Source organism: Catharus ustulatus, chromosome 1 (assembly GCF_009819885.2).
Source record: "Catharus ustulatus isolate bCatUst1 chromosome 1, bCatUst1.pri.v2, whole genome shotgun sequence".
Classification (NCBI taxonomy): Eukaryota; Metazoa; Chordata; class Aves; order Passeriformes; family Turdidae; genus Catharus; species Catharus ustulatus.
The window spans coordinates 95,584,872-95,647,819 of record NC_046221.1 but is presented as its reverse complement, the minus strand read 5'-3'; the positions used below and the strand labels follow the sequence as shown (position 1 = coordinate 95,647,819).

The 62,948-nt window shown below is 36.8% G+C and overlaps 1 long non-coding RNA gene across 1 annotated transcript; it reads left to right on the top strand.

Moving 5' to 3' along the window:
• Positions 1–2,865: 2,865 nt before the first annotated feature.
• LOC117005483 lies at positions 2,866–13,833 on the top strand. Its single transcript, XR_004419835.1, has 3 exons — positions 2,866–2,993; positions 6,647–6,741; positions 13,085–13,833. It is a non-coding gene; the product is annotated as an uncharacterized LOC117005483 (long non-coding RNA).
• The last annotated feature ends 49,115 nt before the right edge of the window (positions 13,834–62,948 follow it).

The window sequence follows — 62,948 nt, the reverse complement described above, 5'->3', positions numbered from 1 at the left end:
TTTTTTTTTTCAAGAAAAGAATTAACAAGAGTGTTTCTCCCTTCTCTCTTCGCGTTGACTCTTCCCAAAATCTAGTATGCAAATACAGGCACTGTATTAATAAACTTGATCTTATATTCCCATGCTCTCTACCTTTCAAGACAAATATCATACCGAAACGATAGGTAGAGTGCATCTATAATTGAATTAGCCTTGGAAGCAATTTGCCCACATGGTACACTTGTAATATCCTTCCCAGAATAAATTTTTAACCATTTGATAATTAGCTTAGCCATACCTGTGACAACGAGTAAATTGTAAAATACCAGAACAGTATCTTAATTATCCTTTCTAAAGAGACCAAGCAATAATTTGCTTAATCGCAACGAGGGATGAAATAATGTAAGTAATTAAGTAAGAAAGTATTCCCACATGATTATACCCGTTTGTAATAACGTAAGGAAAAAAAAGGGAGAACATGAGGCATTAAAAATGTATACCATAAGATTTCATAGGAAATATGAAAACAGAAAACAAGTTGTGACTACAAAAAATTACTAAAATACCAAAGGGTCCTAGTAAACATAAAAACAATTTTAGCTACATAATTTCTGTAGTCCTGGTCTCTTTCAATTCTGTAGCTCTATAACCTTTCACTGCAAAATTAAACCAAATGGTTCTCCTTTTACAAAACGCAGATAGTGAGAAAGCACTGCAGTTATTCAGTCTCACTGATAGTTACTTCCTCTTTATTTTTATTTTATAATATGAAATACAGCAAGCTGTTTTTGTATTCCCTGAAGAAAGAAGATCTTTCCTAGAAATCCAGGTAATTTCAAGAAATCTGTTCAGCTGCATATTGCATGCAACTGTAAATATTTAATAAACAGATTGTGCTCATTTATTTTTACTTCTGTTCCTAAAATTAAAGCTAATGCTTACCCTCTTTATCAGCTTAAAATTAAGAAAAGTCCACAATTGATTAATCTTGATTAATGCAAAAATATTTACCTTCACATATCCAATGAATATTATATTGCTGCATGAATGAAAACATGGGTCTTGAATCTGAAAACTAAAAATTAGATACTACCTACAATATTGTATTAACCATGACCGGCAAAAGAAATGCTGATAAATATGTGACAGAAATTACGAGCCCACTGTATTCATTCCTTGAGTTTTTCTCCCATATTTTTATTGTGAGGAGTAACAGATGAAAAATACAAGTGTTTGCTAATAGGATTCACATCTTATTATTGGTGCTGATTTGCAGTTTTCCTTAACTCGCCATGATTACTTTTTTAGAAGCTTTCACTTTTCCCCAGCTGATCCTCGTCTTGTTAGGCAGCATTAATGACACTTCAGTCATTGTGGCTTTCAAGCAGAGCCCTTCCAGAGTGAACAGAGAGTTGACATTTCCTGACATTTTCCCAACTAATTACAGGACAAATAATTAAGCATGTTCTCCTATGTAACAAATGAAGGCAAAAGCCGTCTGTCAGCGATGTTGATTGATGACACTCTGGGAGACTTTATCTGATGGGTCCTGCCATGCGGTAGAGGGGAAGCAAATTTATTAGAATGAACAATGCAAATTCTGAGTCATCTCATCCAGTTATGCGCCAAAGCAATATCCATGTCAAGGTGAATGTGACAATGAAAGCAAAATATTTGCATTTTGTGGAGCAGGTTGAAGGGGAAATCAGAGCGAGAAGATGACAGGCCTAATTATTTTGGCTCATACAGGCTAGGACAGCTGTTTCTGGTGTCCTGAACAAGGCTGTCACACAGGTAACTAAATAGGTCTGCATATAAGTCTGTATCCAACACTGTACGGAGATGTCTACCACTAATGACCAACGCTAATGTTACTGCCATCCCTGAAAAACAGTAAATGTGTCACAGTGCACCTTCTGTATGGCAGTCAACATTTCGCTACATAATTACTTGTTAGTGAATTAATTCCTATCTGTCAGTATCTATGCCAGTGTCATTTTTAGACCATTACGAAATTATGCCATCACTATAGCAACTGCAAGCACAGTTAAAAGGCAAAACAGTTCAGATACTCAAGAAAAGTGCCTAGTTAGGCAGAAGACTAATAATGTAAAATTCAAATTGTGATGTTGCTGTCTGCCATCCTAATTTTCTTTATCTTGATTATGCGTTTGATCATTGATCATTAAACAATAATTTAAGGTTTCCAATTTCAATCCATGATTAATATTTAATATAATTAAAACCTCAGCCACAACAGCATCTTTCCTATAAACAGACGCACACCGCGCTGTCATTGCAATTAATTAGGAGCTAAAAAGTGACATGCTCAAAAATGAATCCTAATATCAGAGTTTACATGCAAATAAGAATAACTGATAGCATCAGGGTGTTCTTTTCTCCCTGCTTCCTTTGTGGATTGTAAACAATGCCAATCTTAAAATCCTGTATCCTGACTCATTTCTTATTTTTTTATTTATTTCTTGCATGCATTCCATTTATCCAAGGAAAGTCAGGACCCATCTTACCATTATCACCATTACTTACAGATTTCAAGATGCCATCTTGTTCACAGAAATATATTCAGAGGTTTAAGATAAATTATGTATATTAAGCTGTCTAAAATCTTCCAGACTGTTGAAATTTCTAATGACATGTAGAAAAAAGATTTGCTAATAGCTACAACTATCTTAAATGCACACAACTCTAAGTTAAATTAGGGAATTCCTCATATGGAGAAAGTGTTCCTTCGTTTGCATCCCCCTCTATTTTATGTAAATGCTCAAATAAAGGAGAACAAATTCTTCTAGAAAATTATAGCACATATTCCTCACATATTCCTCATATTAATCTATGCAATATTATGACTTTTGTTAGCATGCAAATGCTACAGTTGTGCATTTCAAATTATGTACAACAGCAGTACGGTGGCCTCGGCTACTCTGACTCGACGGAAAGAGAATGTAGAGAAATAACAGTAAATTTGGAACACCCGTAAGAGGCCAAATGTGTTGGTGAGTTTTGTGTTTGGATTTTGGTTTTCGGTTTTCGGTTTGTTTTTTTGGTTTGTTTTTTTGGGGGGGTTTAGGGTTTTTTTGGTTTTGGGGGGGTTTGTTTTTTTGGGGGAGGTTGTTTTGTTTTGGGAGGGTGGGTTTTTTGATTTGTTTTTTGTTTAGTTTCTTGGGTTTTTTGTTTTTTTGGTGGGGGTTTTTTTGGGTTTTTTTTGAGGGGGGTTTGGTATATTTGTTTTTCATTTTTAACTTTCATTTCAGGAAAAGAAGAAATAAAGTACAACTTATGATGCTATTTTCTTTCTAGTGCTAACAATGTATGGCCAGTCAATTATCAATTTGGTTACCCGATTTGAAATAGCTCTGTGGCATTAAAATGCATATTTGTAAAAAGTTGGGGCTTTTTTATTTGAATCTATGCACTGTCTGCAGAAACAATGTGCATACCTATTGTTTTCCATCTTTCTTAACATAGATATTATTTCTATTACTACATTGTGTGTTTCTAGTAGGAAAATCAAATTAAAACTCAGCCAATCACTTGAAATTAAAGCTGAGTCTTTCCAGAAGAAAAGCACATGATGATTATAGTGCAAGTGTATAGACCATAAATGTTCTTCACTTAAAGTTAACTGACAAATAAATGCTTACTTTTGACTAAAGGAAAGACCATTTCATGAGATGAGAAACATCATTACTTCCTCTTGCCACATGAAGGTATTTCTTTCACTAGGATCTACAAAACAGTCAGTCACCCCTTTTTCTCTCCCTCCTAACTTCACACAAACCCTTAGCATGATGGAATAGGATAAACTTTGCAAAAATGCCTAACTGCAGTATTGTTCTGAGATAGACCACTGCTCTGAAAGTGATGGGAAGATTTAATTTCTGTTCTGCTTAACAAGGTTAGAAGAGTTCGGTTCTTGGTTAACATTGACCACTAAATGAGTAGGAATCAATAGCTCCTCACTAATGCCACAGTAAGCCAACTCCTTTATTGACCTTTCCATTAACGCTAAGCAGCTGAAATGCAGAAAAAAACCCAGACTAATCATTTTAATTTTTTAACACCTACCAAATCACTGGTGTTTCAGTGCTCTTCAGCCAGTCCTCTCATGTATCTACCTGCATTGATTTATGTTCCATCAGATTTCAAAAAACTTCACTTTAGATTTATTTATTTGGTGATCCTGTGTAAATAGTGTGCTTTACCCAGGAGTAGCTATAAACCTTAAAAAAAAAAAAATTGCAGACATGAAATAAGGAGGTTTTGTCCAACTAAAAAACTTTTCGTATATCACAGTTACTCAGAGACACTTTTCAGACAAGTAAACAACAAATGAACTTGATAGGGATGATATACAAATTTGATACAAAGAGCCAATGGGAGAGTTTCTGTCTAATGATCCCAGTCAATCTAATTAATGTATTCTGCTACATTACATTTTAAGAAGTGACCATTGTGTAATACACTTTGAAATATGCACAAGCTAATGGGATAAGATACAAAAATTATTATGCTGACAGTAAATCATATTACATTCCTAATAAGCATTAACTAGATAACTAGGTCAAAGCAGTATTATCTTAATTGATTTTTCAAAAGAAACCTGACAGAAAAATGTCAATGCTCGAATATTTCTTCATGCATCATTAAAACAAGATTGGCTTTTAACAAAAGAAGAATCCTTCACAGAATTGATTCTTGCTTCAGGCTGCCTGCAAGTAAGTGTATTACATAAAAATCTATACAGGATATTAAAACAACACCACTCTGCAAGACAGTTACAATTAAAAGCTGACACCCCCCACCATGTGTCTACTACAGTAGCTTGCCAGTAAATGTATTTAAAGTCTTCAGAGCCATATATGAAAATTTGTCGGTTTTACTATTTGAGTGGGAGGGATGCACATACACACACACACACGTACATATACACACATACATACACACATACACACACAGCCTAATCAGAGCTTTTAATTGAACATTTACAACACACCCATTTAATTGCTATATAACAATTAAAGAAACATGCAAGGAAACAGGAAAAAAATACTACCTTGGAGATATAACCATAAATACAAGCTCTGCATCTAACAAAATGGATATTTCCACGTGGAGTGAGCACTGTTCTGACATCAGAAATTTCCAATAAGGATTGTGATGCAAAATGCTATAACAGAACAAATATCATATGATATTGTCAATAGTAAAATGCTATATAGGTTCAAACAACTGATCATGTTTTAAATGCACATATATGTGCACAGGATCAGAGAAATGTTGACTGATCCATCTAAACACAAGCAGCTCATAGATCTCAAAATCATGAATTCTAGTACATTTGTGGCTCAGTAGCACACAAGGCATTACTTTTGTGTTAATGATCACAGCTCATTTGATTGGACTGTGTAGTTTGTGAAGTTATAAGCAGAAAATGCACTTATTAATTTCTGATAAACAATGCATTGTTTATACAAGAACTTTCTTAGAAATACATAATATTGTTACCATTTATTCAATGCAAAATAACTTGATCGCTAAATATTTTTTGCCAAAAAACACCTGAGTTTTTCCAAAAAAGCCTACGAGAGGTCTTCAGCATTTGAACTTTTCCTTAATGCTGAACATATTTTTGTGTCCACTATGCAATTTGTAAATCATTACAACTTTTAAAAGTAAGGGAAGGATGATAATACAATGGATTATAATAGAAATTTTAAAACTTAATTCAGAGTTTCATTACTTATCAGAGACACAGGCTCCACAAAAGCTGTTCTCAGTCCTCGGGACAGAGAGAAGGAATGGGGAAAGGTAAACCTTCAAGTTCTGTGAAGATCTAGACTGCCAAGAATGATCTGAACCATAAGCCTGATTCAGGAAGGGGCTATCTCCTTCACCAGCTCTGCCCTGTTTAGCTCTATGAGAATGTTGGGGTTTTTGTATCACCACCTGATCTGAATGCTCAGTTTTACATAAATTCTCTGAGATTTCAAAGTAGGAAGTGTTGGAAGTGTGGTTCTCTTCTAACATATCTTTTTCTAAGACAGGTGTAAAAACTGGTGTAAATTTTCTAGAAAGAATGGGGTCTGATAATCTCTGGGTAGCATTAGCCCAAATTATCATAAATTGTGTGAAAGACAGTTTTGAAGCAAGTAGTATTGTGGGTTGTACAATGTTCTTTTATATAGTGGAGAAATGTCCCTTAAATGAGTGCATATAAATAGATGAATGAAAAAGCAGGCAAATCCTGGGAAGCTGGAGCAAAGTCATCCTCATGCAATGTGAATCCCAGTGGCTTCAGCACCTTTGATCTTTGATTGCAGTAGTGATTCAGTTTGTTCTTCAAATTTTCATGGACATTGAAAAATATTAGGTAATATATCCTGTTCCTAAATTAGGCTGCAGCGGAGTACACAGTCCATCTGCAAGCTCTGTGAAAGGGGGAGAAGGTCAGGCTGTGTGCTTACTGGCAGGGGCTCTGGACAGCAAATGAACCAAGAAGGGTCACTAGAATTTATTAGTAAAAACTCAAGTTTAACTCCCATCCATATTTACTATGTTACTGTTGCCACCTCTGTACCAGTACAGCAAACGATATCCAGGACTTGGTCCATAATTTGTTATTTCTCTCCATTTCTTCTCTTTCCAGAGACCCACCAGACACAAGACAGCAAGTGGAATCTGCTCTAAAGGCAGGCAGGAAGAAATTCTGTGGTGTGGTGGAGAAAGGAAAAATAAGAGAAGGTTTGTGGCTACCAGGGGAAGCTGCAGAAATGGGAGAAAGAAGGTCACTGTCCTACATTTAGGGTTTCTTTTCTAAGATCCTCTTCCTAGCCAAGTCACACATATGTTGTCCTCAATTTATTTTCAAAAAATTGTCAAAACCACCAATTAGTGACTATCATCTCAGTCCAAAAAAATTAATTTGAAAGCTTGATTAGAAATATATTTGTATTTTCTCAAGATTAAAATAAAATCTTGAATGAAATGATAAATAATTTATTTGAAAGCAAATTAATTCTCCACTGAGTTCATAGACAGCCTTGAAACTTACTGCCAAAAAGTATCCTTGAGGGCCAGAACTTAGCAATGGTCAGGTATGGACCACATATTTCTGTAGAGCTCAAATTAGTCCTAGGTAACTGTTCAACAAGCATAAAGAAGCCGGTTTGGCTTTCCTTGTCTTGCAGTGTTCTGTTGTTGGCTGTACTGTGGAGACATCCATCAATTTCTTGAGATACACAATAATTTGCTGAATCTGTCCTAAGTGTATTTTGCTCTTTGCATATACTTAGGGAGCACTGTATGGATAACATTCTGATTTTCATATTGTCCAACTTCTCTTTGCATTCTTGCTTGGCTTTTGGCAGTCCTCAAGATTTAGTTGGGTCAATGTATTTCATAAATGTTTTATCTCCTGCCTCTTTCAGGAGAAAGATCATAGATCTTCAATAATAGATCATTACGGAAGATGTTATATAAGGTTTGGTTTACATACATTTCTGTTGCACTTTTCTCAAACCCTTCTCCAGAAAGATACATTATTTTTTGTTATTTATGGGGGTTTGTGACTTTATTTTTTAAAAGTGCTTTTGCCTGGCCTGGTTCATATTATATTTTTAACAAAACACAATAATGAAAAGTGTACAAAAATTCCTTAATATTCAATGTGTTCTATTGCAATTTGAGCTCATTTTATAATGTTGTTTCCAGAAAGCACATTTTTACACTCATCTATTTCTCATGAAGGAAGCCTTAAATATAAGGTGGTGGGGACATAACACTTTTAAGCAAGCAATTCTTGAGAATGACCTCAGTAAGGATAAACTAGAGAACATGATCAGAATTTTTTTAATGATTAATTTACATCTTCTATTTGTAGCATCTGAACCATAAATCAATAACTTGGATGGATCAATATCTAGATAAATGTTATGAGCAGACAGTGTTTTTTCAGATATTACTGGAATTTGCTTCATGTTTTTGAAAATAAACAAACAAAAAATTACCTCCAGAATTAATCAGTTTCAATTAATAGAAAGCACTCAATTTGGAATAAATTTCACCTATTTCTAGTCATGCAAAAACAGTGCATATAGTTTTAGCCATTTCTCTAAACTTGCTTCTCAAGCATGAAGAGAAAGTTTTAAATAGAAGGTAATTTATCCCATTCTGACACAGCTGCCTAAAACTGGTGGAATGACTCAATTTCTGTCATCTCTGTCTCTCTCAGCTGATGAGAATAGCACCCTCATCCAGAACCTTTAGGTAGCCAAAGACAATTGAGAATAACTTTTTTCATGTAGATATATTTTGTCTTATCAAACTATGATAAGAAAAGCTACTTTAGAGAAAAATTATGTCACTTTAATTTCACACAGTCAGATGACTCCTACAAACCCCAACAAGGTCTTAACTAGGATTCTGGAAACAGCTGAGCTCTTTTCCATGCTGAATAGAGGAGTGGGATCATGTCCCTCAAACTACTGTCCCTTCCTGGTGCAGTCCCAGGTGCTTCTGGCCACCTTTGCCACAAGGCCACACTGGTGACTTATGTTTCACCAGGGGTCCACTATAGCACCAGGGTCACTTCTGCGAAACTATTTATCAGTCCTCACCCTGTATGTGTCAGTGCTTGGGGTTTCTTCCTCCAGGGACGGGACTTGACATTTCTCTTTGTCAAACTTCATGAGGTTCCTGTCAGGCCAGCTCTCCTCCCAAAGTCCTTCTGAATGGTAGTCCAACTGTACGGTGTATCATTTATTACTCTCAAATTTTTGTCATCTTCAAAGTGTCATTCTGTTCCATCTAGGTTGTTAAAGGAAATGCTAAACAGTACTGGCCACAGTACTGATCCCTTGGGTGCAACACCAGGTCTTTTCAATCCTCTTCATCATCCACTTTCCTAGACCCTATTTAATCTATTTGTCAACAAGGATGTTATGGGGAGCAATGCTGAAAGCCTTCTAAAGCCAAGATATCCACTGATCACCCTTCATGCACTGTGCAAATAATTAATTTGTAGAAATCTATCAGGTTTGCTAGGCATGATTTCCCCACTGACAGCTGACTATTACAAATCATCTTTTTGTCTTTAATATCTTTGGAAATTGTTCCAAGAAGGATTTGTTCCATCACATTTCCAGGCCTGTAGCTTCCTACTCCTTCATGTTCTTTCTGTCCATCTCCATTTGCCATGACATTCCAAAGATAATTGAACTGGACTTGCAATGGCATTGGTCAGCTCCTCAGCATGTGAGTACATTCCATCAGGTCCCATGGATTTGTGCATGTCCCCTTAAATTTTCCCTAACTATACCTTCCTTTACTGAGGGTTAAATCCATATTCCTCCAAATTTCTCCAAAATTCCTGAAGCCACTGTGTGCCTCAGCCTTTAACACTACCCTTCCCATAAGTGTCCTTGCCCTATCTGGCATCAGGGCTTGATTTTCCTCAGCCTTCTTTTTTTACTGCTGAACCTGTATAAGCCCCTCTTGTTTTCATTCACAATCTCTCCAAATTTAATTTCACACAAGCTTTGGCTTTTTTAACCTTATCCCTACATGCCTGGACTCCTCTTTATACTTTGAATGACCTGATCCTGCTTGCTTCTTCATATGCTCCCTTTTCTGTCTGAGGTTTTTTTCAGGAGTTTATTTTTCATATTGTGCCTCCTATCACATTTTCTTGCTTTCCTGAACATGGGAAGGGAAGGGGAAATTTTAGAAGAGGAGTGTTCTGGTTCCAGCCAAGGATGGGGTTAATTTTTTGCAGTAGCCATGAGGAGGTAGAGCCTGGAGACCTGTGAGCTTGGGCCTTGGGCCAGTCAAGACAGACACTGCAGCTGGAGAGAATGGTCCTTCCTGCAGTCTTTGGCAAAAAGTACCTGTGGGGACTTGAGGACAGCCCCTGAAGTTCTGGAGTAGGACATACAAAGCATCCAAGTTCAGCTACCCCCCAAGATGTAAAAGAGACACCAGTAGCTTCTGAAGTGGTTCAAGATATCTCAAAAGTGGTTGACACTGAAGCACAGCTCTTTCTGGCATCCCAGCTGCCAGTGCTGCACTGGATGTTCAAAGGGAAAGTCCCACATAATGCCACTGACGTAAGTGGATCATGCTGATCCCACAGCAAGCTTGAATAGGAACCCCCAATTGCCCAGGGATCTTGAAGTCATCACAAACTGTCCTGAAGGCAAAAATGTTGTGATAAAAATTTTTAAATGTAGGTAGAATTTAAAAATTCTACATCCTGTAGCAAAAAAACCCCAATAATCCCACATCCTCAAAAAAACCCTTAATGGCCAATGTTGGTTATTTTCTTGGCAGTTTATGGGGAGGAGGGAGGAAAGACAATAACATTTCCAGATGTCAAAATTATTATAAATAATTTATTAATGTCACTGGACACTTCTACTTTTAAATCTTGGTTTGAGTTACTTAGGATATTTCTTCCTTTTAATTAATGGGATGAAATTTTTCTGTGACATTACTCTGCAAGACACTGATTTTTTTTGCAGACAATCTTTAATCTAGGAATATTTTCAGCTGAAATTTTCCAGACTTGATAGTCTAACCACAAAAATATACATATGTGATCTCTGTGAAAATATACTTTACTTTGGAAACATGCTTCTGAACATCTCTTTGCAATTTTGCAGTTTCTTGGGTTATCTGTTCTAGTCATGTTGCATCATGAAAAGGCTGAGACTGTGAACAGCTTCCACTGTAATTATTCACCCTGACATCGAGGGACCAAAATCATAAAAGGAAAGTCCAGAAGGAAATTAATAATTGAATATTCAGAAAAGGGTAAATGGAGTTAAGTAAATAAGGCCCAGGGCTACATATTCAGTGCTGCTAAATCTCAGCCTTTTCTGGCTGCCTACCCTGCTTTCTCACCCATTTCAGTGTAGTCCTGCTGTGAAATGTGTGGTGTTCCCTAAGGCTGAGAAGGGAACAAGAGTGTTGAAGAACTGGAACTGCAAGAGAAGCAGACAGAGGCCAGTGGGATACTGGTTTGGAGTTAATTGCTAGATTGGGAGTAATAGTAGAAATCATTAGTGAAATTCTTGGAATTTGAGGAGAATCTTGAAACTCAGCATGATCTCAGGGAAACCTCCTAATGAGGGAGTGCCAGAAATTCCCTGATCCATAATATGTAAACCTCAGTAAGAGCATAGCAAATGGACTAGTTAGTAAAACAAAAAAACATATCAAAAATACTAGTTTACTATAGGAGGAAAAAAATCTTGGGATGATTCTTGAGTTTTCTTTTTTGTTGAGATTTTTTTTCCCAAAATATTTCTAAGGTTGAATCAGAGGAAAAAAATGTAGCAGTTTTATTTTAGCCAGTATTCACTGAGCCCCCTCCACAAGTATTACTGTTCAAGTTTCTAGAAGAAATAAAGATGTTAATGCAATGTTCAGTAGTGTTCATCTGTTGAATGTGGCATTTAGATAGTAAATTATAGTCTGAATTTTATTTAGAAGTGTCTCAATATTATACTGCAAAACAGAGAAAAAAAATGTGCATAAATGTTAGAGGAAAATGTGGAAGGGAAATTTTGGCTTTCTCCCTGAATCCCAGGAGTCTGGTCTTTCTCCACAGGGCACATAGCCATGGCACAGGCCTGTGACTGTTGTCTCAATCCCAGGAGCCTGGTCTTGGTCCACAGAACACATATAGACATTGCACAGGCATGTAACTGTCAAGTTTTATGTGCTTTAAAGATGAATAAAACATTGCTGTAGCTAGGTTTGTATAGTAATGTCTCAACAAGATGTATGGGACAGTTTTTGCTTCAAATGTGTGGTTCAAGACATCACTGTGCTAAGATAGAAGTTGAAGGAGAATTTGGATTCTACTTATGAAAATTTTGTATCAAATCAATTTTGTATATAAAATGAAAGTATGAAACACAATATACTACCCTTTCTTCACACAAGAGAAAAGGAAAAACATTTCTTGTTTCTGACCTGAGCTGACGATCCTGTATTTTCTCTACAGCAGCAACACAGTTTGATATACCATTATATTATTAAAATACATTTAATTTAAAATAATAAAGAAGCCTACTTAGAACCATTTACATATAGAGTTCTATCCTCTAAAAAATGGAGACAGATAATGAAGTAGAATTCAGATGTGCTTGTAAAGTTTTATCTAAGTAAATTCAACCAACAAAACGGTGAAACATTCAAGATCAAATCCCTGGTCTTGAACCCACTGATCTCTTTGCAGGAACCCTGCACAGGAGCCAGCATTTTAACAGAGGAGTATTGCAGTTCAGATAGTTCACATACAGATGTCCTTTTAGTGCTATGACTGAATAAAGTAAAGTATAAGGGTATTTTTTCTGCATACTAAATTAGTATGTCCAGTTTTACTACAAAAGATGGGGAAAACCAGAGTTTTACCTAAACCACACAACAAAACAAACCAAAATGCAAAAATTAAAAGACTTTTATATCCTCTAAAATAGTGGTATTTCTCCATTTCAGTATCTGTCTGTGCTCTGCAATGATGACTTCTCTCATGGTCAGCTCTGTATGGCCAAACTCAGTTTGGATTTGGGAATGAGCTGGACAATTCTGGTGGAACAGCAGATTTCATATGTGGCAATCCCTTCTGACAACCATAATTATGACTGCTTCTTGAACAATTCCATTTCTGCCCTTATTCTCTGTGTAAAATGGAGTATTCTTAACTGTAAAAGGATGTCAGAAAACAACAGAAAAAAATGTGCCAGAGAAACTATATGTAATATACAAAATCAAAGTAATCATGGAAATCCCAAGTCAAGAGAATACAATGTTATTACAAATTTGACCTAAATTTCACTTTTTTGAATGAGAAATTCAAAATTAGGTGTAATTTATTGTTTCTCTCCCCATCAATTTCTTTTCCCTCATTTTAGATTTGGGCCTTAAAAATAAGAGAGGTGAAGACCCCCTTTATCTTGCACTCTCTCAATCTTCTTGCTTTTTTTCTGTGACTTGCACCTTCTTCAGCTTTGGAAAACTGGAAGTGTAGTACAGCAGAAATAACCTCAACTTCTTGACAACTCTTTCTTTATCTTTCCAGACCTGGACCAATATTAAGAAAATACAGGATGGGGATCTTATGGGGATGACAGAGACAGACACTTCTCTGAGATGCACAGTCAGATGACAAAAGACAACACTTGGAGTGTTCAACATACAAAATGCCAATTACATGAAAGTAGAAAAGAGCTCACAGTGATAGTTGTTTACTACCAGAAGCTGCTGAATTTCATATCCTTTTCATCCAGGGCTCATGCAGGATCCTGAGTAAATCTGCCAAAATTTGAAACTGCCCTTCTTGAAAAGGAGGCTGGAAGAGAAGTTCCTTCATGTAATTTTCTAAAATTCTGTATTTTCTGTGACAGCATGCTAAACCAGTTAAACACCAGAAATTTATGCTCTGAAAAAATAGTACAGCTTTCACAAAGGTGATTCTTCACAAAAACATCCTGTACTATCAAATCTCTATTATCCCAGTCTTCCATCTTCTTGCCTCCTGAAATGCCCAGAAAAAAAAAAAAGTGTTTTCACAGAAAATACATAAGGAAAAGCTTTGGTTTACCAGATACTGTACGGCATATAATACTTTCCAAAAACTGAATTCCTCAAATACCTAGTTTATCAGGAGATGTCAGCTTTTGCATTGATATTTTCCCCTAGTATAACATTTTCACCCTTTCAACAGTATGACTGCACTTTGAATTCTATAATGTTTACAGTAAGTTGCAATTCAAGTTTTCAACTACAGTAATTTCACGACCATAAGGCACACCGGACTATAAGGCGCACCCCCCAGGAGTTGGCAAAATTCACAACTTTGTAGATCACGTAAGGCGCACCGGACTATAAGGCGCACTTTTTTTTTGCAGTGAGGCTCCACCCCCAGCGCCCCCCAAGCGGTTTCTGGCCAAGGCCCTGCCTCAACGCGGCAGCCATTGGCCCCCTGGTGCACCTCCACCCAGCAGGGGCGGTGCCGTGGGCCCCTGGGCCTGCCTCCAGCCGGCTGCCGTGGCACTGCCAGCTCCCCCCACGGCTCACAGGTCACACTTCCGGTTTGGCAAATTTTGCAACTTTGTAGATAATATAAGGCGCACCGGTCTATAAGGCTCACTTCCGGTTCGAGGGAAAATTTTAGTCAAAAGGGCGCGCCTTATAGTCGTGAAATTACTGTATATTTTATATACGTATTTGAATCTGTGCTCTACTGAGGCGCATTCTTATTGATTCACCTATGTGGTACCCAATTCATGAACATCAATGTAGTTGAGAAATCTGTGAAGAGGAATTTGTTTGCTTTAGAACAGCTCATATCTTTTACTCCTTTCTTATGTGAGAACTCCAGTTAGTTTTGCCAGGTGATTTAAATCAATAGGAGTGACGAGATCAGGAGGCAGATTGCTTTCATAATAACAGCTATTTAACATCACTTTGATGTTTAAATGTGTAATGTCACCTAATTAAGGAACGTCAGATATCACTGAATATACCTATAACATGTTTTTGGAATGTGGTGATACCCACTAAATTCAAACACAATTGACCTTCTCTTAGTGCACCACTTGCACAGTTTTTCAGGCTAAGCTTCCTATAAAAACACCAATTTTAACCATAATCACCTTAGAAGCATAGACCCAAAAAAAATGGTTCCACAGCCAACACACTATGCTATGGGATATCATGTAGTGGATTTGCAAGTGCACACATACACAAACTCACAATTATATATGTAATTTGTAAATTTGATCTGTGTGTATATGAAAAAATTATTACTGTACCTAAAAATCCAAGTCAAGAGATGTGTTCAAGAATAGAAGTCTTCCTGTTTGCAAGATTTTCTGATTTTCCTGTACTGTAGCATATCCAAATAACTTTGATTTTGCTTTCAGACCTCTGAAATCCTTGCTGTGATATTGGCACCATTGAGAAAAAAAAAACAAAACAGAATTTTTTTTGCCACAGCAAAGGCAGGAAAATACTGAATTCTGGAAATTATGGGTCTCACAAATAAGCAGCAAATGTGACTATAAGTCTTCCTAGTTTGAATATTGATATGAAGTAAAACAATTGCCATGAAATTTAGAGATTTAAAAACTTCTATTGATAGGAAAAAAAAAATCAACAAATATCAAAATTTCAATTGATATTAAATACTACTTCACAAATATTTCCAAAGCGAATGTCTACTTCAGCAGTTCTTTATTGATGTTATTTAATAGGCCAGGAAACTACACAATTTAAATATTCATATAACAATTATTTCCCTGCAACCAGACTGATTTTTCACGGAGGCAAGTCACAATTTAAACGGCATTCTATTTAATTCTCATCCACAGTAGCCTCTATATACATAGTATAAAAGGAAGGAGATGAGAATATAGAAAATGTGGTACAAAATTACGGCAAAACTAATTTTTCAGTTGAAAAGTTCTTAACTATAGTCACATTCAATTGCTCAATATGTAAATATTTTCAAATAAATCATATATGTGAAGAAACATGAAAATCTTAGTTTCTTTGGGACTTTCTTAGAGGAGGATGTTACAAAAATATCTTGTTTTACAAACAGTGCAGCAAAATTATAATGATCACAATAAAGCTGTCTATGTCTTTCATTTTCTATTTCCTTATAAACTTATTTAATATTGATGTAATAAAATATCTACATTACCTAGCAAGGAATGCCTAACATTAAACAAAATATTACACTCAAATCTATCTATGCTACATCAAATAATATTATAGAACAGCAGAAACCATGTTCCACAGCCATCTTAAGTGAGAGAAGGCCCTGAAAACAGCAGAATCAATGGTGATTTCGTTGTGCAAAATGTAAATTTGGATACCAGAAAGTAGGGATGGTCAGGAATCCTTCAATAAAAGTTTGTTGTTATAAAAAACTGATACATCCAAACTAAAAGTTTTCTCTGTAACATTTCTGAAAACACTTTCATCAAGAAGTGTTTCTTCACGTCTGGGATAAGACACCTTGCCAGAAGCAAGCTCACATTTCCATGGCGACATGGAACCCAGCTCTTCCAGTGTAAGAGAGATAGCTCCCACCAGGCAAACCTAGGATTTGGAAACACAGCTCCAAGCTCCTCTGTGGACAGCCCAGACCTCTGCCTGCCAGTTGAGTTTACACTTTTTCCCAGGCATTCCTGGAGTGTGCCAAACATGCCTGGCACCCCTAACTCATGGAAGCAAAATGAGCTGGATGCAACCAAAACATGCTGGGCATTCTGCACAGGCATGGATGTATTCACCAGGAGATTGACAGTTTCTCCAGGACTTTTGGATATTTGGCTCCATGGGCTTATACACAAGTGGCATGAGGAGGATGCAGAGGAAAATCCACGTCTATGATAGATCCAACCAATTCTAACTCTGTAAGGTTTTAGGATTATCACAGTGTGGAATGTGGACAACTAGCATTGTCAGTAAGTTCCTTACAAGAACTTTTAGCTTCCAACTAGCGTGACCAGATAGTGACATTTGTCACTTGTGTCTATTGGCACTGTAAGGTTTGGTATTTGGAAGGTGAAAATACACTCCTTCAGAAACTTGGTGCAGACCCTCTTTCATTTCCTTGTAAATGATGTTTGTCAGGTAAGTAGGAATCTCCCAGCTTTGAGTTTGTTGCTGTTGTAGGCATGCAGAAGTCTTTTTACCCTCCTAATCTTAGCAGCTATCTCCATAATCTGGTAATAAAGCCACCTCCTGAGAATGAATAGAGGTGTCCAAAAGAACATGATAATATTTATAAATTTTAAAATATTAAAAAGGAAATAGTTAAGTATCACCTTCAACTTTTTGATTTATATGTTACGGTGAATAATGTGGGCCTCTAGCAGGGAATAAAATGCAACTATTGTTAATGTCTCACTGCAAGCAGTTAGACTTCATCTGAAAGTAGATTGCCCTATATAATTTTCAGATGGGCCATTTAAAGATTAATGTTATGAATTTTCCATGACTTCAGAGCACTGAGAATCTAGGTGTCGTGTATACATTACTTGCAGGTTTATTTCTGGTGTAAGTATGTAAACAAGAATGTGACTAGTGTTAAGAACAAGGAAAACCTATGTGAGAATTGCTCAGTTTGCACTATTCCTCTGCAGTGCTTCTTAGGAGGCCTGAGTCCCTTCTGCTTCTGAGAATTTTAACAATTTGAGTACTAAATGAACAGTTGAATTTAGTGTAGTTATACTATGAGAAAAAATAGCCTTATCTCATGGGGGAGCAGTGGAATATTGTGCAGAGACCATTCCCCTGACATCAACAGTGTTTGGCAGATGGTGCTGTCAGTTCAGGTCTGTGTTTATTCTATCATGCATGTGGTAGCATATTTTAAAATGTACAATCTCATGTATTATCTATGGGCTAAAAGCATGCAACACAAGCGGGACTATATCACAGGAGTTAAACTTCTGTAAACAACTAGCAGCGGTTGTGTAAATGCTATTTTCTTGACATAAATAACAGAAACATATGGCCAGAGACAGGAAGTGGGTGATACCTGGATAGATTGATATCCTGCTAGACAAGTGGCTGTATTTATGACATGATTCTGCTTGACAGTGAAAGAGGAGGGGAGGAGAGCTAATGACTTTTTCATGAACTCTCTGACAACATACATTTGACCACTGAATAGCTTTGCTCAACAATCTGATTCTCAGCATTGTTGTTAAACATGTTCAATGAAGATGAAGAAATATTGGGGTCACAAGTGGAAGGTAAAACTCTTATTTCCCATTTTCTTAGGGCAACTTGTATTGTTATTCCAATAGTTTAGTACCCACATGATTTCCAAACACTATTTCTTTACTGGAGAGTACATGTCATATGCAAGTAGTGTCCTACTATAAGCATTCTTTTTCTGTTATGGCCTGAACTTTAAAGTGAGAGGTTTAATAGTACAGCACCTCTTTTATAATTTTACTTGCTTCTTATTTCCTCATAAAAATCCTGCCTAAAATAAGTTTAAATCCTTTAGAATACAAATCACCTTTTTACATTTGAATGTTACTCATTGCACATTACTGAATCATAGTAAAACTCAACTTCACTACTTGTGACTCCTCTGCAGCATTTTAGAACAGTGATACATGATGTTTCTTATATCCGAGCTATCCTGTTTTCCAAATTTATCCAGTTTACAAAAATCCACAACAGTTTCTGACAACTGGATGAAATTTCTTCCATCCCATTATAAATGCAGACCAAACTAGGTTTTCTGGCACATCTATGTAACTGCTCTTCACTGTAATTCTGCCCTTAGCAATAAAGATTCAAGTTGTCTTCATTTCAGCATGGCCCTGTGTTTACAGTCTGTCATTACTTCCTGAAGTGTTTCTTATTTGCTTTGAAATGATGCTCATGATGCACTACAATCTTCTCTGGATAACTCTTTCAGTTTTACCAGGTCTTTAAGGCCAAGTTAGGGTTAGATCAAATTTGCATTTGTGACTGAAACTGATAGATTATTCTCCAGGCAACATTAGATAAATGACTCCTGTAGAAAGGTATTTGAACATTACTGTTTCAGTCTGCCTTACCTATTGCTAAAATAGGAAAATATCAAAGAAGAATATACACAAGCAGAAAAGGGCACTTGTGGTGAGAAAGTCAGCCAGATTTATTCCTAAACAAGAAGATTCAGAAGGAGACTATCATCAGGTATAAATGTACTTCTGCTAAGCAATTCAAACAAAAGGCTGCTTCCAGAATTGACCCTGAACTTGCAGAGCATGAAAAGGAAGCTGTTGAAATCCTACTGTCGTGGAGCAAAATCCTAGAACTTTTAAGGTAAACTACTTTTAAATGAAGCAAAATAGCATGCCTGAGGTTCAAACCACCCTTTTCATCCGATTCAGAATATTACGACCATCTGGAATACTCAGTCATCTTTTCCTGTGTTTCTGTGCAAGGGTCTGATGAGCCCTGTCTGACAAGGGACCTCGGAGGGAAGCATTCTCGTTATTTGCAGTACCCCAGTTGTTAAAATACAGACCCACTATGTGGGAGGCCAGAGCTCAAATTCCTACTTTGGTTCAGCAGGCATGGCTCTGCGAAGTGCCTCATCAACACCAAATAGCGTGTTCCAGGAAGTCTGCCTATTTGTCATATCCTTCCACTGCCTCTGTTCCACTGCGCTCAACACCACTAAACATCCACTGGTGCGGCAACTCAAAACCCCATGGTTCAGGATCCCAACAAGCAATAACTCAGGCTTTTAAGCCATGTTACAATACATATTTAATTACTTACATACAATGTAAATATCAAGAAAACACTTTTTGCCAGTCCTCCCGATTACTTGTGGGATCCTGACATGTAAACAAAATAGAGGAAAATAAGAATGAAGATTAACGTTGAGAGCTGTGGTAATCATTCTAGGCTGTATGCAGCATTTCCAACAGACAAATGGCCAGGTCTTTGAAACAGTGAGAACTTTTTTTTTACTGTACACCCTTAATGTGGCTTTTGCTAAGCAGAAGAAAAAGAAACCGCCCAGAATTTCTAGATAGCAAGTGAAAATATGCCACAAAGACAGGAGGGATTTTATTCCTAGGTGTGGTTTTCACACCTTAGACTCCCTTTTATGTCAACTCTTAAACTCTGGACCCCAAGAACTAGAAATTAGATATGTCCCTCAACTATAATTTTCAACACTGAGACATTTGTTAAACACCTTCTAGCTTGTATCAATCTCCAATTAATAAAATGACATTTAGAATTATAATTAGCAGATAATCACCTAGTCACCACCTGCTGATAATTGGTCATGATTTCAACATCTGAGCTAGGGCTGATTCCTGAAAAATGTTGCATGAATCAAAAATATTTACATGCATGTTAATAATCATATTCTTGGCATCTCAAACAGTCTGCATGTAAATGCAGAATTAAAAAAATCCACTTTTCCCACAGAGTTTCTCATTATCTGCTTCAATGGGAACATTTAATCATTTCTAAGACATTGGGGAAAACCAGCAGAGACACAGAGACTTTCCTCGAATGTGTGCTGTTGTATCATAGTTGTAAACAGAAAGAATCACTCATGTAGCTTAGTGTCCACAAACTGAGTAATGCACCTGCACAGGGAAGTGCTGGCAAACTCAACTTGTCATCCCCTGCTACTTTCATAGAGGCCCCTTGGGTGCTTTCTAGAAAACAAAAAAAAAATAAAAATGGGGAAACATATGCTCATGCAGAGCTTGAAACAGGAGAGAATGTGCAGCAGTTTATTAAATGCATAAAGGTTGATTTGCTCATTTCTTTCTGTTGCTAATTTCTCTGCATCTTGGATCCTTTCACTGTATGTCTGACTGCATGGATTGATCTAGTGAATAGCAAAGGGAATATTCATTATATGTGAGAAAATTATGTTGCTTGCAAGGATTCCTTCAAAAATGAAATTCTTTTTGAGGATTGTCAGCATAAGAGATGTCTTCATAGCTCTACAGATAGGTGGCTTTTTTTTTCTCTCATCTTGGTTTTACAAAGAAATATAAGACAATATTCGCCAAAATATTTCTGAGGAACTGATCACATTCAGTCATTGTATATGAATCTGAAAAAGTATCCAGATGTTGACAATGTCATATTGCCAACAGTGATTCGTAGCTTGTGTTACTGTGAATCAATAGAATATTGACCCTAAAATGCTGGGTGGGATAAGCATCACACTGAATTGTCGCTCATCACACCTCAGTTTTTATTCATCACTCGTAAGTTCATTTTTTTCTCAACCACAACAACCATAAGTACTTTAGAGAGGCGACTTGATGTAGGTTTGTTCAACTCAAAAACAGAAGAGGTTCTTCTTTTGTGTGGGGAAGTACTAGGGCTATACCAACTATCTGTCAGGTATTATGTCTGTGGACCCTTTCCAGCTCTTTTATGTTAGTAGAGCTGACATAAAATAAAGCTGTAGTGAACAAATGAATAAGCCCAGTAATCAAGCTGTGGAAAACCTGCTGGCCACAGCATAATCTTCACTGAGATGTGCAAAGTTTGGTAAAATTCAGACACACTTGAAACCTACCTGTGCAAACTGGACATGCATTTCCGCAAAGTTTTCCAGTAATACAATACTTTCTGTTTCTTTACACTGCAAAAATAAATATGCATAAGTAGACATGTTGACACGTTAATATTCTACATAAAAAACAACAAAAAACAACAGGAAAGAAAGAAAAAGACACAAAAATTCAGGGCAATATTTTTAAAATTTCTATGTAGCGTTTTTGAAAATATCTGTTATTATTCTTTTTAGATTAATTTTCATGAGAATTTTCCTTATTTTGTTTTCAAGACAGTGACAGGCTGCTTTTCTTTATCTGAATAAAGATCTTAAATGTATCATAAATGCAGTCTCTTCCATGACATTTAAAAATCCTCTGGAGTCGAAAACAGAATACTTTAGAGCCATTAGCAGAAAACTGCTTAACTACAAATGGCCTGGCTGGTATATAATACGCTTAATGTTAAAGCTGTTCCCAAGGTAAACATTCCGTAGTGGCTTTACAAATAGTGCATAGTAAAAAAATAATGGGATCTGTAATTGTTCAGTCATCTGCACAATATAAAAGTTAAGTATCTTAACCATACACGGAATGCATTCAGGCCCTGTAATGTTAAATCTGGTGTCTCTTGCACTTTGTATCTGTTGTTATAAAGCAAGGAGAAAACAAGCAGTCTGCAGAGAATCTGATGCAGTGCTTTCCCATATGTCAGTCTCTGGGACAAGGCCACATTAATGTATGAGTGGTCAGCTCCTTTCATATACTACTAATGTACTGGAAAGTCTTCCGCACTCGGTGCTTTCCTTCACGTCTCAGGACATCTCGTGGTAGAGCACTTCCCCATGCAGAACAATATGGCCTTCTCTTGGAAAAGCCCTCTGGGCTGATCACTGTCAGGTTATGTTATGTTTTAACAGTAGGCACTTCAATGCTAGTTTTGTGCAGAGCTGTAGCAGGAACAAGAGGTCTAAACAAACACAAGGGCCACTAGAGCCCTTCCATTTATCATTCCAACCTGACAGAAACCCCTATCTATTCCCTAGCTTTGCTGAATTTTACACATTATTTTTAAAACGTCTGCTATTAAAAAGTAGCGACCCTTATACTTGGCCCTACTGCATAATCATATTCTTTCTTACTGTTTAGATAAGTCAGTCTGAGAAATCTGAAGAAAAATGTAAAATCAGTGGTATCGTCTGAAAGGTTTTAACACAGCCTAAGTAAATATTATTAAAAATAATGGTGTTAACACTTGCATGGCACCTTTTAGCTATGAAGGTGTGAATTAATTAGTGCTCATATCACAATACTCCTGTGAATTGGTCAAGAATTATTATAGCAAATATTCACAGGAAGAAACAGAAATAAAGAGAATATAAGCGTTGCCTAGGTAACACAGGGAATGGCAAAGGTGGGATTTAAGCCCTTTTTTTCCCACAGTGTTCATTAAAAACACTCCCTCTTTAATAACTGAGAGTGTATCATCAGTCCATCTTAAGTGAGCGATTGCTTACCATAAAGGTTGGGATAAACTTTCCTTAAACACATAGTTTAAAAATTCTCCTTTAGCACAAATTCTCAGTGTAAGTCTGTTCAAGTAACTAAGAACATACCCAAAAACCAGCCACAATATTTTCCCACTATCTGTTTGTCAGTAACAATGGCAATACAGTTTGGAAAGGCATTTTTTAGAGTTTCAGATTGGGTTCACTGCCTTTCTTCATGCAGCTCAAGTCAAGTATTATTTCAGTATTCATCATTCAATATTCAGTATTTCTGTGTTTTGAATGAACCTTCCCCATGTGATCATAAAGGGACTTGTCTCCCAGGACTGAGATGGGAAAGACATGTCCCAAGAAGTACTGGCAATATGTTAAAAGAAATGCAAAATATTTTACATGGAAAAAGAACATTAAGACAGGACTCTGTTGGAGTGATTTATTTAGAAGAAGTACTTGGACCAGACACAGAAGGTCTTTCTGTCTGATGGTAATGGGATATGTTTTGCTCACTTTTAGAAATGGTTTGGTTTGGGTGGGTGATAATTCTAGTAAAGGGTGAGAGAAAATTTATGGGTCTGAAAGGAAGAATAGTAACATAGGGAATTTTGAATGAAAATACGCTGCATTTTTTGGGAGTAATGTTGTTTTGATGGAAAAGTGATTAATTTTCTGAGAGTTGCAAGGCACATCTTTAGTTCAGAGAAGGATGATGATGGAGAATGTTAAATACTTCAGTGAATTTGTGAGAAATCTGTGGGATTTGAGTAAGTGCTCAATCTGTGAAATTAATGGGGAATTGGTGGCACAGGGGAAGGATTAAAGGCATGCCGTCAAGGGATTGGGACCTGAGAGATTCTAAAAAATTGGATTGGGAGGCATCACTTGAGCCATTGACTCATTCATTCACAATTTCAGCTAACTATGTGATAGATGTTTATTTTAGATTTATCCACATAATGTCTATTCTCCTCTCTTCCACCTACCACATTTCCCAGGACCAAAGGAAAATTAAGATGCTCAGTAAAAGTCACAACTACAGAATGTCACAGAAAGGACACAGAGGGGGTTACAGTCACCTCCAATAGCTGTGTCCCTGCATTATCTGGGAAGCAATTAAATAAAATTCTCAAGTGAGCCTAGAAAGCAAGCACTATGCTCCCTGGTACAAAAGTGTATCAAATTTCAAATAAAGGAAATTTTTCTTTGTAGAGCCAAACTGTGTGGCCATTTTAACCTGGGTGAATGAGAGAGACAAAATATTATGACACTGAACATTAATTGCAGTAGAATAAGAGTAAAAGCATCTGAATATCTTTCTTACAACTTTTCTCTAGGTATGGTCAATTTCTACCACATTACAAAAAAGAGAACTTTTCATACTATAAGAAACTTGTTTATCAAGATATGAAAATATTCCTTCCTTGCTTCCAGGAGGGTGCCTGAGAAGTGCAAGGCACAAGATTAATTCCGTCTACATGCAGTGTAAACAGGCAGCACTCATTTCAACTCCCTGGACACACTGGATACCTAATAATTCCTATCACAAGCCTAATCTCTTTTTTTCCCCCCCAGAATTCTCTTTTGCAAGTTTTAAAATCTTTCCTTCTTATCATCATATTACATTGAGTTCCTACTGCATTCTCCTATTTGGGACCTAAAAACTAATTTCTTGGATGGTTAGATATCATCTAGTTAGCAAACTAAATGCATTTGAAACCAATTTATTATAACTTCTCTTACGTTCATTTAATTCTTTTATGTAAAAACTCTTCTTCCTCCTGAATATTTAGCCATATGTTTCTGAGTTATTACATTTCCTCCAAACCTTCTTATATTAAATCTAAAGAAGTTAGGTATTTTTAATCTATCTTCACAAAATAGCTACTGCTTGTTCCTAATAAATCCTTCCTGCATTTAGCTCTATATTTCCTGAATACAGATAGGTAGTCCTGCATATGATGTTACTAAAGAAGTCTTTTGATTTTCTTCCCTCATGCTACTGGCAAACCTGGTGTGTGATAAAATAACCTGGTCTGATGTATTCTGAAATTTGCCATTCTTTTTCACAACCCCATCACATTGGTTGTATCCTTACATATGCACAAGTTTTCTTCCATTTCATTACTTTCCAACTGATAAGACCGCAATCCCCAAACTTGTTGTCTGGTCTGAATCACATCCCAATGTGTTCCATGACAATAATTTCTGTTTGGTTTCTGTCACTCTGAACAGTTAAACTCCCAAATTCCTTTGAGGTGCTTTTACACCCTAAGCACTGGCAATAACTTATATTGTTCCAAAATATCACAATTGCCCCTAAAAATCAAAACAGTTCTCTGTGAGTAGGAAAGATAACGTGCTTCTTCCAGCATGCAATTGCTATTTTGTACCATATTTTCTAGAGCACTGAGTGCACAGCACTAAGGCATGAGTGTGAAAGGCAAAATGCTGCTTCAGCCTGGAGTCAAACACAAAGTTTGAGTGACAGTAGTGTGTAAATCCAAACAGATGAGGCGAATGAAAAACAATAGTGAGAAAATTTTGATTGACAGATGCACCTCAGTGACTACTTCTACTCTTCCAAAGGATTTTGAACACAGATTCTGTGGTTGGGATTTGGAAGCCAGCAGGGGATCATTTGTAAGTTTTAGTCTTTTTGATCCCTGACCCAGTGGGCAAGGAAAGACATGTCAGGAAAAACACTGTGTTTGGGGGAGCAGCTAAGTACAAGATGCTTAGTACCAGTTAGTCTGATCTAAATATTGTTTTAGGATTTCAGCTGACCAAGATGTTGTCCTATTCATGCTGTTTAATGTGCAATAGGATTAAAGGCATGCATAATCTGAGCATGTATGAAACCCTTGAGACCTACTTGAATGGCATGCTGAGGCTTTTGGCTCGGATCCTGCCCAAGAGGTATTAATTTGGGTATGAATCAAATGAGACTGGGAACCAGTGCAGTTGTGCTAGTTACTGCTGATGTCAAATTTAAAGTCTCACAGCTCTAATAAAGAATGTTGTCCAACTTGTGAGAATGCATTAAGATGGACAGAGTAGTGCTATTCAATGTCTAGCAGGTCTGAAGCTCTGCCAGAGGGGATGATTTCAAGATTGCCAAACATTCCACCCTTCCCTCAGTGCTCCTGTCCCACAGACCTCAAGCAGCCTCCCAAGTCTCTCCTCTCCTTGGTCTCCTATGGAAGTTTTTTGGTAATACAGCAAAAGGAACACATAGGATTTGAGAGGCATAGTAAATAATAACGAGACAGATTGAAATGTCCTTTGCTCAAAGTTTTTGTTAGAACTTCTAACAAGAGAAATTACTTATGAGCTCAAGGGATGGGTTTCCAGTGCATCAGTTTACACAGAAGACAGGATTAAATTGGAGCTCTTGGGCTGAAGTTCCTCTCTCCTGTGACATTTAATCCTAATGGTTCATGGGCATTAGCCTGTGGCTTGGAGGATGGAAGCTGGTTGCACCAGTGACTGGGTCTGTAAACAGAGGACAGGAGAGATGACTACCAGCTGGTACAAGGCACTTGGCAAAGGAAAACAAGATGTCACCAATGGGAACAGTGTGCAAGTCAAGGAAACAAGTAAAACTTCTCATATGTCCAATATTTAATCCCGAGTTTTCAGGAAAAAAAGATAACTGAAATGCTTTGCTGAGGTTAGAGGAGTTCTACTCTTAACTGGTTTTATCTTCTTCTTTCTCTGAGATAGCAGCACTCACATTCACAGAGTGTGGGGCCTTCCCAAATTGTTCAATCACCTTTTTAATAGAACAATTTAAACCCCCAAAATTGTTCAAAATTTTATTTAAATTATGAACATTTCTAACTATGAAATATACCACATGTCTGCAGAGATCAGAATCACCCTAAGGAACAGAATGATCTTCCAAACTGATGTGATGAATATACATTCTGCATACTTTCCTTTTCTCTCAGTTCTATATGGAACTGGCATTTCAGTTATGTAAGAGAAATTTCTGTAATCAAAGCATATTTGAGGCAAGATTACTATTTAAAGTAAGTAGCAGACTTCCAATGTACAGTAAAACTAATGTGTCCAACTACACTTTAAATATTTTGTGGTTACTCATAATCCAAACTGAGAAAACAGAGCTTTAAAAATTGCTTCATGGAGAAATTTAATTAAATACAAATAGTTGACATGTATCTAGAACCTAATAAAACAGTACCACATTCCCCTATTTGATATCTTTATTTTGATATAAACATTTCATTCTGTAGAGTCATATTCACGCAGATTGATGATTGCAAGTTCTCTTTGAAATACAAAATTCCTTTCAACTCAGATTACCAAGTCAGGCTTAACAGGACGTAAAAGAACAATAAGCCAAATCTTAAATAGCATACAAACTTGATTTGTCCACCAGTTTTACTGACACTTTATTTTAGCCAAGTTTTACGGTAAATTTTAAATGAATAACATCAGGGAAGTAGAGAAAGTTTTTTATCTTCCAGCAATTATTCTGATAGAACTTAAAATGGGGAAATTTTTTTACCAATGGTGAGGACATAATGGTAAAGTTTTGGGCAGGTATTTTCTATACCTAAGAAGAAATTAGGTGAGACAAAAATTTGACCATGTTAAGCAATTTGGTTAAACTGCTAAAATAGTGGGTGCTGTCTCTAGTAAAGAGTAGGTACCTGCACTGAAAATAAGTTACGTATCAAAATAGGAAAAAAAAAGGTAAAAAAGCATGCATTAAGTTAGTTAAATGAATCAAAGGCAAGAAAACTGACACAGATGAACATATTTGCTCTAGATTATGACTAGCATAATGAAGAAAGACTTCGAGGTAGGTAAAATGTTTTCATTGTGTTAATCCTAATACTGGAAGATGTGTCCTACTCCACTTTTTTATGTTAAGACTTGCACTTCTGTAATATCACTCCATTAGCATTGACTTAAATGAGCATTATTTCTTTGAAAGGCATGGACCTCAGATCTAATTCCAATTATCTTAGTGCATGATAAAAGACCTAGATTTGCAGGAAGTATCTGATGATACTTAACAGGAACACTCAGCTGAATCTAGCTGATTCCTTAGCTGGTAACCTTTAAGAAGGTGGTAATACAATATTAAGGGACAAGAAAGTCTAGCCATTTTGGCTAAGAAAAAAATCCTTCCTAATAGCAAACCTAACAACAAAAATTGACCTGTTGAATACCAAGAGATTTATTTACACTAATGCATGTGAAAGAAAGGTCTGAGGAAATCCAAAGCAGCTTCACAAAAAGAGGACTTGTAAGAAAACAGAGGCAAAACACTGAAATAACTGTTAAATAAGACCATTATGTGACTGGACTTGAATATTCTTGTTGAATTAGCTCTTCATTAGGTGAAGGAAGATTTCTTCATTTCTCTTAAAACACAAAGAGTTTGTAAGATGAAAGAGCTCTGACAGTTTATACCTCACAGGTGAAAATTCACTCCAGTTACATTAAAAGAAGGTGATTTCCTCCAAGGAAAATTAGGCTCAGCACACTAGTTTTGAATGTAATAAATATATTAAGAATAGTCCTATCATCTTGACAATGGCATTTTGAAAAGAGGTAGCCTTGTTCATCTCAGAGGAAGGCCATAAGTTCAACAATGCTCAAGAGGGGCTTCCAAAACATAGATATCTTAAGGACAGTGCCATTCTGCCTTCTTCCCTCAGATAACCTCTAGGGAAGAACAGCTTGAGATATCAGACTTGAGCATCACATTATGTTTCTTATCAGCTGCTTCAGCTGGCTCCTCACTTCACCTGTGGGTGTTCAGGATTACTTGCTGATCAGTCCATGCCCTTTAGATAGATATTAGGAACATTGGGTTTTAATTGTTGTCTGAGAGCTAGACACTGAGAAGTTAGGTGCTGTTTTGATTAATTTGTACCTGTATAACATCATTAACTGGATTTAATTTATGCAACACTTAACATTTATCACACCTGAATCCTCCCATGGCTTTTTCTAGTATCCTATAGAATGTGCAAAGTAGTCAAAAGCAGGTAAAAATAGGGCCCAGACAGCAAAATATAGTACCATATAGTAGTGCTCTGTTCCCACAAAATATCTGTCAAAACACTGCAAAGTAGGCTGTGAAATAAGAGTGAAAAAGATTTTTTAAGCAACATGCCCTGTTAGCAACTGCTCTAACTTGTCTTCATAGATAGACCAGTAATGAGAACATAGGAAAAGAAAATAAATTGTTACTATAGCACCAAAGTAATTAAAGCCGATACACTTATTACTGACTATTTGCTTAGGGAAATTATTCATTTTATCAGGAACAGAATAACCACAATTTAATAATTGCATTCTATGCAAAGAGTGACTGATAGCACAGTAAGATCTTCCTATTTAACCCTGTAACAGGGACTTGGGAACATAACTGTCAATATTATTCTCTTAGTATATAGAACATATGTAAAAAATAGGTGCCTGGTTTTTCAAATACTGGGCAGTTAATTACCAACACTTTATCAGCTGCAACTAATAACTATTCCCGTGGGAAAACCTCAACATAAATCCAAATACTACCACACCAGCTCTGTACTTCAGTACAATTCCTCAAATCCTCTCTTGCAAATCTCACATAAAGAGGTTAGTCCTGCAGCAGTGTGTTTCTGGAAGGAAAGGGGGATAAGGACCACAACAGGGAGAATTTTCTGAAATGGCAGGTTTCCCCCTGTTTTCCAGTTTAAATTCAGAGGACTTCAGGTTTCAACTGCTCTATGAATTGAAATTTGACCAAAACAGCATCCAAAGAAAGGGATTTGGGGCAGAAATAATCCTTTTTCTTGTCTATTTAAAGAACCAGGAGCAATTTTCATTTAAAAAAAAACAAATGATGAAGCAACAAACAAGGGGACAAACATTCATGGTGCTTTGGTTCAAAACTGTACCTGAGAAGCTGACTACCTGCTTCCTGTTACTCTTGATTCCACTGTTTTAGGTCATAGCTTTAACTGAATCTTGGTGTTCTAATGTGATAAAGCTATAGAGGATTGGTGGATCTACATGGATTATGGAACAAATGTAGTCCATTTGACGAATTTTTTTCTTTTTATTTATTTCTTTTACATTCCACTCTCTTTGCCCTGGAAAGAAGAAATTTACCAGGTGTGAGTTATTCATCTTCAGGTATTTCAAGGTATTTCAAAACACTGCTTTTTGAAGAATTCTTATTGCCTGGAACATCCAATGTGTATCAACCTCTGAAGTACATGCAAATATCTGCTTTGGAATATATCTGTAGGCATATGAAACACCCAGCAGCAAGTAATAATTAGAAGATTATTTACTATATTCTTTTGGAATGTCTCAACTGAGCATCATTGATCCTGATAAAGTCTGAAATGATATAGTTATTGTGGAAATATATTAAAAATATGTTATTATGCATGCACAGGTAAAATAAACACATATTTATTATGTTAGGTGTGTTAAATTCTCACATATACTCTGCAGCTACATGCATTATTGTACAAATACATAATAAACTAAGGTAAGTAAAGGAAAGAAAATAAAAGCATAGCTCTAATTTTGGGTAGGCCTGTTGAATCACTGTGTATTTTTCCCTTTTCAAAATCAGCTCACAATAATTTGTAAATCATCTTTTCATCATTGGAAAGAATTTCATATTTCTCCACTTCAGATATTTTGTGGCTGAGCTTTAAGGAAAAAAGCCCCTTTGTATATATTAAGTATTGTTTTAAAGTCAATATCTACCCTAAAATTTTCTAAAACTTCCATTACATTCTGAGTAATTTTACTTCTCCTTGGTTGCTGTGAAAATACATATGCTTCTCTATCCTGAAATATACAGTGTTGTTCATACACTCATAATGAAGATGTATCTTCGTACTGAATTCTTCCATACTGAGGCATTGAGTATACGTTTACTTTCAAGTTAAAGTCAAAATAACTGTATAACCAGCAAAGCTTCTAATGTAGCAATTAGTGGATAGAGAAAGGTACAGGTAAACAAATGTGGAGAGACAAACCTTAGTAAATTAAGTGTTACAAAATTTCAAAACACCATTTTCCTGCTTTCATGTACAATGTGACTTGGTACTTTAATCATAGTCAAATATTTTAGGCGCTACAGAGACTATAAGAATATTTTGTGTAGTATACCCTCTTCAAAATGCCTGCAAGCCTGTAACATGATGTTTTGTGTGACAGAAAATGTAGAGTTCTAGGCCAGCATGATTCCAGTGAAGCCAAAGTCAAAATAACTTATAAGGGAGGAATTAAGTTTGACTTTTACTATAGTTTCAAACAATACTCCATTTTCTCTAGTAACTCACTTCCCATTCATTAATTACATTACAGATTAAAACAATCAGTAGGGAAAAAAATCCCATCCAGCATAAATTTTACTTTGTTTCCTTTTCTTATTTCAGCCTATAACTTTAGATATAATTAGTTATATTAAAGCTCTGAAGAATAAGGCTGCCATTAACAGTGATTTAGCAAATGCTTTCGAATTTTAGTCTTACACTACATAATTATACTTACATGAAATATAATTAATGAGGAAAACGTCTCAGATGTGTGGGCTAGGAAGGCAAATATAACTATCCTTTATTGTGCCTTCAAGGTTAGAATTATTATAGCACTTATAATTTTATTATAATTACCCATAATGAGACTCCACATGCGTGATACAGTCTACATGTTTTTGACATTAGAAGTTTTCAAAATGCCTCATTAAGTATTTTACTCTATATTTATGTGGTTTTCCTTCACCTCCCATTTTTGGTGGCCATCTATTTCATGTAAAAGCATACAAACTTATATAAAAAATGCTACCATTAAAGATCATAAAATGATTACAATGAATAGATATTAAGATGTCACAGCTGTATAACCTATTCCTTTTATGTACTCCCATGCTGAATTGTTTTATGACCTATCATAAACCTATTAAACTACTGGTAATAAAGGATTGTAATTAGTGATAAAACCTTGTTGCTTACTGAGCCAAGACAGTCATCCTTACTTTGGATTTTATTGAAAGTAATCAAGATGAAACCTTCAGCAATGTCAAATAACACCTTCAGAGAAGAAGGTTGGACTTTTGGTAGGGATTGCAAATGTTTAAGCTTTTTCTGCAGTTTACCTGCACTGTATTTTGCAGACTGAGCTTGATTAACTCTGTTCCCTCCACCCTTTTCCCCATGAACTTGCACAGAAGAATGAGAAGTATAGGATAAATTAAGCCAAATAAACTTGGAACACAGTTTGACTCCAGTGGTTTTCCATTTTGCTATTGTATTACGCATGTAGAATGCTGTCCACAACCTGTTTCTTGGCAGGATTCAACAAGGGCTAAAGCAAAGTAGAAATCCTTAGAAGTGAGCTCTGACTGAAACAGAGAATCTAGTTAAGAAAAAAAAGCATGCAAGGCGCTGAACAAAATGTGTGACCTTTTCAGTTATCAAATCAAATTAACTTTTTTCCTAGTCATACTGGGCTGAATGCAAACATAGCTTCCAAAGGCACAAAAGCCACTGCTTTAATCTGCACAGTATCATCAAGTCCCTCTTAACATTTGTGTGTTGGCCTTCCAGAATACATTAATTTTGCCAGCGTGCTCAGATGGTTGGTTCTTGATGTATCCTGGTGAAAGCTGACATTTTCACTTCCCTTAATGTAAATTTTCTGTAGCTTAACCTCAAAATTCCGGGTGGAGTAATTTTCTCAGAATCTAAGAAAATACCTTTTACCATTTTGGCATGGAAACAGTGTATGGATGAGACTGGGTGAAGGGAAAATATAATGCCAGAGATTAAACTCAGAAATCTGTATTCCTTTCTCCATGGCATAGCTACAGTATCTTGCACATTTTGAAAACTGGAAAGGAAGGGGGAGGGGGGAAGAATCAAACAATATTCACTTTGTCTTTATAGCACTATATTTCACTCTGCAGTAAACTGGAAAGACAGAGCTCTAAGCACCAAACAATTAACCCTCCACTAATTCCCCTTCTATCCTACAAAATAAAGAATACATCAAAGACAGAAGAACAGGTATCTTCTCTCCCATTCTTCTCAACATGGATTTATTTGTCGTAACTGGACTTTTAAACCTATTGTCCCTGGCTTTTCACAGCACTGAATTGAGCAATAGGGAAACTATAGTAACCAATAATCTGCTTCACTTCAATGGAAACTATGTATCTTGGTGGATAACAAAGCCTGGGATAAACACTAAAAACCTCTGACAGGGTTTGGAGGGGGAGAGTATGGTGTCTCGACTGTCAGGTCACGTTTTAGCCAGCCTTCACCTATAGGCAACAATTATTAGGGTATTCCTCATTTGCTCTTCACTAAGCAAATTCTTCAAAGGTGCTTAATGGTTACCTCACCTCCATTAAAATTCACAGTATTCTGTGCAATTAATTCAGCCATATGCAGAGGTGTGTGCATGCTAATCGCTTTTAGTCACATATACATTAAGATTATCTGCACCAGGCCCCTTTTGAAGAGATGCCTCCTCGAGGAAAGCTGGTAAAACTTTGTATAGTAATATTTGTAGATCGAATCAACACAATACACCTCTCCTTAATTCCCACAAAGATTTTAAATCTCCCATTTCAAAGGGAGCAGGGAGAAAGTGTATTTGGTATTCTCCATTCAATTACAAATCAGAATTAAAACAAGTCCAATATCCACTTAGATATCAATAAGACCAAATAATTTTACATTACCTAAGATCTACATGAAATCAAGTGCACCAAAGGCTGATCACTTTTGCAAGTAAATCAAAAAAGGCTCTTCCTCTATTTTATTTTTTATCTTAAATGTATCCAGAGTTTTATAGCTAAATACAAAAGCGCTAGCAGTTGGTCATGCTTTAAGCTACTAGAAGAAAGTTAAGCTTCCACGTTGGCTAGCCGAGATATCAGCTCTAAGCTGACAAGTAATTAAACCAGCATATCTATAACAACTGTCATCTCTTATTTCTGTGCAACTTGGATGTAAACCAAAGGCACGAAAGCCAAAAAAAGACTTCACATTACTGGGCAACTGCTGAGCATCTCCTGCTGAACAGTTTAGCAGACCTGGGCATTTAGAGGATTGTAGCAGAGATCAAAAGGGTCAGAGATCCCTTTACCAATTAACAGCAGGGAGAAGAACATCAAATAAGGTGTAAATTTTAGCTCTGCAGTTTTGAGTAAGCCAAGCATGAAATGCATTCTAATACTCTTGAGTAGCTGCAGCTTTGAGCCATCAGTGATGTCACTGGTGCACTAAAGGAAGCTTAATCGCACTTAGAGTGGCATGTAGCAATCCCGCTCAGCTAGGTGCTAAAGCCTGCTGCTTCTTGTCTCTTTTGATAACACATGGGAATTGCTAGCCCCGACGTGGCTGCCGAGAACAGAAAACACTCCACAAAAAGCAGGCTTTCTTTGGGGTCTTATGCTTTTATTGCTCCCGATCTTAAAGAGATAGCGACACAGTGTTTATTTTCTTCCCTTAATTGTTTCAAATAAAGAAGGAAATAATTAATAAAGCCCAGTGTAAGTAATCAGCCTTTGGGGGCTTGAAGCGCTGCTTAATCCAACTTTATGCAAATCACCATGGGGGGAAAGCCGTTCCTATAGACATGGCTCTTTCTTCTCTTTCTTCTCTCTCCAGCCAACCCCCCACCCCGCCTTTTAAGTACGACAAAAGAATGCCATTGAGCCTCTTTACGCATCCCCTTGACCGGCATATAGTGCCCGGAATATGCAATCTGGGAAATGCCGGGCAGGCCGGGGGCGGCTGGGAGCAGAGGGATGCGCTCCCGGCCACAGCCGGGCTGGGTCCGGCCGGGCTCCGTGTCCCTGTGCCCGGCGCTCCCGCCCCGCTGGCGCGCAGGATGCGCAGCGCTGGCACCTGCGAGGGCGGAGCGGGCAGCGCTGACAGCGAGGGCAGCATTGACAGCGAGAGCAGCAGCAGCGACAAAAGAGATGAAACGGGCCAGCCGCTCTGGCAAAATAGCACTGTAGCACTTTAAGGCTGAGCTAAAGGTCAGGATCAGATAAGTTTAAGCTATTTTTAAAGTGGCTTTGTGCGTGGATATTTATTGTTGCCCAATGTTCATGCTTGTTTTCTCACAGAGAAGTGCATGAAACAGAGTTTAAACAGAAAAAGGCTTTTTTTTTTTTTTTTTTTTACGGTTTCTGAATTAAAATTATGTCAATAATAATTCGAAGCACAATCCTTAAAGAAATAAATGCGAATATTATGTTATGCTTTTGTTTATTTCAGCTAACAAAAGATTACCATGGGGACAATTACAAATTCATGATATGGGTACATTCACGGAATACATTAGTGGTCCCGCTTCAGTGAGAAAATACAGTTGTGATGTTTAAAATGTGTTAAGAAGAATTCCCACAACTTAAATACGCACTTTCATTTTACAGATCTCAACTACGTTAAGTTCAAATCAGCAATGCTCTATCTCTAGCAGACTTCAATTTAATATATTTCACATGAACTTAACTATTCTGCTCGGAAACTCATCCCAGATCATCAAATACTCCTTTTTACATACCTAAGTATTCATAATTGCATATACCTAATTTATCTAGGAAAAAACAGTGAAATCCCCTTTCTGCTTTGGTTTCAAGAGTGCAAGTATTTGGTTTTCTAAACACTATGAATAAAACTAGATCTGAAAGACATCATATCCACAACAAAGAGAAGCTAGTGACCAGCTCAAATACACTGTCTTTTGAACAACAAGTCAGTGCAGACAGAAGTAAATGACAGTTAATTACAAATTACATTCTGGTTGGGGCTGTGAAGGCCTCCTGGCTTGAATAATAATCAGGCCCTGGGGCACTCACCTGCCTGCAAACGAACATACAGAGACACAGGCTGGGGTGCTATACAAGTTTCAAAACAAGCTGCTAAACACAAAAGCTTATTGGATTACAGAGATTTAGGCAAAAGCATTCAGATCTCTGGCAGCAACTGTAATAGTAGGTTGAAGGAATTTCTAAAGGATGGATTGCCATTTACTGTAAATTTTTGAATACACCTGATTTTGGGGAAAGAAAATAAGATCTCTTATTTTCCAACACTGAAAGTTATCCTGTTGCAAGTGCCCTTTACAAAATATGGTAGGAGAAAGTGTCTGCTATGAATTAGAGATCTAACCTCTTTCCAAATTAGAGAAATTACACACACTGTTTACATTATTTCTTTCCGATTCTTGCCATTCAGCCAGTACCATATATGTTCTAAATGCAGCCTATATAAATGCAAATGAATCAGAAAAAAGTGTTACTCATGGTGGAAGAAATACTATTATGCAGCATCTTTGGCTGTTGAAATTTGCGTTGTTTACTGATGTCTGTTGCATTTTTTAACCATTGATTTTAATCCCATATATTTGTAGAATATGACAATGTCTACATTAATTAATGTCAGTATTAGTGCAGTGTAAAACCTCGGCTTTTGTAATTCACTAAAGCAATTTCTATTCATTTAGTTGAGCTAAGTGCTTATTGTTAAAGACAAAAGGCTCAACAGTTTGACATTGAGCTCATTATGTATGTTTAAAACATTCTGCAATTCAAGGCCACACCACATGCAATAAAAAAGAAGCCGGTGGGTTCAGGGATTAAAATTCAGACCACACAGTTCTCTTCAATAACTTTCCATTTAAATCTGATTCAAACTTCAAAACAAAGCTATTTAGATGTATCAGCATACGTGGGTGTGTAAGTATGGGAGAGTATATATCTTTCGGGCTCTTGATATGCATGCACAAACTTTCAGTTGCTCTGTTTTACTTTAAGTCAGCTGCCATATAGATTCTGTAAAAAGATTTTCTTATTAGTAGGTGAATGTGATCATGTGTTTTGAAAGAATTTCTGGGTTTCAGAGAGAAAAACTTGGCAATTTTTTTGCTATCTATGATTATTTGCAGAGACAATATATAAGGACTGCAGACTAGGTTTATGCTCTGCATGTCATGTACATGTACATATAGTGGAATGAAAAGATAAATACCATGGAAAGTACAATGGGTTGGAAATCATGCTATACATTTCAGATAAAGTGCACAGACTGCAAAAAGGCTTGAATATAAAAAAAATATTCTTGCACTTAAAAGTGTACCTGCATGTGCTTCTTCCAAATCTCTTCTGTTCTGAGTAACCAGACAATGACTATGATTTCCTTCTCCAAGCACAATTTTTCCACTAGAACTTCTGATTTCAGGTTTAGAATATAATAAAAAATAGGCTGAATTATCACCATGCTACTGTGAATGGAACAGCACCTCTGTGTGCCATGAAAGCCTTATAACATTCCATACGGAATGGAAGTGGTGCCCCTGTGGTATGGAAAGCGCAGCAAGACTCTTCCACAAACACACCAAACACACTTGTCTGTTTGTGGATCATCTGTATTTCTTACAAAACTTAAGCAAAGAGTGATCTCAAGCGTTAGTACCACCCTCAGGCTTGTGGGGACAGTGTGGAAAAGGCATTATGGAGCAAAACTTTGTTTCAGGAGAGGCTGTGACAATAACTATGAACTCACATGGAGTTCTCTGACAGTAATTTTCCAGGAAAATAAATGTTGTGCTCAGCATTCCTCATCTGCAGCTGATAATTCAGGACTCCTGTCCAAGCTGTACTTGGTGTCTGGACCTTAGGTCACCCCCTTCAGGTTTCACAGAATGAGCTGGGGGAAAGACAGCTGCATCAGACACTACTTGCAGAAGAGTTTGTGACTAGCTCAGAGTCAAGCAGGTCCCCTGTTGAACTTTTTATTTGCACTGCACAGTTCTTGCAAAGCTCCCCTACAAACACTTCCAAAGTCCTGCCATTTTCCAGTGCTTTATCGTCTTTCAGAGCTACTACAAGGATTGCTGTCTCTGAATGAGTTCAGAGAAGCATTCATTGTCCCTCTTAAAATATTTTATTTTCAGGATCAGAAAAAATCATGCGATGCAAAACATTTGATTAGCATCTATTCTGAAAGTAATTTGCCTCTGATGGTCCAAAGCTACTATGTGTAATTAAAAATAGTCTTCTCCATCTCTGACTTAAGGGATGTTTGTGTGAGCTACAGTTTTAAAACCAGAAGGAAAAATAGCATCACTCAACCAGAGTAAAGAAAAGGGGCCACCTTATCGGCAACAGAGTGATTTTGACTGTACTGACAATGACATGAGTAATCCATCATGTCATCGGCCCGGTGACGGATGTACCCTGCACCTCATCTCTGTATGTGTGCAGGGAGGACTATGTAGCAAGCCAGGAGGCAAGTAACACTTAACCCCTGCAAGCTTCATGTCCCTGCTGTGCTTCAGACAACCTCTGTCATGTATGAAAAGCCTAAAGAATGACAGTAAATCTATACAGACCAGCACAATCTACCATCGTGACAACTACACGCCACCATAGCCTTATAACACTATTAAACTGTATCATCACAGACTTGTAAGACAAGGCCTGCATTATGTGCTTTGTTGAGCTACTTAAAAGGTCTTTGGAAATGCACTGAATATACCTTTTGTCATCACTCGGGTAACAAAAGGATATAGTTCATAAATACTAATTCCAAAGAGAAGGATGATTAATTATTTTGGCCCAGCAGAAATAGCACCTTAGTCCAGAAACTGACTTTCGTAGTAGACAATATTAAAAGGGAGTAACAAAAGTTAAGTCTTCTTAAAAATATTTTCTAAGATTTATTTTTTTTTTAATTGACAATAGTTTTAACAGAAAATCATAGCTGTTTTCTGGTGAAAGGTATTACCTACTTCCTTCAATTTTTTAAATTGTATGGCCAATTCTGAAAAAAATACGTACCCTAAAAACTTTGACATCCGCTGTTTATTCAACTATGAAATTTAACAACTATTTCTGCCATCACATTTCTGGTCTATAGAATCTTTGTAGTTAAGGTACAACACTGAAATGTCCCAGGATGGTAACATCATAGATTATTACAAATGTACTAACCCATAGTTCTCTGTATATGTGCATACACACGCACACACACACACACACATATATATATATATATATTCTGGAAGCGTAATGTGCCATGAAGATACCATCCTAAATTTTCACTGACATCAGGAAACAGAATACTGAATATCTCCTTTAAAAACATCTTCAATGGCTACATATCCTGTGTCTTCAAAACCGGGCTTTTATTATCTCTCCTTTTCTCTTTCTGTTAATATAACAAGTTTCTCCTGGGTTTAAAAAAAAAGGAAAATAACTGGTTGAATAGCAACATCGTTTGTTCATGTATATGCAAAAAAAGATCTTTTCACACCTTGATGAAATTAACATAAATTTAAATACTAATGAATAGGTAGAGACTAGTGAAGAATACCAAGGACCACATTCAAAAGGAGTTATATCCCTATAAAACAGATCTATTTTCTAGGGACATGTGGCATGAGTGTTATATGCCTTTATTGCACAATCTGCATAATTCACAATCCAAAACAATTTGCAGCTGGATAAAGGAAATCTACTCTTCACTAGTGGAACATCACATCTGAAGGATATTATTTTACTTCTTGGTTGAAATTACCATGTACTGTTGGAAACCAAAAATCCATAGTCAGAAAATACAAGGAAATATATGTTTGGAGCTATTCAGCATTTTGTCACTGGGGAAAGCAGAGTACAAACATGCACAAGGCAGAGAGAGAATGGAATGTAAGGTGAAGAACCACCGCATCTTTCAGTAATCCCAAGAAGTTGCTAAGAGAAGGGCAACAGACATCAGGAGTAGTTTATCTTCTCTGTTCCCTTCAGGCCCCATACAATGTATGCATGAAGCAGCACAACAGGAGCCAGTGCAAAACAAATATGCATAGTGGCAGAGTCAGTGTGCACATCTAAACAATTGCTATGCCCAATAGTGTGGAATTTCCACACTGTTAGTGCTTTTCAACTCATCTGCTTATTGTGTGCATGGTTTACTCTGCTTGGTTCTGTTGGGGTCAGCCACAACCTTCAAAGCCAAAGTTTGTCTATATTTGCTCTTCTTTCCTGAATGGATCAAATCACACTCTTTTTTTGTTGTTTGATGACTTCCTCAGACAACCATTCCTTTACCTTCTTATTTTCCTAGGTCTTGACAACAGTGGAGACCTGATGGCAGGACACTCCACATCTACCCAAATCAGTTGACAGATTTCAGCAGGCATAAAGTTAATGGTGTGCTTACCTTTGGCCAAGGGGTAAGAAAGCCCTTGACTTTTATGCCTGCAGAAGCAGCGGCTGGTTCAGCATTGCCTTCCTTCCTCAATATAATTTCCCTGTTCTACAGCAACGTATCATACACATGATCTAAAATTAATTAGTCCAAGAGCAAAATAAGATCAGAAATGAAATCCTCCTACATTGTTCAGAACAACATGACAGTATATTAAATCACTGTTTATAAGAACACAAGAGTCATGAGCAAAGTTATAAAGTTCCATTCATATCGGGAATGTCCTTGGTAGGAAAAGACTAGCCTGTAAAAAAATACATTTATTGCTGAAGTTTTCTCAACTTTTGAAATGTTTACATATTATTTTCTCCTAGTGAAAACCTAGATAGATAAAATATAAGCAACATAATTTTAAAAAGTATAGAATTTTCCCTGTGAACATATGTAGGAAATTCCCTCTCCTATTATGTAGGAAATTCCCTTTCCTATTATGTAGGAAAAAAATTGAAATATGTCTCTCAGTCTGCCATTCATTGATCTCTCCCCTGATGGCCCAAAATAGCATTTTTATTTCTTTATTCCCAGCAAAAACATGTGAATGTACTACTCTCTCGAAAAAAACTTTCTGTCATCTGGTGCAAGTTACTGTATGCAGTCATATCATCCTCAGAAGAGAACATGCAAAATGTATTTTCTTTGTTATTATGGTGTTGCCATCCACCATGGGGAACAATAGGTCTACAAAGAGTACACATTGGTCCAACAGGTGAGAAACAGGTGTGTGAAACAGGTGTGGCTTGCTGTACAAAGGAATTTATCCTCCATAAATTCCAAATTACTACATAATTCCGTTCTTGTTGTGCAGGTGTCAATCCTTTGTTCCCTGTATTGGGATGCAGCACAGACCGGGGAGTCAGGGGCAGCAGGGCAGTCACTGCCCAAGGGATTGTGTAACCCCATGGGGACAAGAATGGTACAGCCAATAAATCTTTCTCAAGAGACCAATATTAGTGAGCAGAACTGATGGATTCTTCTAGAAATACCCTCATTAATGCCAAACAAAACATTCAACGTTACTTTCTCAACTAGTTGAAGCATCTGTGATCAGAAACATTCCACCAAGAACACATCATTATTTATATAAAACAAATAAACTAACAAAAAGTAGAACCCTTTCTACTTAGAACAGAATATACAGCTTTGTATCAGCTCCTTGTATACACTGATAGCAGTGCTGTTGTGGAAAATTTTAAATGAAAAGAAGACATACTTATAAATGTTGAACAGTACATCACAGACTAAAAACTCCTGTGGAAATCATTTGAGTAACTTGAGGTCCAATGTTCCCTAAAGTGACTAAGGCTACATTTACCTATATGTTTTATAACACATGAACTACATGTAAACAGAAATCTATTTTACACAGGTGGACTTAGCCTTTTGAAATTTATATTTTAAAATTCTCAAAAGGATATACTCTAGAGCCCACATGCTTGAAAACAAAGTCCTGAAGATTGGTCCTGCATATGCCATTTTCTCTCAGCGTCAGAATGGCTTACCAAAGGTACTCAGTCATTACTATTGAGTTCACCAGAAAACATCAGGATCAAAAGACTATGAAAATCAGCCCATAACTTTCTCAGCCTGAAGGAGAATTCAGCTGCCATAGGTAAATCCTAATCCCCACAAACTTGATAAGTAGGTGGTTTGAGATGCAATCTCAATCGCATCTCAGTTTAAGATGAGATCTGGCAATCTCTGAAGTTCTAGTCTCAACAACAAAAAATATACAGAAGATTCAAGATTCCACTAAAGCACAGAACAAATGTACAAGCATATATCCAAGTCAAAAAGAAGGCATTATTTCCTACATTTTTACAGCTAAGCAATTGTATTTTTAAAATTGCTCTAATTTGGGTGCTCTCGAGATTCCTGTCAGCCTTGGCATGGATAATGGGTAAAAGGCAAAATTTAAACCTCAAAAATTATATCAGCAAGTAAGGAAATTGCTCATATTTATTGATTTCTGTAAGTTCCCTAAACAATGTAGACTAAAAAAATGTATCTTTAACAGGAAATTTACCAGTATGTCAGTTGAAAGGTTTGAGAAGCCATCCTTCCCCTACAGGGAAATTTTGTGGTGCCAGAAACCATTCCTGGGGCAGCACAGCCACCACAGCAGTTCTGCTGAAGAGCCCAATACACAAAAGATATTACAGAGCAGGTGATGTACAACAGCAGACATTATGTTCTAGCTTTAGCTACCTGGAGTTAAGAAGTTTCTGTCCTCAGCCTGTCCTTTGCTGCTCACCACTCCTCCCTTCCTTAGGGGCAATTCCGTCACAGATTTGGAGGAAAGATTACTAATAGTTCCTCCCTAATTTGCTATCTGAATGACAGTATTTAGTTTTCCCAACCACACCTTAAATGTTCTGTTTTAGCTGTTCAGTGTCATTACATGGGCTTGACAGAATGATTTTTCAGAAAACAGGCCAAAAAAAAAAAGCTGTAAAATTCTGATATGGTTTAGCTAAAAATGAAGCGTGGGATTTGGAGGTGAAAGAAATTGCACCTTTGCCCATCCATAGAGGGGTGAGGTTCTGAAAGTGTACTATCACATGTATTATCACTAGTCACTCTGTGTATTTGGTGCTATGGAAAACTCAAAATGTTCTACTATTTTTTTATCTGTTAAAGGCATAACCTTTCTACACATTCTTAAACTCCTAATCTGAGCTCTTTCAGATTTAATATATTGTAAAGAAATGGCCTCATTTGACTGAGAAACCAAGGTGCTCTGACTTACTCAGATTGGCTGACATATTTTTTGTTTGCTTAGTAAGTGGATTTACTTTTTGCCCCATATAAGAATGCAGAGGAAGAGTTTAGTTAAACTACATAAACATAAGTAAAGATTTGGGGATTTAGTGTGCAGTTTTTGGTTTAGTTTATAACCTTTTGTTGCAAAGGAATGGCTTTCAATTGTTTACGGGATAATTTTAAATAGGATTATGATAAGTTTTTTGTGTAGTTCTTGATACACAATTGCACTTACTAGAAGAAAAGGAAGAGAAATTCTGCATGACCTTGGATTCAGATGCATAAAAAGCCTGCATGACTCAATATCTCTATTGCAGGATGACACATGCAATATAATTCAAAGCTTCAAACTTAACAATACCAAGTACTTGCAGGCTAGAGAAATATACAGGCAACTTGACCACAGACCTTTATGTACAGGTTCAAAGGACTGAAGTGTGGCTCTAATTGCTCATTTTGAAAAAGCATTGTATTACTTTTCTTGTCAAGGAAACAAGAAAAATGAAGAATTCAGTGCCTCAGAATTAGGAAACCAGAGCTGTTGAGAGAATATAGTGACAAAATGCTCTATAGAGTAAAAATGGCACATTTTAAATGTGCTTCATTCCCCATATAACATATGATGGGAGCAGAGGTGGTTAGGATAGATTGATGTGTATGTGCACACTCTTGAGTTACTCTAGAATAGAGTGAATCAATGCAACACGTATTGATTCAAGAGATTAACAGTTAAAAGACAGTTTCACATTAGAGAGCTCTGAAGTTGTCACTGTTACCATATCACCCCTTTAACATCCCAAACAACTATTTCTACTGGTAGTGATGACATCTTAGGAGAAACATACATAGCTATTCTGCATTTAATACAACCAGGGTGCCTGAAAGAGCTACTGAAATAAAATTCTAAATTAAATTTTGAATAATGCAACTTTCAAAATAAAGTTCAGCGACAGTGTATTTGAAGAATCAATGTACATTCTAGAGATAAGTTGGTAGGGAAACCTTCAGAAATGTTTTCCTTTCCATCAATAAAGCCATCTACCATTACGCAATTGTTAGAGACTGCAAAATTTTTCTTATAATCTCTTCCCTATATTAATTTTTCATTCATCTGGTTAGGGTTTGTAAGGCCTTTAACTATTTCCTTCCCTCTTCTATCCCTCAGACAGGAAAAAAAGGAGAATTAGATCAGTGCTTTTCTTAAAGTTTTCTCTTGGAGAAATAGACTCCTAAAAATCCTTTAGCCATGGATTTGACAAAAGGTTAACCCTGTGTGTATGATCATCCCTGCGTGGATCAGAGGTCATACATTCAGGTGATCAAAACAGTGAGCCTCCATCTTAAACCAGAAATTTATTTTTAATGTTGTAGGGAATGCCGTCAATTTTTGTAGCATCAACATGATCGATTTGTTATTTTATAGTATACATGAGGCAAAGGCCAGTTGAATGACCAGAAAGTTGGAGAGTGAGGAAGGGTTACTAGAAAAGGCAAGTCTATTACTTGTTATTGCTGTGATCTTCTTACAAACACCTCTCACATGCCCAGACCACAGCACCTGTGTAAGGAGGGCTACATCTGCGTGTGTTATAGGCTACCTATTTGCAGAAAACACTGGATAGCAATTACAAGTTCCTGAACTTTACTGAAAAAATATTTTCTTTTTTTTCTCCTTCTAGCTCACTGACTGCAATTTCCCACTGTAATTTATTTCTTAGCAGCAGTTAGAGTTTAATAGAAAGAGGGTTCATAATTTATTTCTAGTACAATTATCCCCTCCATAATAAAGGAAAATCTGGTGCTCTGTTCAAAATCACAAGGGTTCCACTGGTCAGTGACAAATATTAATACTATAGGTTTTTTTTCTTTCAGTGCCTATTTTCACATTAAGGTGAGATATACAATTGTTTAAATGAGAAAGCTGATTTATCATTCAAAAAGTAATTCTTCATAGGGGCACACTAGGTGATAAAAATCAATGACAAGTATAGTAAATTGCCTGGGAGGGTTCAAAACAGATTGAAGATAAAGCAGAAGGAGAGAGAAAGAGGGAGAGAGAGATTATGTCAAGACAGCATCTAATGCTTTTGCCAAACACTTCAGCCTCACCCTATTTGACGTTGATCTAATAGTCGACCATTTAATTTCCAGGTCGCAGTGCCAATCTTTTGTCACCTCTGTTGCCCCATATCAAACTTTCAGGAAACAAAACCCCTGAAAGCAGACAATCAATAATGAGATCAGCAGATTTTATCTTAAGAGAAACAGGACTTGCCTGCTTTGTTTGTGGAAGGTTGTTTCTTTGAATGCTTCAGCCAGGGCTGCTTGTCAGTAAGTGACTGTGATGTGCACAGCATGATTGAACGAGACTAGATAAAGTCACCAGAAAATGTGGAAGTGGAAAGCAAAACACATAAACTAAGGGGTGAAAATGTACCACACCATGTGTGGCCACACAGTTCTTATCACATGTACTCTCCTAGCATGTCATCCCATATTATTATTGGTGCATTTTAGATGTCTTTTTGCTGGTCATATGCTAAACACATTTTTACCCTAGGATCAGAAGATACTATGGGATTCCTAGGTTTCAAGATATGGATAACTATGCATTTCCCCACAGTAGTGACTTTTTGCTGCTTTGAGCTACTATATTGTCTAATAGGCCTGTTGTGGACTAAGAAGTCTATTACATGGTTGGCTTTTTTCCTCATGATTTCTAAACTTTTTTTCTGAGAAAAGGGACAGAGAGGAAGGCAACACAATAGAAGATGCAATTTTAAAAAATATAACAACATTTTGTGTATAGGGGCCCAATCTAGGAAATTTGCATCATGGACTTGTGATGTTGATATTTCAGTAAAAAAAAAATATATATGTAATGTCAGTGTCCACTGTCAAACCCACACTGAAACTAGCTAACATCACTTTCAGTCTCCCTTCCTCTCAGCAAACTGGTATTTGGGAAAAAAAATATGAAAGTTTAAAAATAAAAAGTAATTTTCTGACTAACTTAATTGCAATCAATACAAACCTCAGTGTAGAAAAGTAATGACTCTGCATATTACTTTTTCTAGCTTTTCTCTTTATCTTCAAATGTGCCAGCCCGATCACTTTTCCTTTTATAAGGCAGAGTAGGACAAATCTTCATTTAACACAACTCATTTTCATTTGTATTTCAATTGTAGCCAGTGAGAAAAACCATCATTAGTTAAAATTAAGCAAATTTCCCAAAAGTATTCAAATACTGACTCCTTTAGAAAGGCATAGACCAAGCTCTTCTTTTTAACCACAATGAGGTGCTAGTCAGTTATTTCACCTTCTTTTTTTCAGTGGCAGTAGAGACTTGAATGAGAATGGTGAAATATTCAGCATGTGTTCTGTGCTTGTCTTTCAAGTTGCTACTAGTAAAATAATATGGCAGAAATAACATCATTGCTTTCCTTGGCATAAACACAGGATATTTTTAATTATTTAATTTCCTCAAGAAGCTCAACTGAATGCAGTCTACAGAGTTGGAGAGTCAAAAATTGCTGTTACTAAAGATTAAAAAATTAACACAGTAGCATTAATACCTTCATAGCCAGTGCTAAAATGTAGGGTAATTTAACTAAAAAACATCCTCTTCATCATTCAAAATGGCACAGTATACAAAATCAGAGGGCAAAGAGAAGGAGAATTATACTGGTGAAAAGGAAATTAATGTATCTAACAAATAGTTATTCTGCAGATCCCTACACTTAATTTTCTATGCTCTTAATTTCTGCTTCTCTTCCTTATGATTTTCACTTCTAAGAAACTGAGGAGTTTGTTCCAGATCTTTAAAAATGTCTATTTCTAAGGAGAACGTTGTTACTCTGAGCTGAATGATGATTTAAAGAGGAATTTGTGCCCAGGGCATTGACCTTGGTGGCCTTTTCGTACATTACAATTCCAAAGGAAATCACAAAAGAAGATGGGCTTACTGTAGTTAATGAGATTCCTCACCAAAAACACTAATCTGGGTTAAAACTAAAAGAATGCTGATAAGGATATTACAGCTCATACTGAGAACAAGAAAGGTGCACTGCTAAGATCAATTGGGATGTTAGGAGGTAGTCTTCAATAGTGGGTTTTTAAAAAAATATCTATCAAAATGGATGTTTGAGAAAAAGCCTTTTAAATGAGGATCTGCTAAAATAGAATAAAACATATCATTCCTACTTTTTTTTTTTTTTAATATTGTACCAGGTACAAATCAACCAATATTAGCAGAAGTTTAACATCACTTTAAAAGAAAGAGATTGACCTACTGAGAAAGTACATGAGTAAATGTGTAGCAATACACTGATTATTACTGTTTCCCCTCAGGCAAATACCTCTCTCTTAAGCATGTGCTTCACTGGAACATTTTGTTTTATTACCTTGTGAGATAAGTGGGGAAAAAAGCCTTTAGTACCTGGGGAATTAAAAAATTCAGACTTGTCATATCAGTGTCTGTTCTCAATTTCATGCAGGGCGCATAATTATAACCGTGTTTAAATTGAGCCCAGAAGAAAGATGGGTTCAAGTGCAAATTAATTTCAGATTATCACAACAAAGGCAATCAAATCTCAACAAGCTTGCCAGCAAAATACTTTGCAAAGGTCCCCAGGTCCCTTCCCACCCCCAACTTACAACAAAGACCTTTCAGCTCAAATTAAGCTAATGATCTAATACAACATTTCTGCCTACCTTTTTGGGTTTTATTATTTACTCAGATGTGTACATTAAGTTAGTGAAAAATGGGGGGGAAAGAGGAAGAAAAGGTGGCACAGAAAGGTCAGTGTTTAGTATCACTAAAGTGACAAAATAAACAGTCAACAACCCTGACAAGGTCTGCATGTCGTCAAATTGTCTTATTCAGTGGAAACTATCAGAGTGAATTGACAGTGCTGAAAGAACTTGAAATTTATCTGAACCCCTTCTCATACAGACAGAATCCAAAACCAAATAGCATGGCTCACCTCCTCCACCTATCTATCAGCACAGCTTTTATATAAATCCAACATCTTACTCTATCCTATGGGAACCTGCTGGGGAATGAAGGGAATCAAGTGCTGAAAAAATTCAAGTCAAGCCTCATTACCTCCTCATTACCTTTGCAAAAGTGGAGTGAGAGAAAATTTTATCTAGGGAACAGAAGCTTGGGAATCTCATTCAGAGTTCTGTCTGGTTATTGCACAGCCAACCATGGAGCTCTGCCTCTGTGGGATTAAAGTTTTCTTCCCATTTCTCTATAGTAATGATCCACTCATTAAGGTTTTTAAGGTAAATTACCATCACTTATCATTATGCCAGTCACTAAGTAAGCTGCATTAAACAAGGAATGTCAGTCGTACCCTTTGCTTTTCTTTCTTTCTGGTTATCATGAGGAAATAAAGAAAATACATTTTGCAGTTGGTTTTATAATTCTATATTAATTATATTTTCCCACTTGTATTTGTTAGATCCTTAGGGCAGACACATTAGACAGAAATATAAATTACTTTGCAAAAAACAAAAACAGTATACATGCAGGTATGTAATTCTGTCTTCCTGGAAAAAAAAAAACCAAACCTTGAAAACATGACTTTTTTTAGCAGTTTATTTTCATATTCACTTTGCTTCTATCTAAGGATTTTATGTACCACCTCACTGGAGCATGTAAGAACTATTCATCTTGCTACATTTAAGTTTGGTTGTTATAATGTGCTTTTTAATTATTCAACTAACCCTTTTTGTTTTAAATCACTTCTTTTGTCAGTTTATCCTTTATTATGCAAATTGTTGTCGAAAAATAAAAATGCCCCACATACACCCTATTTTGAGCTTTTTGTAATGCTCAGTTCCTTGCTTCCTTGTTCTTTTCCATAAAAGTCTTGAAGCTTCTTATTTTTTCTTTTGTACCCAGCATTTCCAGGCAAATTTATATGGGCTTTTTTTTCTTTTTTTTTTGCTATCACTTCTCAAACAAATTCATTGGAAGTTCATTTCAAAAATAAACACATAAAAACTAACTATGCAACAATTACATTGTTTTGCCGACAGAAAGGTGATCTGCAAGAACTGTATCCCCTCCAAGCACCCATTTGCTTTTTCTATTTGAGTGGAAAGACCCTTAAATTAGCCCAATGTCTACCTGTCCCCATCACCAGACACTGGGTGATAGCCACCAGCCCACTGTGGATGGAAGAGAAGGCAATAGAACTAACCTTCCCAAAACAGCCAAACTTCCAAGGTGCAATGAGCAAGAAGAAGAGGAGAGTCAATAATACTTCAGGATCTTCACTGGAAATATTTAGACTCATCCTTTCGCAAGAAATATGTTCTGGAGGTGAAAAAAGGGATATGAGAAGATAAAGGGTGGGAACGGCAAAGGCAATCGAAATAGACTGAAGGAGGGAACTAAAAAGCAGAAGATAAGAACTAGGAACTCTCATGGCTTCAATAAAATGACAGGCAATATCACATTGCAGACATATGAAAATAAATTCCTAAAAAAGACAAGCTGCCTTCAGAACTGTAAAAGGCTGCCTTAGTTTCGCTGCTACCAGGTGCTTTTATAGACTTCCCCCTCTTCTTCTACGTGATGTTTTTTGCCCTCTTTCTACAGTTTGATTTCCTTTCCTAACAATTAGGGATCCCACATGCAATTAAAGTGATTTTCCTATAGGGTTTTTATTTTTGCAACTTTATCTTTTGTGTAAAGCACAATCCCCATTAACTCTACAGCAATTATGGGTTGGAACACCAAATATTCCTGTGACATAAAGAAGTGAAACTGATTATCTTGTAGGTAGTGATATTTTGTGGAGCCATGAACCTCTGTTGTAATATTTTTGAAAGCACATTTTAGCTCTCCTGGCAAAGAAAATCTTGGAAATAGGTCTTTAGTGAAACCAAGAAGAAAACAAAGAATCAATGTTGCATTATCTTTTAAAATACTCTGATAATGAACCAGTCACATGAGGTCCATCTGGAACCATTTGAGTATGACAAAATGGATTCTAAAATGATTAGTTTTACCTTCTTTTGCTACATTTTAAAATTTAGCTTTCCTTAAGCACCAGATATTAATGAGTTAAATTAATGTGCTGGCCATGATTGTGAAGCTACTGTCCATAAAAACCCTGATCTTAAACAGACTTCAAAATACACTTATCAGTTCAGCAGTTCTTTTTGCATGTAGAAAACCAATGTCCTTCAAGGATTAAACCCGGCTAGGATGCAGTCAAAAGTATTTTCAAGAGGCAAACAATACTGTTGCAGGCTAGGGAAATATAAACATCTTCAAGCATAAAATATCACAGAGGTTACCTAAAAACCTAAAAACCCAACCACTTTAGACTAAGTACTAAATGAAATTAATATAACCTATTTATCTTCAGTTTTATGTTATTAAAAATATAAGACTGATCCACGTAATTATTTGTGTTCAGTTGTACATACTTCAACATCATGATGGTGATACTTTCAATACTGAGTATAAATCTTTGTAATGCCTTTAAATCCTTGAGAATTAGTAACCAAATATTGGCTAAATACACATTGACATCCAAGAGCAATTAATCAAAAGACTGCAAGATATGACTTGAAGAAAAATAAAACCAGTAAAATAAAATCACTTGAAGAGAAAATACACTTTTTCCTTTAACATCTAGAATAGCCAGGCTTAATATTTGCTGCTGCAAACACTCAGCAGGCATTCTCACATGCAGCACAAATATATAGACCCCTTGTCAATAAAAAGTGCTTATTCCGTTCTAGGTTGACAGTACAAATACCTTCAATGCATTTGGTTTCAAAACTGGTAATTTTTATATACAAACACATACTTTTTTATATTGCAGATTATTATAACCTCGGTAGTGCAAGGCTTTGATGACTATTATAACAATTTTATTGCAGGTTTCCACTTCATGGCAACACCATAACAAACATGATGCGTCTATTTGTCAAATATGTGAAGGATTATCCCATTCTGTGAATAAATATAAATGGGACTAATATACAAATAAATACAAATGGGAATGCTATCACTTTAGAGTCACATATATTTCTGCAGACAGGATAATCTACTGAGAAGCAGTAGATTATTGTGTTACACTCAGAGTGTGGGAAAGGCTGCACAGTCCGTACAATGATTGCACTTTGTAAAACATAAACTAAGGTAATATGAATTGCAAATAGCTTTGGCTTGATACGCAGGATATTCTAATAAGCATCCTCCCAAACTTGAGCAATCAGAGGAAGAGCCCCTTACAACTTCAATCTTTGATCTCAAGATAATTCTGGATTTGTTTTGCCACTAAAATTACTCATTTTTCCTGAGGCAGCAGTCAGAGTACAGAGCTAAGGCCATGCTCAGTCATTGTACTACATCTTGAGGTTAATTTTCTTCGCTTTGGCAGACAGATACATTGTCTTAAACATTTCATATGGGCAGATTGGTCCAAAATACATAATTATCTGAAATACTGATTTTTAACCAATTTTGCAATTTTTTTTTTCATTATATGCAAATATTCCTGTGTCATACATGAAAATTATCAGTTTCATGGTTCATAACAAACTAGATGATGAGGAGGGTAGGATTACAGTTCTCAATTTAAAGGCAATTTTAATTCCCTTTCGATGCTGTTTCCTCTGTCTTTTCCACAAATGAAAAAATCACGTTTCGTGTAAAATTGTTCCTTAATTTCTTTTGGAGGCAAAGAAACATTCTCTTTTACGAACAGTGTTGCTTAACTGGTATCAGTTCTCTCCTAGAGTGAAATTACTTACTTCTACCAGCAATATCTGGGCTTCATTCCAGGGCTGTGACTAAGCAGGTTAGCCACTGGCTGACTCCATCAGGTGCAGTGAGAGGTACCTTGTGGCACTTCTGTGAAGTCAAAGAGAATGAGAGTACCACGTACTCCCAGAGCCCCTCGGCAGTACTGACCACAGTGCACACACTTCCTGCACACAGATGTCTCAAAAGCCCCCTGAACCACACACTACTGTTGATCTCTGTTGACAAACTACATTTCAAAAAGTGTCATCATTTGATGGCCTCCAAAGAAAGGCTGTCACATTGTGGCCACTGTTGAGCGGCTTGCTTTACCTCATCTCAGCGTCACTTTTCTCACGGCTAGATCCTGTATCTTCTCTTTGGACACCGATATCCAGATGAGAATGTCTGCCTGTGCAGCTGAAATACACTCAGCCTCTCTGTTGCCCACACATTGGCAGATTTGTGCCACTACAAGGAGGGGAGAAAGAGGAGTTTCACATCCTGCTTATCAGAACAGGCTGCATTGGCTGAAAAGGCCCCCATAGCCACTGCAGACGTGTCATTGAACCAAGAGCCTGAGAAGAGGAACCATTTTTGCCATGCAAAAATGTGAATGTTAGGGAAGGAATAGCAAACTACATTTCCTAGGGTAATCTGAGAGGACAGCCCTACAGTTGAAATACAGCTCTTATACAGGTCATGAAAACTGACTGGTGTATTCTTCCCAGGAGCCCAGTCTCCTTCCCTGGCACCACAAGGCCTCACACCTTTAGAAATACTTAAAATGAAAACAACATCTCTCCTACATTTCTAATAACATTAAAATAAATCATCATCTATAAAGCCAAACAGTGCCACAAATCTGTTTCCAGCCATGAGCTGGTTTCAGTAGTGCTAACCAGCAGCCAACATTGAGTTACAGTATTTTCTTTCTATTTAAAGAACTAAATGGAGAGCTTTTTCCAAATCCCAAGTCAACTTTTTAAAATAGAAAGTAACATACAAGAGCTTGCAAATCTGCTTGTAATCAGGACTCCTGGAAGCTACATCTGTTTGACAGATTTAGAGCACCACAAGTGTAGAAAAAGGAAAGCTAGAAGAATAGCAGCAGCATCAAGAATTGGAGGGGATAAACAGAACAGCAGCAGCAGAAATTAAAGGAAGTATCTAGAAAACAATGGAAAACAATGAATAAAATATATTTCTTGATAACAACCAATACCATGGGATATAGATACTGAAACAAAAGGTTTCAGTATCTATACTGAAACACAAAAAAAACCACACTGTCAAATATGTTCTTCCTGGCTGAAACTGTTAATAAATATACAATAAATATCTATTAATAAATTTTGATTTAAAGATAATTAGAAGTATTTCTAAGTCCTTTTGACTAGCCTATAGAGATATAATATTTCTGACTTAAATATTTATGACCCACAAGTAGGTAAAAAATAATGGGTATCTATAGCTACCCAGCAAAATATGTTTCTTCATAAGGCTGAATACATATAGTTCTCTCAGACTTATCCCTTTAATAAGCATAAGACTGTGAAGTCATTAGTTTGCAAATTGTTTAACTTTAAATACACAAAAGTCTTGCAAAGCCTCTGGGAAGACAAGCTTTGTTAATCCTCATCCATTTCAGTTCAGGAATTCTCAGGTTCCAACCATGAGCCATTACTACTGTTAATTTTGCTGAAAGAAACATGGACATCTTTTGACAATATCACAGTAGTATAACTTTCACCTAAAGCTGCTTATAATTGTATTTTACTGTCATAAAAGTAGGTCTCCAAATATGGTAAATATTTTGTTAAAAATTATAAAATAAAAAGATGACTTGTATGATTTACGAAGTGCTACTTCAATAAATGCAAAGATACAGTCAGATATATGCATACAGACACAGAGATGTTTCTAAAATTTGATTAATATTTCTCCATCTTTCTGTCCTACTGGTGGTTTTTTTTAATGACAGGAATACTCCAGAATTATCAATCGCTTTAGAAACATTTCTAAGTAACAAATGGTGTTCAGAACTCAAACACCCTATATAATATTCTGTGGCATATTCTGTACATTGCTTGTCACCAAATGAATACCACGCTGTAAGAGTCAGAAAGGCCGAACCAACCAAATGCCCTTTATTGAAGCAGCAGCTTTGAAACATTTCCCTGTTACTCTGCTCTGATGAGTTTGCTTGGTTTTGGCAATATCATCTTTGGTTTTGGAGAACTTGATCTTTTACAGAGGAAATAACAGATCAGGCAAGTTTCCAGCTTAGCTGTAGAACTCTGTACTGAAGGGAAGTTCATCTTGTCCTTTTCTCTGATAGGGGTAAAATTGCCAAAGAAAGACATTAAAAAAAACTCCATCCAAGGTAGCAAAACAGGTAAGAAAAAGATTCCTTCCATCTTCCTTTCCCATCAGAGACATGATGGGTTGCAAACAAGCAAAAGGGAACAGTACATAAAGTTAAGCAGGGTAAAAGTAATAAGAACATGATGGACCAAACAAAAGCTTGAGGACTAACATTCAGGAAGTACAAAAAACCTAAACTAAAGCTTTTTCATGAGCATCACAGTTGAGAAATAGTGCAAGGAAAAGAAAAGAGTAAAATTTTATAAGTGATTCACATTAAAAAACAGAATAAATTCCTAAGCCAATATTCTTGTAAATAAGGGGTTGTCTGAAATTCCACTTTGTAGTGAAATTTTTTTAAACTCATTTATCAGAGAAAAATATAAAATGAACAGTACTAAGTTACCAACAAGAGATAATACCTAACCAAGAAGCCAAAGGTGATGGAAGAATGAAATATCTGAATTGTTTGGACAATCTTTGTTTGAAATAATTTGTTAACTATGTGGTGGTGAAAACAGATTTTGTTTTTTTTTTTTTAAAAGGCTGCTTATAATGAACTATAGACTAGAAACTCCAACATCTATATTGTGCAATTTAGCAGGAACTATTGTAAAGAATATAACCAGTGAATATATTCATAAATTACTTGTAAGGAAGGAGCTAGAAACTACTTCTATAAAAAGAAATAATGCCTAACAAATCAATACAAGTTCTTTAAATGATACACAAGAGAATTAATAAGATTCACCCTGATGATACAGATTATTTGGATTTCCAGAAAGCATTTGACAAGATCCCTTACCAAGGGCTCTTAAAGAAACGGAGAAGTCAGAAGATTAAAAAGAAGATTCTTGCATGTATAAATAATTGGTTAAGATTGGAAACAGAGATTAAGAGTCCTTTCTCAGTGTAGAAAGAGGATCCCTGTGGAGCTCTGCAGTCATGTTTTTGGGTCTCGTACTGCTCAGTGTATTGCTAAAGAACTGGAAGGAAGAGAGGGTGAATATAAAGTGTCAACAGTTCCTTATGATATTAAGCTATTTAAGGCAGCAGAAAAAAAGAACTCACTGTGAAGTAGTGCAGATAGTGATACTGGAATTCAGATACTGCAGTCACTTCTTATTCTTAACCTGGCACTGTATTGTACCTTCAGGCATGGGGCAATTAAATGTTAGATGAAATTCATTGAAGGTGAGTATATAGGTAAAAATATGGATATGGAAAAGTGACAACCCTTATTTCAGATATATTCTTACAGACTCTAAGCCAGCCTTTACCATTCAGGAGCTAGGCCTTCAGTTACAGCAATGAAGAGACTCTTGTGAATTTTTAATGCTGACCCCAAGTTAGTCCTGGGGAAATTTCAGAAGAGTGGGAAAAATCTTGTGTGGTAACCTTTCAAAGGGGCAAAAGGATGAATAAGTAAAAGCTAGTTATCCTGGTTATCTGGAAATTAGGAGAGGATAGTAACACTCCATAATTTCACCCGAAACAGCTCATGTAAATCAAAAAAATACTATTTGTTGTCAATGGCAAATATAATTAATAATGGTAAATGTCGTAATATATTTAGACTTTCAGAAAATTCACAGTGATTTTTGATAAAAATGATAAAATGATTTTTGATAAATGATAAAAAATTGAGCATAAAACTACATGACATACTATATAACAACTAATAATACTTGATTGTGTGAGAGTTCAGAAATTAATGTAGGCAAAGAATAATCTTTATAGGATTTAGAATTTGTCCTATTCTTGCAATGGGATGGTAACTTGTGCAGAACAGGTTTGAAACCCCATACAAGTAAATTAGTATTCTCCAATCAAGTACATAGCCCATATGATAAATGCATTTTAACCATATATCAAGCAACTAAGCTTGTGGTGGAGCTGATGACTACAAAAGCACCTCAAAAAGACTTGTATATGAAAAAAGGAAAGTAAATTGAGGCTTAGAGGTATTGACAAAGCATCTCAGAACTTGCACCTGCTGCTCCCTAAAGCCTAATATAAAAATTCAAACAATCTAAGCAACCTTTTGCAAAGTCATAACAGCTGAAACTACCTGCAGTAGAATTAGGTTCAATGTAATCTACTTACATTGTAATTATAATTTCAGTAACTTGAAATTGCCTCAATCACTCTGGTTAATGTCATGCTGAAAATATTATCTGCTATCTTCTATCACATGATTTTTTTATCAACACATCCTTAATTTCATTTTTAACATTAGTTTTTCAGTTATACATGGACCTATAGGTTTGTATCTTCAAAAGCAAGGAAAATTTTTGACATATTAGCAATCAACATTTTTATCCAAGCCAAGTTACATTGCATTAAATTTATGAATATCTGCCAAAAGGCAAAAGAAGGAATGGATGCAGAGATAAAGTTGCATTTTCTCTTTTCTTTAGAGAGTAGTCTGATGCACTTGCTCCAATCTGTTACCCATTCCATCCTGTTTTCATCTTACCCTTTGTTTAACTGTGATTGTCTGTGCAACCCAGATTCTGTTCAGTAATATTTTTAACCCAATCTTTTCCTAATTTATCCTAATCCTGGTTTTACTTTTAGTAATCACCTCCCAACCAAGTATAATGTGTCTACCTTTATCCTAATGCTTTCTTCTCACTGGGTCTTCATCGCATTTCCAAACCTCCCTCATTACAAGCCTATTCTTGTTTTAACACCTAGGCAGAAGCTCTGATTCACACTTAGATTAAGTCTCTCAAGACTTGCTGACCTATTTCTGCTCCTTATCTTTCTCCAGATCTGTTTTTTGAACCCCTCCTTTCCCCAGATTTCTTGAGTGGTAGCTGGAGGCCACATGCAAAACAAAACACACAGGACAACTTGACCTTCATTCTGGCATTGGTTCCTGCCTTTCCCTTGCAAGTAAAATGGAAGTCTCTGACCAGAGACAGGATCCAGGATACTCCCTTGCCTGCTGTGAAAGAGGCCACATATGGTTCAACGAGCAGTAGACACATGCTCGCGGAGGAAGAGTCTTTTGAAATTTTAGCTTTTTAATATGAAGGAAGTTGGCTGAGTGTATCTTTCAAATGTTTGTTATTTGGCCAAATATCAACAGATTTTGAAAGGGCCAATTAAAAAAGCCCCAACGCATCCCTGACACTATTTCAAGTCTCTGATGGAAAGGAGGGGGTTGTTGGTCAAAGAAATAATGGACCACTGAATCACTTTGTTTGAAATTCAAATAAAATGCAAAAATAAGAAATCTTAACCTGAGGTTGACACAAAACATGGAGAAATTTCCACCCCAAGGACTGAAGTTGTGCCAAGCTATAAGTGACTGAATAATAGGAACTTAAAATAGGGACTGATAATGAAAATTATTAATAATTTTAATATCGGCAATGATGTGATGCTACCATCCTGCCTATAATAACTGACAAGCTGCACTCTCTTATATAGACTAAAAGTAAAGGAATAAAATTTACCACAACTATATGGACAACCAGACATATAATTATGTAATCTTTCTCTTACAGCAAAGTGGGTGAGATAAGAAACTAGGTGATGCAGGATTTTGCTTCTCCACAGAAATAGGATTTTCGCTGCTTTCACCAGTTGTGTAAATTTGGTTTTGTATGCCGCATTTTCTTTAAATCCTAAAGAAGCGACATTTGTCCCCTGGGACAACTTTTCAAACATGTATGAAAATATCCGTAGTTGCTGTGTAGAGTGAACAAAATCCATATCCAATATCCATACGCAATTATGTTCCATTAGTCACCCTTCCTTCCATCCCTCCTTCCTTCCTATTACTCCTCTACCAAAGACACCTGGCTTTTTATTAACTATTGCACAGATTGAGGATGTCATCCTCGAACTACTAAGTACCAAGTTTTCACTTGACATTTTGCCAGAAAAATTCTGCTTCCTTAAAGACTGGATGCTGTAAGCTCTATTATCACCAGTATTTCTGATCAGTGTATTGTCCCACTTTATCTAAATAAGTGACAGTCCACTTAACCCATAAGAACTCTAGCATCTTTAATAAAAGCCTCATTATTTTTCCCCCTCGTATCCCAATACCTTGCTTGCCAAAGGTCAGTAAAGAAGTGTTTACCATTCAGCTTCAGAAACATCTCCCAGCAAATTGCATGAATGAAGAATTACAGTCAGGTATTGTCATGCATAGAATGCTTTCAGATTGCAGTCTGAGGTTTGGGGGGCAGGGGGAGGAGGAGGTGGGGGGTGTCTCTTTCTTGGATTAGATTCATGTCTGTTTTACACCGGTTTTCATTTGGAAAGGGGGCCAAACTGCAATAATTCCATATAATATGAGCCTAAATTAGTGTAAGTGGGGTCTGATCTACATACAATCTAATTGACATATGCAGTGGGGAGTGTATAATTTGTACATTTTTCCTCTTCAATCCAGTGTGAATTGTCTGTAAAAATTATTTTATGATCTGCCATTAAAATATTAATAAAAATAAAATTAAAAGAAAAAAAAAAAGTAGCCAAAATATTATTGATTTCTCTTGTCAATTTTTCTCTCTTCCATTTTGCCAATTAAAATGCCTTCTGGTTATCATAGTATGTGCCTATGTTTTTGGGATCTTTTATTTAAAGTTTTCTCTTAATCACAACATTTGTTTCATCCAGCTTCCTTATCATCACTTGGATATTTTTACCAGTACAATTTACCAGTTACAATTTTTACCTGCACTGCTTCTTGTTCATAGTGGGTGAAAAATGTCTGTCTTTACCACTTCAGACCAGAATGTCTCCAGTTATCTCTTCAAGTCTTTTTCACATCTTTATACAGGAACACATGTAGATCTGTACATGTATTAAATGCATGTTACAGTAAGCATGCATGCTAGAACCAGATTAGGCATTAACCTATTCATGTAGAAACATCCTTGGTTCATCACAGAAGACCAGACTGACTTTAAAATCATGCTGTCCTTTAGTATAACCTTTGTGGCACACTCTACTGGTTGCATTATGCAGTAGCTTTATAAGACAGTAATATTATGCCTGATAGTCCCATATCCTATCACACCCCAGAGAACACACCAATTAGTTGCATCCTAGATGGCAATCAGCCTGCTCCCCATCACTTCACTGAGAGAGGGTCTAGCTGTTTGTGCAATGCATAAAATTCTGATGTGCTTTTCACTTCTTTTGATTTAATGAAAAGATGCCACCCATGGCACTACCTAGTATTTTCCTAAATCATTTTCATGTCAAGAGTGCTCAGGAATGCTGACTTGGATTGTATATAGTGGGATTGTATTCATATTGAGTATCATGGATTAAAATCTCCTTGGCCATAAGAGGTGATATATTTTCAGCCACAAAAATTCTTTAATTGTTCATGGAAGAATGTGCAGACACCGTATTACTTAAGGCCTGACTATAGCTTTGCCATTTACCTTTGGGCAGACAGGAAAAAAGCTTGTCATTTGGAGAAAGAAGCTGGGGGTTTCTGGTCCCATATTTTATGGCTGTGAAAATTATGCTTACACACTAGATTGTGTTCTTTCAACACATAGGTTTAGGTACACAGGGCTGCACATTATTGTTCTAACCACTTTTGAGTAACAAAGCAAATGCTCTATATATCCTTCAATCTCTAGTATGATACAGATGCAGAAGTACCACATACTCTTCCCACACGTATACTGCAGGCATTAATTTTTCTTTGCATGACTTCCAAGGTTATGCTAATCTTCTCAAACTTAAGAATTCAGAAGGCACAGTTAAGCTTACAACACTTATAAGGGCCTGAGTATGGGTCACCATCTCTGCAAAGAGAGATTAAGGGATAAGAATGCCTTAGCAGGAAAATTTTATGCCAGAGGTCTGTCCATGCTTCAGGAATCTCCAAACCCAAATTTCCTCATTCCTTCTGGTCAAAGATATATTTCTTCTGGAGATTTATCTTTAACACCCTTGTTTCAAAGCACTGCTGCATTTCTACAGAAGATCGAAATTCTCTCACCCAAATGCCATCCAACCCTTCACAGATTAGAGCCCCAGCTGATACCTTTTACTCAACAGTACTGCTCCCTTTGAGCACTACTCCTACTCTTCTGGGTTCTTCTTCCACTGATGATTTCCCACTGACTGATAAACCAGCATACAACATCATCTCCTCACTAGGTCTCCCCATGGCAGCTATACTAACCAGAAACTTTCTCATGTGTAACTTAGAGACTGGGGGGTGAAAAAAAAGGAAAGAAAAAAGATATGTCAGGAATAAACATACATAGGGAAGCTCTACCAGATTCACTCTACTATTAATAAAACTCTCATTTTGGCTTGTCCTTCAAAATATGTTGTTGTACTCAGGGACATTGCCATCACTTCTATGTATAAAACAGCTTTCAAGCAATAAGTCATTTCAGCTAACTTTCTCTCTTTTAAATCACATGCATGTCTGCATGGTCCAGTTTGTTTCTGAAAAGTCGGTATCTTTTCATCAATATTTTATTTACATATTAATTTCATTATTTAGCGTGATATAGACCAGGGTTTGGATCACCTCAGCTTTAGGAAAAAATATTACAGTAATTTCACGAATACAAGCCGCACTGTTTTGACCAAAATTTTGCTCCCATACCGGGAATGCGGTTAATATTCAGGTGCGGCCAATATGTGAATAATTTTCTGACATTTTCAATCCTGGGAGTGCAAACCAAGTCAGTGCAAACTGCAAAGTCGAGCTCCTGCCAGTAAAACCCTGCATTTATGCGGTTGTTACAAATCGATACTCTGTTGCACGGCAGGTGAAGTTGCACTGTGCAGGCAGCACAGGGGGTGGGGAAGGCGGGGCAGCTCCCTCCTGCTGGCCCCGCGGCTCGGGGGAAGGCGGGTAGCTCTCTCCGCTTGGCCCCGCGGCTCGGGGGGCTCCCGTCCCCGCGTGCCGTCGCTGCAGGAGCAGGCAGGCTTCATCCCCGGCTCCCATCGCCACCGCAGGCGCCGGTGGGCTCTGTGCGCCCCCTGCCGCCGCGGGGCAGCGCCGGGCCGGGGTGACTGAGCCAGCGGTGGCGGCGGCCGGCCCTGAGCATCCCCGCCAAGCAGCAGCGCCGAGCTGGGCCACCCAGCCCTGTGGGCAGCCACAAGCCCTCATGGCCCGAGCCGAGCCAGTAAACCCCGCCCTGCCGCGGTTCTGTTACTATTTGGCAACTTTGTTGCACGTGGGTCCTTGCTGCGAACGACAGAGCAGCTTATACTCGGGTGCAGCTTATTTATGGACAAAAACCAAAATGTTTGCCAACACCTGGCGATGCGGCTTATACTCAGTGCGGCTTGTATTCGTGAATTTACTGTAATATAAAAAAGATTTAATTTGGGGAACAAAGGCATTAATACTACTAGAACTGCAAAGCAACAGCATTTAAAGTCCATCAAAATTCTAAAATTCAGATATAAAAGCTGATGTAATGGATATCTAGTTATGTATCTGGAAATTATGGTACATGGCTATTCCATACATATATTCAGTATCTTATAAATGCAGTAGTGACAATTGTATACTTTCCATGAATATATTACTTTTAGTCAATTATTTTTGCTATTTAATGGTAATTACAGAAAATCAATAAGGCCCTATACAATAGCACTGTTACATGAAGGCTTAGGGACAAGAGAATAAGATCCCATAGATAACTCAAAATAAAGCTTGCTGTAACTCTTGAAGATCCTGTAACTCTCAAGACCTTGCACATAAAAACTACTCGATATGTTATTGTCATATTTTTATCAAGGTTTTAGGTCAATGGACTAAACAGATTTACAGGACTTATTTTAACTGGATTGTTAAAAGTAATGTTAATAGGAAAAAAACCAACATCTTAAATGTTCAATAAAAGCAAGGAATGGAAAGTATTATTAGGTGAAGTTTGGGTGGGGAGGTGATACTAGATTGAATTCGTAAACTGATTTTGCAGATTTGATATTGGTTTGCAACACTTTGCAAACTCACTGAATTGCAAAACTAGGAAAACTATTCTCATAGTAAGGAGTTTTATTTACACTAAGCAAGGATGCCACCGTCCTACTGCATGAATTCAAGCAGCCATTAGGCAATTTCATGCATGAGCTTTCAGCATCAGTAACCTAAAGTAAGGTCCCTAAGAGAGAAAAACAATATTTTGGCTATAAACCTATGGCATATGTTTGACCTTGAAGGACATATTGAAGAGCAAATTTTTAGCATTAAAGACATCTGTAATTTTTCTACCTGTCTTAAATCACTTGACTGCCTGTTAGGTTCCTAATGTCCCCTAAGGATAATTCCTGATTCCTCACCATTCATAGTATTAATCTCAAGTCATAAGCATTAATTTTACTTCTTTTATAATTTTCAGAAATCAGTTATAGCACTGGATTTTTTCGTCTTGGCTTTCTATTGCAATTCTACTGAGCAGAACTCTGTGAGACCCCAGCACCGTGTGCGTTTCACCTGGGATTCAGGCTTCCTGTGACTGCACTATATAGGTGGAGTCTGAACCTACAAATCTGTTATCATCGAGTGAGGTGACATCTTGTTAGCCTGACTTTAGTGACATTGGGTCTTTGTGATCAGATACAGGATCAGGCATATCAGGGCATAGTTTTTTCTCCTATGTTTCCTATGTTATGATTTCTGTTAAATTGTGGGAAATTATCCATCTATTCCTAAGGGGTTTTTTTATTTTGTTTTTGTTTGTTTGTTTGGGTTTTTTTCCTTTTTAGTGGCTCCTGGCTGTGTATTCTTTCCTATGGGTTTGAAAGAAATCATGTCAAATAACAGCCTGTGTGCGACAGCACCTGCCTCCCTGCTCTTCTGTTTCTGCACATCCCCCCCATCATAACTATATCAAGAGTGCCCTTGGATGAAGCAATTTTGTGGGGTGCTCCCATGCTCTCAACTATTAAGACACATCAAGCTGCTATCTGCCTGTTTTACTGATGCAACATACCTCATGTTTCATCAGTGCTAATCAGGTCAAAAAGGCAACACTAAAGTAAATAAGTTTCACCTTTGATCACGGAATAAGCATTTAAGTGAGAGTCGATTCAGGCCTCTGTTCTGATTTCAGCCGAGGATAGGGATATTTTTTTTGCTGTAGCCATGAAGGAGTGCATTAGGAAGAGCACAGGCAGCAGGTTAAGGGAGATGATCCTGACCTTCTCCTTAAGACCTTGCGAGGTCACACCTGGAGTGCTG